This window comes from Lathyrus oleraceus, chromosome 6 (genome assembly GCF_024323335.1).
Source record: "Lathyrus oleraceus cultivar Zhongwan6 chromosome 6, CAAS_Psat_ZW6_1.0, whole genome shotgun sequence".
Classification (NCBI taxonomy): domain Eukaryota; kingdom Viridiplantae; phylum Streptophyta; class Magnoliopsida; order Fabales; family Fabaceae; genus Lathyrus; species Lathyrus oleraceus.
The window spans coordinates 47,832,605-47,904,693 of record NC_066584.1 but is presented as its reverse complement, the minus strand read 5'-3'; the positions used below and the strand labels follow the sequence as shown (position 1 = coordinate 47,904,693).

At 39.2% G+C, this 72,089-nt stretch overlaps 1 protein-coding gene across 3 annotated transcripts; it reads right to left on the bottom strand.

Moving 5' to 3' along the window:
• Positions 1-25,311: 25,311 nt before the first annotated feature.
• LOC127091631 (uncharacterized) lies at positions 25,312-38,076 on the bottom strand. Of its 3 annotated transcripts, none has more exons than XM_051030318.1 (17): positions 37,697-38,076; positions 37,215-37,422; positions 37,013-37,057; positions 35,581-35,621; positions 35,379-35,460; positions 34,021-34,065; positions 33,224-33,280; positions 32,472-32,531; positions 32,251-32,378; positions 30,528-30,786; positions 30,369-30,435; positions 29,525-29,595; positions 29,361-29,450; positions 27,665-27,773; positions 26,891-26,982; positions 26,078-26,183; positions 25,312-25,668 (listed from the first exon to the last, which is right to left on the bottom strand). In XM_051030318.1, exons 2-17 carry the CDS (start codon positions 37,335-37,337, stop codon positions 25,556-25,558), a joined length of 1,488 nt encoding a protein of 495 aa, XP_050886275.1. In that variant the 5' UTR covers positions 37,338-37,422; positions 37,697-38,076; the 3' UTR covers positions 25,312-25,555. The 3 variants fall into 3 exon arrangements, with proteins under 3 accessions (XP_050886275.1, XP_050886276.1, XP_050886277.1); XM_051030319.1 differs by having other exon boundaries at positions 37,701-37,894; XM_051030320.1 differs by lacking the exons at positions 35,581-35,621; positions 37,013-37,057; positions 37,215-37,422 and having other exon boundaries at positions 37,827-37,906.
• Positions 38,077-72,089: the final 34,013 nt, after the last annotated feature.

Sequence of the window (72,089 nt, the reverse complement as noted above, 5' to 3'; positions counted from 1 at the left end):
ACAAAATTCTGGAAAAAAAATGAGTGGACGTTACTGTTCATCCACCGTCTTCATGAAGAAGACGGTGGTTTCCGCCATGCCTCGCCGCGCAGGAACAGTGTCGCCACCTTCTGGACTGTAGCTAGGGCACTCACCAAAACGGCAGCATTTCACTTTGAAATGCATTCGAGGCGCGCCAACCCCCCCCCCCCCCCTTCGATTCCCACTGAACGCGCTTCATCTTTTTTTTCATTTTAATTATTCATAGCCTAAACGACGTCGTTTTGGCGTGTACTGTGTTCGAATTCGGCTGAAGGCATTTCCCATTTCCAATTCATTTTCATTATTATTTCATGTTTTTCCATTTTTATTTCATTTTATGCCAACTTCAAAAATTCCTTAAAAATAGCTTGATGATCCAATTAATTCCAGATTTTTTTCTACATGATCATATGAATGCCTTCTATTTTTTGATGTGGATTTCTAGAATTGTGCCTGGTTGGAATTTTAATTGTGTTAGACTAATTGAACATGTATGCTTTTGTGACATGCTTCATTCAAATTGTTGTGAAATGCTCAATAATGATCCAATTGCCATGAAATTTTATGTGCTGATTCCCAACATGATACATGACTTGTGAGATTTGGTTTGGCATTTTTAGCATTTTCCATCTCTGTTTTATGCATGTGTTTGTATGGTGTGACAATGTGTGTCACACAATTTGATGTGGATCTTCTCCATTTTCATTTCCTTGCCAATTGAGCTCTTCTGTTTATAATTTTTGGCATGATGATTGTGTTTGACACATTGTATGCTCATAAAAATTTCCATGATTGTTTGAGTCATTTCTGTTTTAATATGGAATTTTGATTCTTGTTGACCAATTGTATGCACCTTTTGCTTGCCTTGCCTTCTCTTGGTTGAATGATGACTTTGCTTAATGCTTTTGACTTGGTCCTTTTTAGGACATGTTCTTACTTGCTTAAAGTTGCTTCATGTTGAGTATTAGCTTCTGTTTTGAATTTTTTCTCCATCTTTGACCCTAGGCTTTTCCCTAGGGGTTTTGTACTCATCTTTTGAGTTTTGCATTTCAGGTTCAAGCTTATAGTCCTAAGGGATGATGTTGATCTCATGATTTGAGATGCCTTTACTTTGTCCACTAACCCTTGCTGTTTGTAGGTCATTTGAGATGATGAAACAATTTGAATGCTTGCATATAAAGCTTGCTTGTTGTGTATATTGGAAACCACTGTTGTTAACTGTTGATTGTTTGTCTGAACATAGTACTGATTGTTTAGCTTTTCTTACAGGTACTTTAGCCGCTTTAACTCATTGCTTGAGTTGCTTTGCTTGTGGTTGGCATACCACCTAGGTAACTTCTTACTCTCCATGTAGTCTGGAAAACCTATCATTTTCTTTTGGCAGGCACCTGTCTGAAGCCCTCCTTAAGAGGCAATGTTTGTGGTTGTTTATGTTTGTGCCATGTACTCCAAAAACCTCCTAAGTGAAGAGGCATTGGCAGATAGAAGGGATGTGCAATCCATCCCCTGCTATTCAGTTGAGTCATTCATCTTGCTCGCACTACGTGCTGATGCATTTTGAATAAACACCCAAGATCATTGTATATAGAGTCAGTCAAGTGGAGTAGAGTCCCGCATTCTAGACTCCCACACCTTCATTGATTGAAGCTCACCCAGGCCCGGGTTAAGAGCTATGAGGATCAATCCTCAGTACCCTTTCATCTGCTCACCCTAACGGTCAATGTCAGTGGTTAAGAGCCTCGGATACCCTTCCAGCCGGCTTGTTTGTCGAGGTTGATATAACCCCTTGACTAAAGCCCAACCTTGATGTTTGAGCCCCTTGTTGGTGTGTTTACTTCATGCTGTATGTGTTTGTGTGGTGTGATTGTATCCCTATAGGATTGCTAGACTTCGTATAGTCTCGTTTGCATGTCAATTAAGGTAGCACGGTTCCTTCGTCTAGGACTTTCTTTCTTGCGTGAGCTTTCCTAAAACATAAACAAACATTATCCCCTCTTAAGAACACGTTAACTCCTTCTACTACAGGTGAGTAAGTCTCCAAAGGTCGAGCATCCGGTAGATTGCGTAGTTACGTTGTTCATCTTAAAAAACACAAAACAAATAGAAATAGTTGAGCCGAACTACGGCAACTCTGATTCTCATGTCCAGATGAGATACGTAGGCACGAGATGCGATGTCTTGTCGAGTTTGACTAACAACTAACTTTGATCCTTTTCTCTCGCCCCCGTTGCGATTGAGACCTCCCTTTTATCTTACCCTAGTTGCAATCGAGACCCTCCTTCTTCTTGCGTGTGTGCTTGGAGTCTGATGTAAGCCCAGCGATTGGCATTCGATTTCCTGTTTGCGTTTATTTGTTTGGAGTCTGATGTAAGCCCAGCGATTGGTATTCGGTTTCCTGTTTGCGTTTCTTTGTTCGGAGTCGGACGTAAGCCCAGCCATTGGCAGTCTATTTCCAGTTGTGTGTTTCGTTTGACGTCTCAGCGTCCCGTTTCAGTGTTTTGTTTCGGCATGCGTTAGCCGAGCTACGAGTGCTCTGATTCTTACTCTGGTTAGAAAAGATACGTATGCATAGGATGCGACATCCTAGCGAGCATGTTTCCCCTTTCCCTGAACTACGTCGACTCTGATGTTTGTGTCTGACAAACCACGTAGGCCCAGGATGCGACATCCTGCCGAGTCCGCTTCTTCCGTCTTTCATCTATGGTTTACTCTAGTTTTGTGCAGTTTTGAGCAGTTATTTAGCAACCTTTCTTCTATTCTTTCTGAGCGTGGATCCTGTCGAGTACGACGGATGGGTAGGGGTGCTAATATCTTCCCTTCGCATAACCGACTCCCGATCCTATCAATCTCTGGTCGTGAGACCATTCCTTTCCAGGTTTACTTCGAGCGTTTCCTTTCCCGCCTTTGGGATAAATAACGCACAGTGGCGGCTCTGTTTCTTTTTCTGGTTCATCTTCCCTAAGCGAGTCAATCCTAGCGCTCTGTAGGATAGTTGTGGTTGTTTTTACTGCTTTATTTATTGCATTCATTATTATGATGTGATTGTATATATGTGTATATGTGTTTGCATGCATCATATTATCATTGTGCTGGATTCTGTACAGGTTGGTTCCTCTGATTTGAGGTGGGTGTTCTGAGTGGGGCTAAAACCCAGGCCCGAGTATACACCTAGGATTAGTGTGGTCTCACGTCTCCTCACTTGCCGTATCAGCATGTTGTTGCGACGTGACATACCACAGCCGGACGAGGTTCATTTGAGAGAGTCCTTCCGTTTGGAGTATTCCACTCAGGTTGGGTTATCTCATCTGAGCTATTGACTTCGGTGACCGTTCTTTCCCGGATCTTTGGTTTAGACGATCTTATGAGAGCTATAATGGCACACCCAAAAGGGCAAACCCGTTGAGTATCTTGTCCGATTGTTGAGACCATTATCCGCCTTAGGATGACCTTGTTAGAATTCACCTGTGAGGGGAGGGTTTGATTCTTGCAAGTACAGGTTCCGTCAGTGATTCTGTGATGGTGACTATGGTTCAGATGGGTTTATGGGTCTTTATTTTTGAGACGCCGGAGGTTTGACCGTGGTATTGATCAGAGGGTTCCGTTTATTTCGGATCCCTGGGCTGAATTTGAGGGTACTTGCTCAGATGGTGACTTGGTTCTGAAGTATGGGTTCCAGATGACCTTGGGTTCCAGATGATTTTGATCTGTGGTTTCCGGTGCCGAATTCATGTCGGAGTTTTGATCCTGTGCCATGTGATACTCAGCCAACCTGCCATGGCTTCATCATTTTGCATCATAGCATGTTTATTTTCAAAAAAAATAATGCATAAAAAAATGAAAAAAGTTAACCCGCATACGCATATCCTTTTCAGGATCATTCATGATAAACAGCATACACATCATACGCATCATATACATATCATTCTTGCATTACAGGTGTTCTTGAACAAGACTTCTCACTCTGGTTCCTGACCTAGGCAGGATTGTTGATCGTCGTCCGCACCGCTACGCGACAAGACTGAATCAACAGAGAAACATGGATCAAGTTCAGGCTGAGTTGGCAGAGATGAGGGCTAACATGGCCCAATTTATGAGCATGATACAAGGGGTTGTACAAGGGCAAGAGGAGCTGTGAGCCTTAGCCCAGAGACAAGAAGTTGTGATTCCACCTGTTAACCGTGCTTCGCCAGAGGGAGTCCCTGTTAATGATAATGTTGCTGCTACTATTCCCGTCAACAATTATGCTGTGGGTGATGAATTGAGGGGTATCAGAATCAATGGACAACCTATTGCTGCTGAGACTGTTAATGTTCGAGCAACCCGTGCTCTAGTTCGTCATCCTGCTCCGTTGGTTGACAGACAAGAGGATATGTTCACTGTTCTCAGTGAGGATGATGGTGTGGGAAGGATTGAAGAGAGGGATAGGAAAGTTGATGCCCTTGCTGAGAAAATCCATGCCATAGAGTGTCAGAACTCTTTGGGATTTGATGTTACGAATATGGGCTTGGTTGATGGATTGAGAATCCCTTACAAGTTCAAGGCGCCGTCTTTTGACAAATATAATGGCACTTCTTGTCCTCGCACCCATGTGCAGGCTTACTACAGAAAGATTTCCGCATACACTGACGACGAGAAGATGTGGATATACTTCTTCCAGGACAGCTTGTCTGGAGCGTCCTTGGACTGGTACATGAACCTGAAGAGGGAGTCTGTTAGAAGCTGGAGAGAATCGGGCGAAGCCTTCCTGAGGCAGTATAAACATAACATGGATATGGCTCCGAGCAGAACCCAACTGCAGAGCTTAGTCCAGAAGTCTGGTGAAAGCTTCAAAGAGTACGCCCAGAGGTGGCGTGAACTTGCTGCAAGAGTGCAACCTCCTATGTTGGAGAGAGAGTTGACTGACATGTTCATCGGAACATTGCAGGGTGTGTTCATGGACCGTATGGGGAGTTGCCCGTTCGGTAGCTTTTCTGATGTTGTTATCTGTGGAGAGAGGACTGAAAGTCTTATCAAAGCAGGTAAGATTCAAGATTCAGGTTCTTCATCTTCAAGTTCGAAGAAGCCATTTTCTGGGGCACCCCGAAGGAGGGAGGGTGAGACTAATGTTGTACACAGTCGGAGAAATGTAAACAGAGGACAGTATCGTCAGGTTGCCGCTGTGACTATTCCAGCACCCCAACCTCAATCTCAACAACAACAACCGAGACAACAACAACAACAGCAACGCCCATTCCAACCTAGACAGAGAATGCCAGAGCGTCAGTTTGACCCATTGCCCATGACATACGCTGAGTTGCTTCCCGAACTGCTCAGGTTGAAATTTGTTGAGCTTCGCACCATGGCACCGTTGACGAGGATACTTGCTGGGTATGATGCCAATGTCCGTTGCGACTTTCATTCCGGTGCACCTGGGCATCATATTGAAAATTGTCGGGCTTTCCATCATAAGGTCCAGGATTTGATTGATGCCAAAACAATCAACTTTGCTCCTGTGCCGAATGTTGTGAATAATCCTATGCCTTAGCATGGTGGGCCTAGGGTGAACAATGTGGAAAGTGAAGATGTTGTGGACCTGGTAGTCAGTGTTGATGACGTTCAGACTTCGCTGTCGGTGGTAAAGGAACGTCTGCTGAAAGGGGGAGTGTTCCCGGGCTGTGATGAAGGTTGTTCAGATTGTGCTAATCAAGAGAATGGTTGTGACGAGCTGAGGAGAGGTATCCAGGGACTGATTGATGATGGTGGCCTACAGTTTAGTCGGGCTGTGAAAGATCGTGAGGTGGTATCAACTGTCACCATTTACTTCAAACCGTTTGAGGGTCCTGGACGTGCTCCAACTGTTAATGCACCCGTAACTGTTGGTACCCCTGTAACCATCTCTGCTCCAGTAACGGTTGGTACTCCTATTACTGTTGTTGCTTCTGATAGAAGACCTGTTGAGAACAGCAGAGCAGTTCCTTGGAAGTATGATAATGCTTTCCGCAGTAACAGAAGGTCAGAAAGTCAAATCAGACCAGTGAATCAGGCTCCAGTGACAATTGGTGTGCCATATAAGACTCCTGTAACTGTTGGTCCGGCAGTGGACAATGTACGAGGACCTGGAGGGTTTACTAGAAGTGGTCGTCTGTTTGCACCACAGACTCTGAGGGATAGCAGTGCTGAGGCTCTTGCTAAAGCAAAAGGGAAGCAAGTTGTGGTTGAAGAAGGACCTATGCAGAAGGAAGTGCCTGAGGGTTCCTTTGAGAAAGATGTGGAGGAGTTCATGAAGATCATTAAGAAAAGTGATTATAAGATTGTGGACCAACTGAACCAAACTCCATCCAAAATCTCTATCCTTTCTCTGTTGTTGTGTTCTGAGGCACACCGTAACGCCTTCCTGAAAATGTTGAACCTGGCTTACGTGCCTCAGGAGATTTCTGTCAATCAACTTGAGGGTGTTATTGCGAATGTGAGCACAAGGCATGGTTTGGGGTTCACAAACCTGGATTTGACGCCTGAAGGTCGCAACCATAACAAAGCCTTGCATATCACCATGGAGTGCAAAGGCGCAGTGTTGTCACATGTGTTAGTGGATACTGGCTCGTCTTTGAATGTGTTGCCCAAGAAGATTTTGAGCAAGATTGATGTTGAAGGGGTTGTTCTCACTCTGAGTGATCTCATCGTCCGTGCTTTTGATGGATCCAAGCGATCAGTCTTCGGTGAAGTCACATTGCCTGTGAAGATTGGCCCGGAGGTATTCAACATTGTCTTCTATGTGATGGATATTCAACCAGCATATAGTTGTCTATTGGGGCGTCCCTGGATACATGGGGCTGGAGCAGTGTCGTCAACACTCCATCAGAAGCTGAAGTATGTATGGAATGGTCAGGTCGTGACTGTGTGTGGCGAGGAGGACATTCTTGTGAGTCATTTATCTTCCTTCAAGTACGTGGAGATGGATGGCGAGATCCATGAAACTCTGTGCCAAGCATTCGAGACCATTGCTATTGAGAAGGTGGCTTTCGTTGAGCAGAAGAAACCAGGTGCCTTAATTGCATCATATAAGCAGGCTTTGGAGGTTGTCAACTCGGGCAATGCAGAAGGCTGGGGCAAGATGGTTGACATGCCCGTGAAAGAAGACAAATTTGGCATTGGTTATGAGCCTCTTCAGGCAAAGCAGGGTGTTCAGAAAGGGCTGAGTACCTTCACCAGCGCTGGGTTGATGAATCATGGAGACGTCTTTGCAGCCAGTAGTGAAGACGGTGACAGCGATTGTGATTTGGACAACTGGGTGCGCCCGTGTGCTCCAGGGGAGATGGTGAATAATTGGACAGCCGAAGAAATAGTCCAAGTTACTCTTTAGACAGAGTAATTTTCTTTTGTTTTTCATTTTGCACAAACCCTACGCTCTTCCCGATGCGTAGTGGTTCATTGTAGGGCCACATCATGTTTTGAAATGATTATCATTAATAAAGGACGTTTTGCAAACAAATTTGTGCTCACTGTCTTTCTGTTTTTATTTTCATTTTTTTTCAAAACAATAAAAATGGCAATGTTTTTCGTTTTTGTGACTTTCTTGAACTCTTTTCTAAAACAAAACATTAAACATCGTTCCTGCAGAATCGATCTCGCGGACTCCACTAAAAATAGTTCTGTTATGGCTCAGTATGATTTCGATAATCCCATTTACCAAGCTGAAGAGGAGAGTGAAGAAGATTGTGAACTACCTAAAGAATTGGTCATATTGTTGAAACAGGAGGAAAGGGTCATCCAACCTCATCAGGAAGAGTTGGAGATTATAAACCTTGGTACTGAGGACGCCAGGAGAGAGATCAAGATCGGGGCTGCTTTGAAGGAAGATGTCAAGAGAGGGCTGATCGAGATGCTGCGAGAATATGTAGAGATATTTGCATGGTCGTATCAAGATATGCCTGGGTTGGATACAGATATTGTGGTGCACAGGCTACCTCTCAAAGAAGATTGTCCTTCGGTAAAGCAGAAGCTTTGCAGAACTAGTCCTGATATGGCTGTCAAGATCAAAGAGGAGGTTCATAAGCAGTTGGATGCGGGTTTTCTGGCAGTTAACAACTATCCCCCGTGGGTGGCCAACATCGTTCCCGTGCCAAAGAAGGATGGTAAAGTCAGGATGTGTGTCGATTACCGGGATTTAAACAGGGCCAGTCTGAAAGATGACTTCCCATTACCTCACATTGATGTATTGGTGGATAATACTGCTCAATCCTCGGTTTTCTCTTTCATGGACGGATTTTCGGGCTATAATCAGATCAAGATGGCGCCAGAAGACATGGAAAAGACGACATTCATCACACCTTGGGGCACGTTCTGCTATAAGGTGATGCCATTTGGGCTGAAGAATGCAGGTGCTACCTATCAGAGGGCTATGACGACTCTCTTTCATGACATGATGCACAAAGAAATTGAAGTGTACGTGGATGATATGATTGTGAAGTCTCAGACAGAAGAGGAGCACTTGGTAAACTTGCAGAAGTTGTTTGAAAGACTGAGAAAATTCAAACTGAGGCTGAATCCGAACAAGTGTACGTTTGGGGTGAGATCCGGGAAGCTTTTAGGCTTCATTGTCAGTGAGAAAGGGATTGAGGTTGATCCAGCGAAAGTAAAAGCTATTCAAGAAATGCCTGAACCCAGAACAGAAAAGCAGGTTCATGGGTTTTTAGGGAGGTTGAACTACATTGCACGGTTCGTATCTCACCTAACTGCCACGTGTTAACCAATATTCAAATTGCTAAGAAAAGATCACGCAATCAGGTGGAATGATGACTGTCAAAAAGCTTTTGATAAGATAAAAGAGTATTTGCAGAAACCTCCAATCCTTATACCTCCAGTTCCAGGGAGGCCTCTGATAATGTACCTTTCAGTGACTGAGAATTCGATGGGGTGTGTATTGGGACAGCATGACGAGTCTGGTCGAAAAGAGCATGCAATATACTACCTTAGCAAAAAGTTTACCGACTGTGAAATAAGATATTCGCAGCTCGAGAAAACTTGTTGCGCTTTGGCATGGGCTGCTCGCCGACTGAGACAGTATATGCTGAACCATACTACCTTGCTGATTTCTAAGATGGATCCAGTGAAGTACATCTTTGAAAAGCCGACTCTCACCAGACGTGTTGCTCGGTGGCAGATGATTTTAACTGAGTATGATATCCAGTACACGTCGCAGAAGGCCATCAAAGGTAGTATTCTGTCTGACTACCTTGCCGAGCAACCGATTGATGATTATCAGCCGATGATGTTTGAATTCCCTGATGAAGACATCATGTACCTCAAGATGAAAGATTGTGAAGAGCCTCTTGTTGAGGAAGGATCGGATCCTGATGACAAGTGGACATTGATGTTTGATGGGGCTGTGAATGTGAATGGAAACGGTGTTGGGGCAATACTCATCAATCCTAAAGGTGCACACTTGCCTTTTTCTGCCAGATTGACGTTTGAGGTAACCAACAATGAAGCTGAGTACGAGGCTTGTATCATGGGGATTGAATAAGCCATCGATCTAAGGATCAAAACTCTGGACATCTATGGAGATTCCTCTCTAGTGATTAACCAGGTCAATGGAGATTGGAATACTCACCAGCCGCATTTGATTCCTTATCGAGATTACACCAGAAGGATCCTGACTTTCTTCAAGACAGTGAAGTTGTATCATGTCCCCCGAGATGAAAATCAGATGGCTGATGCCTTGGCTACTTTGTCTTCTATGATCAAAGTCCATTGGCATAATCATGTGCCACATGTTGCTGTGAATCGACTCGAGAGGCCTGCGTATGTGTTTGCAGCCGAGTCTGTTGTTGACGAGAAGCCGTGGTACTTTGATATTAAGAATTTCCTTAAAAGCCAGGAGTATCCTGAAGGAGCATCAAAGAATGATAAGAAAACCCTGAGAAGGCTAGTTGGAAGCTTTTATTTGAATCAAGATGATGTATTGTACAAGAGGAACTTTGACATGGTTCTGCTCAGATGCGTGGATAGACACGAAGCAGACATGTTGATGCAAGAAGTACACGAGGGGTCTTTCGGTACCCATGTTGGTGGTCATGCAATGTCCAAGAAGTTGTTGAGAGTCGGTTATTACTGGATAACCATGGAATCCGATTGTTTCAAATACGCTCGGAGGTGCCATAAATGTCAGATCTATGCAGATAAGGTGCATGTACCACCAAGCCCTCTGAATGTCATGAATTCGCCTTGGTCGTTCGCGATGTGGGGCATTGATATGATTGGGAAGATTGAACCTACTGCTTCTAATGGACATCGCTTCATCCTGGTAGCGATTGATTACTTCACCAAGTGGGTGGAAGCAACTTCCTATGCCAATGTTACCAAACAAGTGGTTGCCCGATTCATCAAGAAGGAGATTATCTGTCGTTATGGGGTTCCGGAGAGAATCATTACTGATAATGGTTCGAATCTCAATAACAAGATGATGAAAGAGCTTTGCAAAGATTTTAAGATCGAACACCATAATTCTTCTCCTTACAGACCAAAGATGAATGGTGTTGTAGAGGCGGCAAACAAGAATATTAAGAAGATTGTGCAGAAGATGGTCGTGACGTACAAGGATTGGCATGAGATGTTGCCTTTCGCTTTGCATGGGTACCGTACCTCAGTACGTACGTCGACTGGGGCAACCCCTTACTCCCTTGTGTATGGTATAGAAGCAGTCCTACCTGTTGAAGTGGAGATTCCTTCTCTGAGAGTCTTGCTGGATGTCAAGCTAGACGAAGCTGAATGGATTCGGACTAGGTTCAACGAGTTGAGCCTTATCGAAGAGAAGCGGTTGGAAGCCGTGTGTCATGGGCAGCTGTATCAGAGAAGGATGAAGAAAGCCTTTGATCAGAAAGTGCGGCCTCGAAGCTATCAGCCAGGTGATTTGGTCTTGAAGAGGATCCTTCCTCCCGGTACAGATAACAGGGGCAAGTGGACTCCGAATTACGAAGGTCCATATGTTGTTAAAAAGGTCTTCTCCGGTGGAGCCTTGATGCTTACAACTATGGATGGTGAAGATTTTCCGTCCCCTGTGAACTCAGATGTAGTCAAAAAATACTTCGCATGAATTGACCCGTTGGACGAAAAGAATAAAAGAGTCCAGGCAAAAAAGGGCATCCCGGCGAATCAAGAAAAAAAAGAGAAAAAGGTTCGGGCAAAAGTTAGGGATAAAGAATGAAAAATATGTACACCCGGTAAGTCGAAAACCCGCAAGGGCGGCTTAGGCAAAAATGGGTATCCCGGTGGATTGAAAACCCGAAAGGGTGATCCAGGCAAAAGAGGGATTAAAGCGAAGGCTATAGTCTGAGTTATCTGTACTTCATCGCGCTTCATTGTCTACCATCCTGAAGGATATGATCGGTCCAATCATTCTTCTCAGAAAGCAAGGAATTTGGGGGAAATTGAGGATATACGAGTCATAACAGAATTGGAAAATAGTGGGTGTCGTGTTCACATTGCCATTAGGATAGTTTATTTCCTTTTGTGCGCAATTACCTCTTCCTAGGAATTGCTTCCCGATGTATTTGCCTTTTCAGGCCCATTTTCAATCAATAAAAGTCGTTATTCAGTTAAATTGCTCTCTTGTTTTTTATTTTACTGTTTTGTTTGCAAAAACGTCCGAATTTTTGATAAACATTGCATCTAAAAACATGAAGGCTAGACAATAACGTGCAGAAAGATAAAACATTTGAAAATCATTTTGAATGTTGATTGCACTTGGGTGTATCTTGTTCATACAATCCCCTGGGGCAGGTATGTCTTGCTGTTTTGCAGATTACTATCTTTGATTACTGGCTAAAGCAGATGAGCCACAGTTTGTTCAAAGGTGTTTCAACACTGTCCAGTTGTGTGAGAAGTTGGGTCGTCCAAGTCAAGTTCAGAACTTGTCTCCCCAGCGAGTCCAAGATCAGTGTTGCCTCGGCAGTCAGGCCTGAAGTTGATTGCAATCCCCGGCAGGGTTGAGGATGTTTGTATCCCCAGCAGGGTTGGAAGGCTATCTTTTCCCCAGCGAGTCTGAGGACTGCTAGTTCCCCAGTGAGCTTGAAGATTGTTATTTCCCCAGCGGATGGGTCTGTGGGTAGTTTATTCCTCAGCAACCAGGTCTGAAGTGCTGTAATCCCCGGCAGGGTTGAAGATGTTTCCCAGCATGGTTGAGTTTGCAGTATTCCCAGCAGGGTTGAGAATGTTGGTTCTCCAACGAGTATGAAGTGGGCAGTTTCCCCAACGGAGGTTGGTGCTGATGGTTTTCCCTAGCGGAGTCCCCAAGCAGATCATGTTCGGTGAAAATTATCCCCAGTAGAGTTAATTCTGCCCGTGGGTTGGTAGTTATCCCCAGCGGAGGTTGGCATTGGTTGTTTTCCCCAGCGGAGTCCCCGAGTGGATTGGGTTTAGTGGAGGTCGTCTCCAATGAGGATTATTCGTTTCCCCAGCAGCAGTGCTATTTCCCAGCATGATTGGAAGGTTGGTGTTTTTCCCAACGGGTGACTCCCCAGTTGAGTTGGTTTCTCTGCCGTCCCCAGAGTGTCAGATCAGTTAGCATCCGCAGTAGAGTTGTTGCGTCTCCCCACAGAGTTGGAAGATCAAAACGGGATCGTATGCTCAGCAGAGCGACCAGTTTTCCCCAGCAGGGATTTTTAGCCTTTGCATCTTGCATATAGTAATCATTTGCATTTGCATCTTCAAATCGCGTAGCATTTCCATTCGATATGGAGCATTACACCATAAAAAACTCAAACATATGCATACATGTGTTAAGCCCGATTGGATCATATCCCCAGCAGAGGCGGATCATTTTTCAACATCTGTATGGCACGTTTGCTGCAGTTGCTCTTGACAGCATTCAGGATTGGTAATCCCCAGAGAGGTTTATTTCCTCCCCCGCTCGTGAAAAGAAAGCCTGATTATCCCCAGCTTAGTCCCTGGCAAGTGTATGGCCTTGTCTTGACACATGTAGATGTCGTTCTTACGATACCAGTAGGTGTCATATTGATCCCCGTGTGGGTCCTTCTTCTTTTGGTGTCCGTAGACATCATCTTTCGATGTCCGTCAACATCGAGTCTCTTCCCATTCATCATCTTTCGATGTCTGGTCGTGGTTTCTTTCTCCCATTCATCCGTTGATGTCTGGTTGAGTTTTTCCCATTCGTCCGTTGGCGTCTGGTCGTGGTTTCTTTCTCCCATTCGTCCGTTGGCGTCTGGTCGTGGTTTCTCTTCCCATTCATCTGTCGATGTCTGGTCGTGGCTTCTTTCTCCCTTTCATCCATTGATGTCTGGTCGAGTTCTTCCCATTCATCATTTTTCGATGTCTGGTCGTGGTTTCTCTTTCCCATTCATCTGTTGATGTCTGGTCGTGGTTTCTCTTCCCATTCATCGTCTTTCGATGTCTGGTCGTGGTTTCTTTCTCCCATTCATCTGTTGATGTCTGGTTGAGTTTTTCCCATTCGTCCGTTGGCGTCTGGTCGTGGTTTCTTTCTCCCATTCGTCCGTTAGCGTCTGGTCGTGGTTTCTCTTCCCATTCATCTGTCGATGTCTGGTCGTGGCTTCTTTCTCCCTTTCATCCGTTGATGTCTGGTCGAGTTCTTCCCATTCATCATTTTTTGATGTCTGGTCGTGGTTTCTCTTTCCCATTCATCTGTTGATGTCTGGTCGTAGTTTCTCTTCCTATTCATCATCTTTCAATGTCTGGTCGTGGTTTCTTTCTCCCATTCATCCTTTGATGTCTGGTCGAGTTTTTCCCATTCATCTTTCGATGTCTGGTCGTAGTTTCTTTCTCCCATTCGTCCGTTGGCGTCTGGTTGTGGTTTCTCTTCCCACTCATCTGTCAATGTCTGGTCGTGGTTCCTTTCTCCCATTCATCCGTTGATGTCTGGTTGAGTCTTTCCCATTCGTCCATTGGCGTCTGGTCGTTGTTTCTCTTCCCATTCATCTGTCGATGTCTGGTCGTGGTTTCTTTCTCCCATTCATCCATTGATGTCTGGTTGAGTCTCTCTCATTCGTCCGTTGGCGTCTGGTCGTGGTTTCTCTTCCCATTCATCTGTCGATGTCTGGTCGTGGTTCCTTTCTCCCATTCATCCGTTGATGTCTAGTTGAGTCTTTCCCATTCGTCCGTTGGCGTCTGGTCGTGGTTTCTCTTCCCATTCATCTGTCGATGTTTGGTCGTGGTTTCTTTCTCCCATTCATCCGTTGATGTCTGGTTGAGTCTTTCCCATTCGTCCGTTGACGTCTGGTCGTGGTTTCTCTTCCCATTCATCATCTTTCGATGTCTGGTCGTGGTTTCTTTCTCCCATTCATCCGTTGATGTCTGGTTGAGTCTTTCCCATTCGTCCGTTGGCGTCTGGTTGTGGTTTCTCTTCCCATTCCTCATCTTTCGATGTCTGGTCGTGGTTTCTTTCTCCCATTCATACGTTGATGTCTGGTCGAGTTCTTCCCATTCATCTGTCGATGTCTGGTCGTGGCTTCTTTCTCCCTTTCATCCGATGATGTTTGGTTGAGTTTTTTCTTCCCATTCGTCCGTTGGCGTCTGGTCGTGGTTCCTTTTTCCGGTAAAAATCAAAATCCCTAGTAGAGTCGACGGTAAAAGGTCTTGTCTGGTCCAGTGATAAATATCAAATTCCCATTGGAAGTTGCCATTGGTGAACATTCTTTTCTTTGATCACCTCCCGCAGAGTGCAAATTTCTACGGTTCTGTTGGTATTCAATCCATGTGTACTTTGAATGTCTGACATCCGTTGCTCTCATCCGTTCAGGTTCCCAGTTGATTGAATAGGGGCAGATGTAGCACCTCAAATTTGCACCCTCCATTCATGCATTCATTTCATTTTTAGGTCATTGACATTACACTAACATTGCATAGTACATTGCATCTTATCAGTCAAGACTGGCATCAAGAGGATTCATCTGTGCAAGAGACCAAGTATTTCCTTGAGGTGAAAGCCCCATGATTATTCACAAGAGCTTATATGATCCAAGGGTTCATTTTAAAGCAACTTGACCAAGTGTTGAAGGCTCAAAGTCCACAGTGCAGTTTCAGGTCATCTGGGGCCCATAAAAGTCAGTTGTAAGTCAACTGAGGGCTAGGAGGTGGAGAAATGGTTTGAGACACCCCATTCATGTCCCAAAGAGGTTTATTCAACATGTCAAACTCATGCCTTGAAGATTTTGAAGCCAGATCAAAAGTTTCCCAAAATGGAAAGTGACCTGTAATTTCAAGTTTCCAAAAACGGCAAGTTTTTGGACCACATTCAACTTGACTTTCCAACATCAAAGAAGCTTCAAATGAAATTTTGTCCAACATGAAAGTTGAAGATCTTTCTCTCCCATTTCCAAAAAAGTCCAAGATCATGAGCATCTGATGAATGGTTGAGGAGATATGATCAAATCATTGTCAAGTGTGCATGGAACTTCAACAAGCCATAACTTTTGATCTAAAACTCCAAATTGAGTGCCTCTTTTTGAATAATGCTTGTCATGACTCTTATTTTCCAAATCCATCAAGGCATTGCATGAAATTTCATCACATGACCATTTGCTCATTCATGCTTATTTTGGAGGGAAAATCATGAATTTGAATTTGGTGCATTATATGAGTTTTTTAACCATTCCAACATGTTCATAAGATGATTTTAAGTGAAATTGCATGGCCATGTGGTACTGTTCACGTGCATGTTGCATGCATGGGGTGAAAAATCAATTTTTGCATTACACCTTATTTCTCACTAAACTTTCATTAACCATGCTTAATTCTAATTTGGATGTGATTAAGGAAGCATATAAAAGGCTAATCATAACAGAATATTTCAGATTTCATCATTCTAGATCTAGATTGAAACTTTCCCTCCAAAATTTCTCTCCACCATAATTCAAAAATTCTTCAAGTAACACCTTGATTTTCTTGCATATTTGTGTTCTCTGATCATCATTTAGCATAGGTCCAGACTTGATTTGCAGAATTTGGTGAAGAATTAAGCATATGAAGCTCAAGAACATGGCAATGGAAATTGAACTTTGAGTTAGATCCAAGCCCTTCCAAGAGTTGATTCATGCTTCAGAAGTGATAACAAGGTTGATAGAAGAGATCTACACATTGCTAGGCACCAGAATCCACTACTGCCATTGTTGGAGCTTCAAGAGGTGTGATTTTCGAGTCTTTTAATTCATGATTTTATGTGCATAATGTTGTAGAGCTTTGATTGCTGAACATTCTGATCTAAATTTCATGCAATTTGGTTGAGTATTCATGGAGTTATGTTGAGATGAAAGTTTGTGTTCAAAAATGTTCTTCATCGATTTGCTTTGTTTATGAGGAATTAGGCCAAAAATATTAGTGGATTTGGATTGTACACATTGAGAGCTTTCATTTGGTATAGGCATTACAAAATTCTGGAAAAAAATGAGTGGACGTTACTGTTCATCCACCGTCTTCATGAAGAAGACGGTGGTTTCCGCCATGCCTCGCCGCGCAGGAACAGTGTCGCCGCCTTCTGGACTGTAGCTAGGGCACTCACCAAAACGGCAGCGTTTCACTTTGAAATGCATTCGAGGCGCGCCAACCCCCCCCCCCTTCGATTCCCACTGAACGCGCTTCATCTTTTTTTTCATTTTAATTATTCATAGCCTAAACGACGTCGTTTTGGCGTGTACTGTGTTCGAATCCGGCTGAAGGCATTTCCCATTTCCAATTCATTTTCATTATTATTTCATGTTTTTCCATTTTTATTTCATTTTATGCCAACTTCAAAAAAATCCTTAAAAATAGCTTGATGATCCAATTAATTCCAGATTTTTTTCTACATGATCATATGAATGTCTTCTATTTTTTTATGTGGATTTCTAGAATTGTGCCTGGTTGGAATTTTAATTGTGTTAGACTAATTGAACATGTATGCTTTTGTGACATGCTTCATTCAAATTGTTGTGAAATGCTCAATAATGATCCAATTGCCATGAAATTTTGTGTGCTGATTCCCAACATGATACATGACTTGTGAGATTTGGTTTGGCATTTTTAGCATTTTCCATCTCTGTTTTATGCATGTGTTTGTATGGTGTGACAATGTGTGTCACACAATTTGATGTGGATCTTCTCCATTTTCATTTCCTTGCCAATTGAGCTCTTCTGTTTATAATTTTTGGCATGATGATTGTGTTTGACACATTGTATGCTCATAAAAATTTCCATGATTGTTTGAGTCATTTCTGTTTTAATATGGAATTTTGATTCTTGTTGACCAATTGTATGCACCTTTTGCTTGCCTTGCCTTCTCTTGGTTGAATGATGACTTTGCTTAATGCTTTTGACTTGGTCCTTTTTAGGACATGTTCTTACTTGTTTAAAGTTGCTTCATGTTGAGTATTAGCTTCTGTTTTGAATTTTTTCTCCACCTTTGACCCTAGGCTTTGCCCTAGGGGTTTTGTACTCATCTTTTGAGTTTTGCATTTCAAGTTCAAGCTTATAGTCCTAAGGGATGATGTTGATCTCATGATTTGAGATGCCTTTACTTTGTCCACTAACCCTTGCTGTTTGTAGGTCGTTTGAGATGATGAAATAATTTGAATGCTTGCACATAAAGCTTGCTTGTTGTGTATATTGGAAACCACTGTTGTTAACTGTTGATTGTTTGTCTGAACATAGTACTGATTGTTTAGCTTTTCTTACAGGTACTTTAGCCGCTTTAACTCATTGCTTGAGTTGCTTTGCTTGTGGTTGGCATACCACCTAGGTAACTTCTTACTCTCCATGTAGTCTGGAAGACCTGTCATTTTCTTTTAGCAGGCACCTGTCTGAAGCCCTCCTTAAGAGGCAATGTTTGTGGTTGTTTATGTTTGTACCATGTACTTCAAAGACCTCCTAAGTGAAGAGGCATTGGCAGATAGAAGGGATGTGCAATCCATCCCCTGCTATTCAGTTCAGTCATTCATCTTGCTCGCACTACGTGCTGATGCATTTTGAATAAACACCCAAGATCATTGTATATAGAGTCAGTCAAGTGGAGTAGAGTCCCGCATTCTGGACTCCCACACCTTCATTGATTGAAGCTCACCCAGGCCCGGGTTAAGAGCTATGAGGATGAATCCTCATTACCCTTTCATCTGCTCACCCTGACGGTCAATGTCAGTGGTTAAGAGCCTCAGATACCCTTCCAGCCGACTTGTTTGTCGAGGTTGATATGACCCCTTGACTAAAGCCCAACCTTGATGTTTGAGCCCCTTGTTGGTGTGTTTACTTCATGCTGTATGTGTTTGTGTGGTGTGATTGTATCCCCATAGGATTGCTAGACTTCGCATAGTCTCGTTTGCATGTCAATTAAGGTAGCACGGTTCCTTCGTCTAGGACTTCCTTTCTTGCGTGAGCTTTCCTAAAACACAAACAAACATTATCCCCTCTTAAGAACACGTTAACTCCTTCTACTACAGGTGAGTAAGTCTCCAAAGGTCGAGCATCCGGTAGATTGCGTAGTGACGTTGTTCATCTTAAAAAACACAAAACAAATAGAAATAGTTTAGCCGAACTACGGCAACTCTGATTCACATGTCCAAATGAGATACATAGGCACGAGATGCGATGTCTTGTCGAGTTTGACTAACAACTAACTTTGATCCTTTTCTCTCGCCCCCGTTGCGATTGAGACCTCCCTTTTCTCTTGCCCTAGTTGCAATGGAGACCCTCCTTCTTCTTGCGTGTGTGCTTGGAGTCTGATGTAAGCCCAGCGATTGGCATTCGATTTCCTGTTTGCGTTTATTTGTTTGGAGTCTGATGTAAGCCCAGCGATTGGCATTCGGTTTCCTGTTTGCGTTTCTTTGTTCGGAGTCGGACGTAAGCCTAGCCATTGGCAGTCTATTTCCAGTTGTGTGTTTCGTTTGACGTCTCAGCGTCCCGTTTCAGTGTTTTGTTTCGGCGTGCGTTAGCCGAGCTACGAGTGCTCTGATTCTTACTCTGGTTAGAGAAGATACGTATGCATAGGATGCGACATCCTAGCGAGCACGTTTCCCCTTTCCCCGAACTACGTCGACTCTGATGTTTGTGTCTGACAAACTACGTAGGCCCAGGATGCGACATCCTGCCGAGTCCGCTTCTTTCGTCTTTCATCTGTGTTTTACTCTAGTTTTGTGCAGTTTTGAGCAGTTATTTAGCAACCTTTCTTCTATTCTTTCTGAGCGTGGATCCCGTCGAGTACGACGGATGCGTAGGGGTGCTAATACCTTCCCTTCGCATAACCGACTCCCGATCCTATCAATCTCTGGTCGTGAGACCATTCCTTTCCAGGTTTACTTCGAGCGTTTCCTTTCCCGCCTTTGGGATAAATAACGCACAGTGGCGGCTCTGTTTCTTTTTCCCGCCGGTTTTTCGCGTAATGCGACAACATGTTTCATAAAAATACTAGCAAGTAACTCTCAAAATGCACGTTCCTTTTGGGACCCAAATTTCTAAATAAAATTTGACAATTCATTATCCTTTGTTTATACGTGCATATGTTTTCTCTATTTGTAGAATTATTTTATAATTTCTTTTAGAATATCTCTGATTACTTCATGTTACACAATGGTGGTTACTTGTAAGGAGATCTTAGATTATATGTACATGCTTCCTTTTTCTGTTCTCTATGCAGACCCTCACTTATCTGTACCTATTTTTTTCATTTTTGCCAACACACATTCATTTGTAACTAAATTGTATAATTGACAAGGTTTATATACAAGATAAAATGAGAACTTAGAGTTATCAAAGTTGGTAAACGATTGACAATTATTTAACTATAAACTAACTTTCTAACTAAATTGTATAGTCTCCTACTTAAGTCAATTAATTGTGTAATACCTTCCTATAGTTTGACGATTGGCAGATGTCTTGATATTGGCAATAAAGACGAAAGAATGTGTTAAACTCTAAATTAAAATAGAATTATTTTATTTTATCTTGAATTAGGTAGGAAACTATTAGAGTATTTTTCTTTAATTTGTAAACTACCATGTATAGCTACATTGAGAGACCCCTTTTTATTAATTCAATTTATTTTCCATTGATTCTAAATTTATCTTTTTCTTTTGTCTGCGTTTATATCATGAAAAAAGTGGTTTCATTGGCCACAAATTAACATGGTATCAAGAGCATCTTATTTCTCTAATTTTCTTTCATCCTTATTTGTCATTTATCGTCTTTCTATTAGACATCGAGATTCTCACTTTATCATATAAGCCATTATTGAGATTACCTCGTATGTTTTTCAGAATTCTTTCATTTTCTTTCTCTCTCTTCACTCTCTCACCTTCTTCGTAAAACTCACAACCTTCATTTTATTTCTTCTGCAACGATGGCTACCGTTAACAATATCATTGACAACGATCTTACCACCTAACCATCATCTCCACAACTATCATCTAATATACCAGAAACAACCACCAACAATGTCGTTCCTCAACCCAATGAATCCCAATCAAAGCTATCAAGCTGATATGCTCGATCCGTTTTTCATGCACCCCTCTGACAAGCCCAGTCACACCTTTTTTTCTCCACCCCTCAAAAATACAAATTATGATTCCTTGTCCATATCGGTTAAGGTTTACCTTAGATAAAAAAATAACTTATGGTTCATTGGCGAAACCCTAATTTTCCCCCATCGCCCCAGTCTCACTTACATGGCTTGGGATTAGTGCAATATGATGGTTACGGCTTGCATTACTAATTCCATCAACACATAAATCGCTGAAAATGTACTTTGGATGGATTCCACTTAAGAAATTTTGCAAGAACTCGTTGAACGATATCATCAAGGCGATATATTTTGTAACTTTGAACTCTAAGAGATCTCTGCTCTAAATCAAGGGGATCAAATTGCCACTCAGTTTTTCACCATGCTTAAGAAGACGTGGTAAGAACTTGACAATTTTTGTCCCATACCCACTTGCATGTTTACTATTAAAACATTGTGTCTTCTCCTACCCACCATTAAAGAATATTGTGATAGCGACTATATTATTCATTTTTTAAAGGATTGAATGAGAAGTATGCTCTAGTTCGCTCACAAATAATGCACACACAACCACTTCCTCATATCAACCTTGTTTTTTAAATGAATATACAATAAGAACATCAACGCCCTCCTCAAATTGACGAAGACAAACTCATCACTCAAGTCTTTATACCCTTAAACACAAATCATTCTCATGAATTGGGTTCAAGATCCTTTTGCACAGGTCGTGGCCGGTGAATAAAAAATTATACCTATCGTCAGAATCTCGGACACACAATTGAAGTTTATTTAAAGAAACATGGGCTTCCCTCATATATCAAATGTATAAAATTATCTCAAGCTTATGAACTTGAATCCAATAATGAAAATATTCACAATGAGCAACTTAAGGGTACCTCTTCTGATAACATCACCCACGACTTCAATGCTAACAAAAAACCATTATTGCACTCATTCAACAAACTCATACTCAACCTTAAGCCTTCATTGATCATTTGAACACCATCATTCCTTCACCAACATGTACCCCTACCAAAGTTAATCTTTTATGTCATTTTTGTTTGTAATAATTTAATTTTTAATATTGGAACCATATTTCATGTGTTCTATTACAATCACTTTTCCACCCATCTTATTAAAATTATGCTCATCCAATCCATAGCATGGATGGTTTCACTTTCTACTTTTTAAGAAGGTTTTGGAATTTGTTTAGGGAAGATGTTGGAGTTATGTTTAATCAATTTTGTCAGTTTGCTTTATCGTCGTGTTTCATTGCTTATTACTTTGTCACCATATTCCTAGAGTTAAATATCATGTTCAGTAGAGTGATTTTAGGCCCATTTCACTTGTTGGTTCTTTATACAAGTTGGTGCCTAAAGTGTTAGCTACTAAAGTGTTAGCTACTACACTTGGGAAAGTCATGGAAAAGCTTGTTCCCCAAATCGATCTTAAAGATAGAATGTTGGTGGATAGTGTGGTGAATGTGAATGATGTGATTAACCTGGATAAGAAATCTATGAAGCCTTGTCTCATTTTTAAAATGGATTTTGAGCAAGCTTATGACTCTATGAGTTGGGATTTTTCTGGATAATATACTAGTTAGACTTGGATTTAATGATAAGTGGAGGTCTTGGATTAGAGTCTATGTTTTTTTGGGGGGAATCACGCAGTTTTGGTCAATGGTTATCCAACTCAAGAGAGTAACATTCAAAGGGGTCGGAAACAATGGAATCTCATTGCTCCTTTTTTTTGTTCTTGCTTGTGGCAGGGTTTTAAGTGGTCTGGTTAGTAGGGCACTAGAGTTATGCTTTCTTTCTGGTTTTAGGATAGGAACCTCATATTTGGTGGTTGTTCATATTTTGTATGTCGATGACACTCTTATCTTAAAGGATATATATGTTGACAGCTTTTAGACTATAGATGTTATTCTTATGGGTTTTAAGGTTGCTTCTAGCTTTTGGGTAAAAATTAAACGTAGTCTGATAGGGGTCAATGTGGATTCGTTTTTTTATTTGTTGGTGACTTTCTCCACTATAAAATTGAGAGCCTTCCTTTTAAATATATGAGGCTACATGTTGGAGTTATTCCCAACCGAGAAGTGTCTTGGAACCCCTTATTAATATGTTATCTAAGTGGTTCAATTCTTGGAATCAGAGGTATGTTAGCATGGGGGAATGTGGTTTTGCTCAATTATGTGCTTAATGTTATCCCTATTTTCTATTTGTCTTTTCTAAAGATGTCGGTTAAGGTTTGGAGAAAAATAGTTCAGATTCAATGAGGGTTTCTGTGGGGAGGCGCAAAGGCTAATTCTAAAATCTCTTGGGTTAGTTTGGTCGACGTGTGTAAGCCTAAGAGTAAAGGTAGCTTGGGGTTAGTGATTTACGTCTAGTCAGCTTAGTTATTTTGGTTGAGTGGAGATGGCGTCTTATCTTGGGTGCCTTTAGTCTTTGGAGATATATCTTCCTTGCATGTTATGATGCCTCTATTGTCTCTTCTCGAAGAGGTGGTAATAATTCTGGATTCCAAAACTCTTCACCCTGGTGGAAAGAAGCTTCCCTTCTTAGTTCTAAGTAGGAAGGCCCTTCTGACTGGTTATGGATTGCATCACTAGGAAGTTCGGATCAAGGTTTCATATGTCTATTTAGTATGACCCTTGGGTTAGGAATATACCCCCCAAACTTAGATTTCATAGGTTGTTTACGATCTCTGATTATCCTAGGGAAAGTGTGGAAGAGGTTGGTAGGTGGGTAGATGAGACCATTATTTGGGACTTTAGGTGAGGAGGTTTTTCTTCCTTCATGAGGAACATGTTGTTGTAGAATCTTCTCGGATATGTTAGGTCATGAGGAGGAGCATCAACATTGGGACAAGAGCAACACACAAGTGAGAGAGACACCACATATCCACCTAACACCTTAAGATTTTGGGTGAATATGTGGTGTGTCTCTCACAAAGATGTTGCTCTAAGAGAAGAAGTTCCACAATGTTCAATGCTCCCTAGTGAAAAACTTCGACATTTGTTGGGGGAGTTTTTCCCTAAAGAGCATCAACATTGGGTTAAGAGCAATACACAAGTGACAAAGGCACCACATATTCACCCAAAATGTTAAGGTGATAGGTGTGTCGGTTCTCCCACTTATAAATGCTCAAGTCTCCATATTTATAACCAATATGGGACTTCAGCTCACACTTGACTTATTATTCTTAACACTCCCCCTCAAGTGTGGGTCCACAATGCTCCCCCTTAAGTGGAAACTCTTTTACATTTATCTTTTGTCCACATACACTTGTATCGCCGTTGACACTTCTTTTTGGGCATTTCGATTTCAACGGGCACCTCTTCCTGAGCATTTTGATACAAGTAAGTGGTTCCTTTATTCGAACCAAAGTCTCATGATACCATTTGTTATTGTTTGAGGCACTTTTAGTGAGAAGAGAAAGAGAGAGAATAAGAAAATAAGGATTGTATTATTGAATTGAATGATAATAAAAATGAATTACAAAGTGTCTATTTATTTACACCTAAGTGACTTGACTACTAAGTAAAATAACAAACTAAGTAACATACTCTAAACACTAATTAGCTTTGGGCTTGGGACACACAACTCAACTTGGACTATATTTAATATCTCAACAGGATATTCGGGACATATTTTTTCATTGGACACGTGAAATATTCGGGTGAAATATGTGACCCCACAGGATATTCGGGATATTAGGGATGGGTCTTTCTTAGTGTCCTTTGTTTATCACTCTCTTTTGCCTTCTTCTATTCTATCCTCCTACACGTGAAATATGTACCCCACATTTGAGGTAGTTGAGCGTCTTCTAAGGTGATTTTTTTAGCAACTTCTCTTCGATAGGTTCACCTCTAGAGAAAATTTATTCAAGAGGAAAGTGGTTGTTGTCCCTAGTCTTACGTGTCCTATATGTGATGTTTCCGTCGAGTTGATTTCTCACTTGTTTGTCACTTGCGACTTAGTTAGCACGGTCTGATATAGGATTTTCAGTTGGTCAGAGTGGTAGATAGTTCTTCTTAACGATTCTGGTCTTCTTTTTCAGAGTTTCCTTTCTTTAGGTTACATGACGAAGTCTATAGAAATTTCTATGGTTTGACATGTCATAGTCTGGATCATCTAGAAGGACCGAAATGGAATTGTGTTTTCTGATTCTTAATAGACGCAAAAGAACCGGAGGAGAGAAAGTTTTTTTTGTTTAGAAATAATTTTTAGATAGATCAATTGACAACTTTTACACATTCACAAAATGACTTCAGAACCTATCCCTTAGATTAATCAATAACATATCAACATTTCGATCTTTCTTTCTTTTACCTTCTTTTACCTTAGTGGCGTTTGATACATATCGTGTCGATTGCTGTTTTTCTTTTCTTCTTTGTTAGGGTTATTTTCCTTTATTATTAATATATTATTTTGTCTTAAGAAAAAACCATAAATTCAAATCCAAATATTCACTCATAGCATGTTTGGTTTGACCTTTGAAAGTGACAAAAACAATTATAGATATCTAGAATTGATTCTGGACAAATTTTGAGGTGTTTGATTTTTCTTAAGTATAAGTAATTGATTCTACCTCTAGAATTGATTCTACTCAAAGCTATAATCAATAGCTAGAATTGGCTTTCAAAACAAACCAAAAAAAAGCGAGTCTACCAAACTCTAGAAAACGGATAGAAGCATAGATTAAGAGGGAAGCTAGATAAACAGGCATCAAGTATAGCAAAAACCAGAAGTAACCAAGGAACTCGCTAAGTCAAAAGAAATTATATTTTTAAGACATAATAACTATTTCAGAACGGGTGACAAAATTTCCTCAAAATATTATTTAAAGGATGCAATAGTTATCAATATATTATCATACAATATGCTACCATAGAAAAGAAAGAAAAACAAAAATCAATGGTAACGTTATCGTAGCAATTATCTAAAACAAGTCATTAAACAAGACAGCAAGCATTTCCTTTCTCACTATGTTCCCTAGCTACTAAAGGCACAACAATTCTTCCTTCAGATATGTTTTTCCCTCCTTGAGTTCAGAAGATGTTCACTCAATCTTAGTAGTGTTTGTTGATTCGTATGCAGCATCCGCAGAAGAGGTGTCAATATCATTCAGACCTAGTTCTTCATTTTGTTCCCATGACCTCTCATACTCTTCAACTGGATAGATACAATGCCAATAACATGTCAATAATAACATGAATATATTAAGAAGAAGATCTATGCAATCAGGTGTAGATAACATGATAATACTAAACTATTCAGAATTACAATTGCAAATATTAATCGTTAACATGCCGTAAAAATGTGTTTCTTTCCATGGCAGTACACTGGTTTCCCATCTAACTTCTAATTAATTAGATTGAATCAAAATATGACAATTTCTTTTACCGCGGCGAAAAAAATATTGTTTTACTAATAATGACGGCACCAGGAATGATTTGATCCTCAGGTATGTGATCAATAAAAGGTTGAAACCATCAAAACAAAAATTCACAATTTCAATATAAACTTGGAAAATGGCAACTGCATCTAATATTACCTTAATCTTTTACTAGAAAAAACTTACATGTTAGTTGATGGTCATCTTTTAGATCATCTGTTGCGGGTGCTACAAAAGAATTAGCCAATGCATCATCAAGAATTAGAGTCCAAGCTTCTTCCAAGCTAAGAAGCTGCATATATAGAAAAGATGCCAAGTCATAAAGCTTTCAATGACACGAAGATCTAAGTTTTTCATTTCAGATGGCATTGCATAGCATCAACTCCCTAAAACACTATGGCGGTATAGCGGGATAGCCGTTATTTATTGCAAAGACTAAAAGTTAATTTTAAAATTAATCATAAATACTCAAAAATAGAATATTACACAATTAAAGAGATCAACATACTTAGTAGATAAAGAACCTAAAGTATAGAGTAATAAAACTTCAGCACAAAAGAAGAATAAAACAGAACTAGAAGTAGGAAAAAGAACAAAACGATTAATATTGTATGTAAGCAAGAACATAACATTACTCTTCAAAGGCTTTGGATTGAAAACTATACCCTTAAAAAATGACAAAACAGTTTAAGAAACAAAATATGAGGAATTTATTCCAGAAAATCAAATAACGGACACAATAGCGGCTCTGATAGCAGTTTGGGGCCGCAAAAAGTGGCCACTACAACCACTAGTGCTGACAGCGGCTTCCGGGCAAAAGCATCGCGCTGAACCCTACTACCGCTAAGGTATTCCACTATAGAGCGCTATTGACAACATAGAGGAAGATATTTGATAGTATGACTAGGTATTCTACTATAGAGAAGGGGAAGAGAGACAAAAGTAGAGATACATACAAGAAAGATTTAGGCTGACTCTCATATAGTTATTATGTCCTACCTTGTTTAGCCTTGCTTGAAAGTCTAGCCACTTGCTTCTTTTATGTTCATCAAGACTATCTCCAAGACTAAACCCATGGACATTTTTAAGGCCTGTACATGCAAATCAAATCAATAATATCCTAACGTTCAAGCGAAGATATATGGATTATATTAAAATAAATCACAAAAGAATCAGGAAAAAAATGAACATGTGATTGTGAATGACAGAACAATTAAAATTCATCTTTATAAAGACTGTTTTACAAGGCTTCTCCCAGTTCCAAACACTTGCAATTTGCAAACTCAAAATACAACTATCCACAATAGATCCAAAATAGGTCCGTCTTTTGGCCTGCCATGACAGGAACTTAGTTAGTAGCACCGCCTTTTCAAAAGGCTTTTCCAACATATTAGTTGTAGGCTGTTGGATTAAAAGAAATCATTTTTAAGTCTAATTACTCTAGAGGTCCTTAAACTATTAAAAAAATTTCAAACTGATCTCTGAACTTATTATTTTTAATTCATGGATCTATCTAGAAAACCCCCAAATATTTTGAGGACCTCTAGTGTCATTAAACATGATATTTTGAGAGATAAAACTTGAAAAGTCACTTAATACTTCACTGAGCATTTCATACTACCCGATGCAGGACTTGAACACCCTATATTTCTCAAGTTTGTATCATTGGCACTACTATTTATCCTTCCGTTTACAATTCCACATATTATTCTTAAATTTGTCACATAGGAGACATCATCTAGATGTAGAGAGGCAAAGAGGTAGCATGCTTACTCTCACTGATTTGTGTAATTAAACCTTCAACAGTTGTAACAAGTCCTCCCATGGTGCCGCTTGCCAGCTCCAAGTCAAGTTCAGGGACTTGTACACTTGCAGTATCAGACTAGTCAGACCAAATTAATTCAGTCAACATATACCGCATAACATGTAAGGAGAGATATAAACCAAAGTTGTAAGTAAGGAGGGAAAAAAACCAAATGCTGAGAGAATAAACACACCATCACAACATTTTTAAAGGTTTGACTTCACCATAAAGACCTGAGTGTTATCAAAAAAATTTAGTATTTCACTGAAAACAAAGCCGTTAGATGATAAGGTATGATTAATATTTTATAATATCTTGATCCCGTATTATCTCTTAGAATTGTTTTCATACTTCTTTATTATTATCATGATTTCTTTCCCTGCAAGATTGGAACTCAGTCAAGTATTAGCATGAATAAGAGTTAGTACTCAGTCTTTTGTATGATAATTATAGAACCATAATCATAACTAAAAATCTCTATTCTTTCTCCTTTGTAGAATTTACTGAAGTCTAAATTCGTTTACAACAGTGTCATCATCTCCATATACTTCTTTTGTCATATGTACAAAAATTCCAATGGTTCCTTCTTTGTCAGTTTGATTTCTATGTCTCTATTCAGGGTGAATCCTTCCAAATATGAGCACTACTGCATCATCTCTAGTTCCTCTCTCCGCCGTGTCATCTATTCCAATATTCAAACACTTCCCCAGCCTCTAACGCCATAGTCCGAGGTCATTGGAAAAATTTCTGACAACTGTTCTGACAAGGCCACCACCATCAGAACTAAGACCTCGCAACAATCCCAACAGTCAGATTGTGTTTGATCATACTTTTTTTATAGAGTATTGTAAGATTTAGTTTGGTAAGAAGTGTTGCTTTCTGTGAAAAAATGTCTTATATATCATGATAATATATTAGAGTATCCTATACGATCTCTTAAGATTAACTTTCATATTTCTTAGTTGTTATCAGAATATGTTTCCCTATTTGATAAAAATTGGAAGTTCAGGGTTTCCCTAAGGATTGGGCATTAACCTTTTGTCATAACTAGCATGCCATAATCATAATCAGAAATCTTTATTATTCTTCTGTCCTTTCTTATGTTAAACTCTATAACTTCACCCTAATGACAACAATGTAGCACAAAGCACTACGATGAAATGAACACTTCAGACAATGATAACCACAACAAATTGTTAAGTTGATTGTAAAAAAATGGTATAGTTTTACCCTAGTGTAGAAACAAAATTATAGAACCAAATTTACAATTTCAAAGTGGCATTTAGAAAGAGTCTGCATGAACTTTTCTAGGTTCCAACGAAATGATAAAATATTGCCATAGCCAACATAGCTTCTCCACTATAAAGTACTACTCTATTACTGTTCCTAAACTGGAGTAACTATTACATGTTTGAAAAAATAATGACACGGGTCCACTGAATGATTAAATGCAGAGAATCAACTATTAAATAAAAAAACATACAGATGTTCACTAAAATAAACAAATTAGATTAAAAAATATATTATACAAATAGAAAAAGTGGATAGAAGAGCATGATAGTGCCCGTCTTTCCTCTAGTGTATATAAACTACAGACAGACTGCATGGGTTGAGAACTTGAGAATTGTCAAGTTTTGGATATAAAAGATATAAAAGAAAACAAACCTTAATCACATCCCGGCTCAGGTCCTTAATATTTTTCACATAAAGAGTAATTTTTTTTCCTTTTTCAGGAATTCGTCCACCTGGTTTTAACTGAAAGAAAGAGCAACAATTATACAAGTCCCGGCTCTCAGATGAGAGAACTACGTGCAGAAAACAACAAATACCTCAGAGTTGCGGTAACCGCAAGCATCACATGTAGATGCCATAACAATTACTTCTTGAAAATATGGAATATCTGTTTATTGTTAAGCTCAAAAAAGTGTAATAAAGAATTAGTGAAACACACAGTTCATGCTGGCTCTGCTAATACTATAATGCAGAATTGGCATTAGATTGCAGAATCGTTAAGTGAAGAATTGTTGACAAAGGAAAGGTTTGGCTCCTACAAGGTGAGGGGTGCACTTAAGAGTCTAGATGAGGTGTTAATTATAACAATTAATTAGAAATCAGTGGAGTTTGTTTAAACAACTCCTTATTTATTATACATGTGCGTATATTTTATCACAATCTTAATTGTTGAATTCAGTTAATGGTTTCAGTTTTACCCTTTACCTTCCAAATCACACCCCTCAGTTTGAAGAGGACCAAATCCCAAAGGAAGCTAATTTATACAACTTTTGCCTTCTCAGCAATCATGCTATACAATACAAGTCTTGATAAAAACAAAATCACACTACAAGTCGATTCTATGATTATATGATTATAAGATGTTAATATCAAGAAAGGGATTATATGATTCAGAAAAGAGGTTAATACCAAGAAAGGGATTAAAAGAGTAAATAAGCTAATTGTACTTTAAACAAAGTTAGTATTATATGATTATAGTTTTCCCTCATCAAACCTCGTAATCTTGCATATACAGAATATGAACCCTTAAGCCAATCATTTGAAATTTAATTGTCATTGCTGCTAAAAGCCTAAAACATACAAAAAAAAAACTTCAATATATATGTAAAAAATGCAGGTGAGGAGTATCCAAATGGCAGTATGAAACATGGTAAAGGATACTAGTGACAAACATTCGAGTTTCACACTTAGCGGTACAAGTTCCACAAGTTGACGGGAAAGTCATCACCTGTCAAGAGCAATAAGCAATATGAAACCGAATAGTCGAACAACAAGAAAAGATCAACCTCTAGTAGTACAGTACATTTCAGCATAATATACCTCTTCTGGTGCACTATATCGAAATAAGGCATCTGCGATTTCTGCACTATTACTTTGTGCAATAGCTCGTTGACCAGCTGCTGCCCCAACTGACCCATGGGGTTGCCTCCTCGTTCTCCCAGAAGCCGCTGCTTCTCCACTTTCCAGCACTTCATCACGAGTTCCTTCATTCTGTGTAGAATATCCCAACAATGCTTGTTGCTCAGGTGTTCGGTCATAAAACTTGATAGTGAGTGATGGATCAGATGATGGTGCAAACCTATTCACATAATATTTAATCCATTTAAATATAATAGAAGCAATTGCAAGGTTTGACTAATATTAACAAGTCCCAACTAAATACATGTGACATACTGATTCACCAGCAGACACGGACTTCTGTCTAAACTGATTAAGCCCTACTGAAACTCACTTAAAGAGCATAACTTTGAAACAATTAAGTTTCTTACTATGAAGCACGGGCACCAGGACACAACAAGACACTCCGACGCCGATAATTTCAAAAATATAGGACACCAGCACCACTACATATATGATAGTATTTGACCTTCATATATCCATCTATTATTAAAAAAATTAAAAATATTCTTAATAAAACAAACGTCTTTGGTCCTTCATTGATAACACTGCTTCAATACATATTTAATTTAGACGTGTGAGAATTGTCCAAAAAAATGTATAAGGTGTGTTAAGCAAAGAAAAAAACAATTTTTTGAAACACTTGTATGAATGTTCGACATCTGTTGTATGAGTGTCATTCGGGTGTCGGACTTCGTTTCCGAAAGTGTCGAAGCAAAGGAAAAAAAACTAATTTTTTGGGACACTTGTTTGACTTCTCCGACATGTGTCGTACGGGTTTCATACAAGTGTCAGACACCGCGACAAGCCTACTCTTAGAGGTGTTCATGCTACATAGGTTTCTTAATATTTTCAAGATCCGATGTGAAACTATGCTTTCTTTTCTTTAGAAGGATATATTACTCCAATGTAAAATATCCTTCATAGAATGTCGTCTCCTTTCATAGTTCTCTAAATTGTCTAGTAAAACGCATAGAAAATCATGAGACTTTCTTTGGTCGTGAATTGGGTTATCTTGAGAAATCATCTTATCAATTAGGATATTATTTTGCAAGGTAGAGGCTTTTCTTGGCCTTCATACTTCTAGCATTGAACTGTTGAAGGCATGCTAGAATATTCTCTTTAGTCTCCTAATGACCAAATGACTTTATGTAATCATAGTCTGCGACTAGCATGCACTTGTTTCTTGACTTCCCATATGCATGACAGTTATGGGGTGAGCTTTTTAGAGCTTTTGGTTAATATTCAGTTTCTCCAGTCTATAGTTTGGACCAGTTTCTCTAATGTCAACTTAGTCCCAAACTATTTCGTGAAGGACCTTGGTGAAGAGCTATGATGGTTTCTATTATTCGCCGTTGAAGGTCTGTGAGGAAAATCAGGTTAGGTTGTTCAAGAACAGTTTCTAGTCTGTTACATAGTTGAGGCTCTCTAAGCTCCTTTTGTGGTGGTCAGCTAACGGTAACTAAAATGGATGAACAATGAAAGAGCTCTAATAGGATGAAGAGTTCTTGAATTTTTTGTTGTTATTTACCTTAACTATAAGAGGTTATATCTTAAACCCTACTGAAATATTTCCTTCTCAAAGAAAACTGCTTCAATCACTCCCTCTCCGAAGAAAAAAAACTTTCAACAGATGGCCACTTACGGATTTTCGATGTAACTGTTTCCAGCAGGATCATCAATAATAAACGTGAAAGAAGATTCTGCTGTGGCACAGGCTCGCAACTTCACCAGGAACTGATCTATTGCATCAGCTGTCTCTGGAGCAACTTTCTAGAAGGTAAAGAACATAACAGTAAATTATTAAATTAAAAGAGAAACTTATATCAAACAATAATATAGGCTAGGGGTAGAAACAAATTATACTCTGCGTTCCTCTTGAAGGGCCTGAAGTTCATCAGCAGCTCGCATTAATATCCCTTCAACCTATAATTAAACCAGAAATAATATTGGCAAATCATATGACAACAAATTTTCAATTAGTATAGAACATAACCTGACTCTTTGTCAATTTTGGGAGTGTAAAAACTCTTGACGCTTGCAATTGACATTTCTAATATAAATTTATGGACATTATCCTTGCCACCAAATAGTGAGTGATAAATGGAAAACAAAGTTATGATATGATTGAGTCAAAACTACACCTTCAGACATATACCCAAAACTATTCTCTTCACACTAACAAAAAAATTAAAGAATATTAAATAACATGCTTATCTCATTGGATTTAATTCATATAATACTAGGTGTAAAAAAATTACACAAGCATCAAACATCACTTTGTTATATTAATTCCTAAAATATCTTCACATTATCTACGTGGTGAAATGTTATTGGATGGATATGCAAAATATTCTTACTAATAGTACCGTATCAAATTAACTCTTTTTACTTCAATTATGGTTTTGATCAAATAAAAAGGACATGTGTGACATGTTTATTCACTACATAATTTTGCACAAGCTGAGTAACTTCAGCCCATGCAAGGCAAAATGAAGGCAAGTGTTAGGATGGTCACTGAGACATAAATGACAGAAGCTAACATAAAAGGAGAAATAGCAGACTCATCAATGCCAGGAGAGGGTAAAGATATAAATAGAAATATGTAACAGATATACCATTGACAGACTACCACGCTGTGCCTCTGGTGGAATCTCAAATTCAAGTTCGGGTATCTGCAGTCAGACACATAAGCAAGGTGCCTTTAAAATAAATACATTGTACTTACACATTTTCAATAATAGAATCATATATATATTAGTCATATTTTCAAACTCGCAGGGAATCAATAGAGACGAATCTTATAAACTCAGAAACATGGCTTCACGTTCATGCATGATTAAAAAGTTGCATATGCAAATATCATGCAATCAGCTAATGAAACTTTAGGCAATCTTGTCAGTGACAATACATAGTTTAGCATTCAAGAAAAAACATAAATAAAATCTCAGTACGAACATAATGCCGGACTTGAATAAAGAAAAGGTGACAGCAGAAATAATATAGAAGGTGAGATAGATGTAAAATAAAGTATCAACAAAATGTTTGAACCCCTCAATAAATAAATAAATAAATAAATAAATAACAAGAAACACAGAAAAAAATCAGCAGAAAATTTTAAAAATAAAGAGAACAGAAGACTGACAAAGCAAAATTGAGGTTTAATCAATACCAAAAGAAGGTTCTGTAGGACCAATAGCATGCTTGCACATAACATTGTCATCAAGAATGAGAACAATCAGGTCTTATCACACTATTAAAGGTCAAATACATTCATCAATGCATGTTATGTCTCATTTCAACTAATGGCATGTGTCTAGGTCTCAAAGGAGACAAGAACCACCGTGTCAATTATAGAAAGGATTTTCATAGGCTAAATAAATGTAGAAAAAAAATTAAATAACAATCTGTGCACCTTAATGGTAGCAGATTCTGACTTTACCACTTGTCGATTGAACATCTGCATTCATTAAATTTGTTAATAAGGCATTCACATATTAGCCAACTAGTTAGCAAAAAGCACTCACAAACTAAAATAAGAAACAGGGATCTTATACAAGCACACATCAACAATTCAGGAGGCACTATTTCCGGTTATACCATCTATGCATATGTTAATATGTAGAATATTGATTCCCAGACTTTTCCTAATTTGTTCACATCTTATATAAGCTCACGGCAATAATCCATGAGGCCCTATTTCCTGTTATACCATCAATGTAGATGTTAATATGTAGAATTTAGTCTCCCAGCCTTTTCCTAATTTGTGCACAGTATATCTCAGTGTTTCACCATGTCCCATTAACTTCCATATTTCCATCTAATCTAAGACAAAAGTGTCTATTATTTTGTATCCCAAAATGCCTCCTAGATTTCAAATTACATTTATAATTTGTGTTAGCTATTTCCATTCCAAAACCAAAAGCTGTAAGAGAAAGAGGAGAAAAAGAATGGATACATTCTTTCCACCAATGAGATTATTCTCATACTTGGTTTCAGTGCTGTCATGGGCGGAGGCCAAAAGTCTGCCATATAAACATGCCATTGCAACCTATGATGCCGCCATGACGCCCGTCCCTTCACAATTTGTTATGGCAGTTGTAGAAAAAACTGACACCATGGCCACCAGTTAACATCACTGCTCAGTTCATCAATGAATGCACACAAAATGTGCAGTGTTGCCAATTATAAAAATTAACCTAAGGTGTTAGACCACCATACGTCACTGGCAGTGAGGATAGAGGGGAAGTAAGAATGGGCGTTGCCACCTTAGGACAGAAAATTTTGATAATTTAAAAAAAAAAAAAAATAGGTATAATATACAATTAATGTTATATGTTATATTTAGATACATGTTATGTGCATTATTATTGAAGAATTCATGTTGGTCTGGCAGTTAACTATCTTTTCCCAGATTAAAAAACATAACTAAAACCATGCTTGGATATTGGGGCACCTCCACCCAAATTAGTCTTGTATCTACCTCAATTAATAAGCCATGTTTTTTAATTCATCTAGTGATTATGCATGAAAAATCAGTCCTGTATTAGGTCTGGCCATTGATTTCCGGCACAGCATCTCATATACAGCAGCACCTGGCTGATAATAAAACCGTGCCGGGATGCTAGGAAGTCACTAGGGCACCCTCCACCCAATTAAGTCTAGTATCTACCTCAACTATTAAACCGAGTTTTTTAATTCATCCACTGACTATGTATGTTTGCTTCAATTCATATAAATAATCAGGGGGAGTTAAATTTGAAGGTACACAACCTTTTGTTCACCCGCTGGAATCTCTAACGAGTAACAACAACCACGTGGTTGAATCTCCCCAGCAAACTGCACTTCATTGTTCCTAGCAGGTCAATAAAAACATAAAATAACATTAGGTTTCAAGGAAAACTAACAAGAGTAATTATATTGAATGCAGACAGTAGACACTACAAGATGAGGGCATAACTTAAGGGCAGCCTACCTCTCACCACAGTGAGGACATTCAAAAGCCGACAATAAAATCTGCACAAAGCAAAAGCATTGGATTATATTCCTATTCCTATAAAACTACAAGCATGAGAAAAGAAGCAGTAAATGAAAATAACACTTAGAATTTTGGATTGGGTCCAATTCAACCATAGAAAACCGGTTTTGTAACGTGAGAAATGTCGCCTCTTATAAATTTATGTTCAGGTTCAGGTTTTATCTCATCCAATGAGAGACTCTTCACAATAATAATTTGTGATATGATCCATGATTTACTATGTAGATTGATAATATCAATTAACATAAGCCTTTTTACATTAGGTAGGATCAAGTAAATGAACTAAATGCCGTTATAATATTATACTATAAATTATATCTTCTAACAAACCATTTAAATTTAAATCCTTAATGGTTTTCTTTTTAGTTTTTCTTGATCTCCCTATATTACACTACTTTCCATTTGGTTTTTTTCTTTATTGGGCATCTTTAAAAAAATCCATACAGGCCCAAACCGAGACACCTAGGGTGAGAATCTACCAACATTTCCACATAATGCACAACTCCCACTACCTCTCTAATGTGTCCCTTTCTATCATGTCCTAAATAACAAATAATTAAAACAAAAAGATAACTGCAAAATCTTTTTTCACCAGCCCACTAGGTGGAGTCAACTATATGAATCCAATGATACAATACGAGAATGACCTATCATGAATCATATGACAAACCATCAACTTTAAATACTGTTTATTAGTTTGGCACATAGTTTATCATAGTCTCCCTCTATATCTCAACTATTATACTATCCTTCATTTGGTCTACTCTCTTATTGGTGCTTCTAGAAGTCTCTTCGACGACCATGTTTGGTTTCACTACTAAAGGAGTCAGAATTGATTCTAGAGGCCAGAATTGATTTTGACATGTTTCGGTGTTCTCAAGCAGTTCTATAATTGATTCTAAACTCAGGCTATAATTTATAGTGTTAGCCTCTTACATTTGATTTTATCCTTGAATTTAATGTTCAATTTACTTTTCACATCAATGTATCCAAATATAAATCAATTTACACATCTCACTATTATCCAAACAAATCAATTTGCATTCATCTCACTATTAACCTTTAACCAAAATCAATCTTATAAAATCAACTCAATCAAAATTAATGTGTCCCTGCAGCACATTGGTATTGCAAAATCAATTTGAATGGTAAGTTTTAATCAGACATTACACTAGAAGCAAGTAATTTATAAAGAGAACAACAGAAGAAAAATTAAAACATCAGCATGAGGAGGGGCGGATAAAAAGACATTCAATTTAAAATGCGTCTTACCGAATTCCAATATCCATTACCTAATGGTAGAAAACAGTAACCAAAAACCCACTAATCAAACATAAGAGACCAAGGACTGAAAAATAAGGATATGTACCTTCCTGAAATTAGGAATTGAAGTAAACAAAAATCTTGTAGTTCCCTGAAAAACATGACATAAAAAGGTAAAGAGTTAAATAGTACTGATTTTCAGTTGTAGAACATACAAATAAAATACAAAGTGAACAAGATAAAAAGTAAAAAACAAAAACAAATTAAAAAAGGTAGAAGCAATGCATAATCGAGTAGAGGATCAATACGTTTTGATGACAGCGCATGCAGAGGCTTTCGATGGCATAAAGAGGTGCATCACCGGCTTCAGCAGAAACAGCTTCAACCACGGATCCAACATCCACAATTTGATCTCTGTTGTTCGCCTCCATTTTTTATTTGCTTTTGCACGAAATTGAATACTCTATTGATGAGAATACTTGTGCCCTCTATGAAACTTGGAAACCAAGCTAGTAACTGGTGAGAGTAATGAGTTAGAGGAAATATACTTCAGAAAAAAGCTTCAGTATAATTTAAAATTCCAATAACAGATATCAGTCTCTGATAATGTCCAAACAATATCTTCACATCCCTAATCCCAATTATCATTACTTCCAGTTTCATATCATTTTCAATTTTATTCCCAGTAACGACCAAAGAATGTCAAATAATTTTAAAAAGTACTGTTTATCAACTCAGAAACAAGAAACCTAGGGTTAAAAAGGAGTGGAGATGAGAGAAGAATAAATACCTACACTCAAATCGGAGTTATAACACACCGTAATAGAGAATGAAGCAACCCTAGAAATTGATATGCTCGAAATGGCTGTAACACAAAGCGGTCGACGGCGAGGATTCACGGTGGTGCTGAAGCGGTCTACCTCTCACCACAGTGAGGACATTCAAAAGCTAACAATAAAATCGTTTTTTTTTTCAAAAGAACCATTTTTTTTTTAATTCCAAAATAACCGATTATTCCAAAAAATTATCAAAATAATCAGGTTTGGTAGAAGATGCGCCAGATGAATTGGCGCATCCCCAATGCATTAAGAGGAGACACCAATAGCATTGGCGCATGAATTGGGCTCCTCATGAGGAGGCGTTAATGCTAGTGGCGCCTACATTGGACCTCATGAAAAGACGTCAATGCTAGTGGCGCCTATGTGCATTTGGTTGGTGTATGCGCCAATTCATCTGGCGCATACACCCCTCCTATTTTTATTTTTTTATTTTTTAATTTTTTTTAATTTTTAATTTTTAATTTTTATTATTTAATAAATAAGAAATAGTAATGAAAAAAATCATTGAAGATGTAATAATTGGTTACATTGGACTCACAATAAACTAATGATCGGTCTGATTATAATGTCTCATGTTCCACATCCCGATGCGTTAGTTTGTCTCCGAGGTCTCCCACGATTTTCTTGAGGTGTTTAGGGTCTTCGTGTGCTGACCTGAACGAGCGATGGCTGGTTGGAAGGTCCGACGGAAGTTCCAGCGGTATTTGACAAATGTGTCATCATTTGCTCCCAATATCCGGAGGGGCTCTGGCCAACGGCGCTTCCGTAATGGAGTTCGGTGCCCATGTCATCGTAGTTAGGGCGTTGGGGTTGGGTGAATTGGGGACGGTATAGTTGCCCAAATTGGGTCATTGATTCGTTTTGGAAACGAAGCAATGGTTCCTGGGGCGTACTATAGTTAAACAATGGTTGGGTGTTCTGTTGATGGGATGTTTGGGTGGTCATTGGTGGGGGGCTACGATGAAGTGACCCATATGAATTATCTGGGATGTAGACGGTTGTGGTTGCGGGGTTTGATTCTTGGTTTTGTGTTTTGGTGGGTGGTATGAATGGGTTGCGACGTTTAATGGTTGGTTGTTGGGTGGTTGGCATGAACGGGTTGCGATGTTGGGTGTTTAGTTATTGTGTGTATATGGTTGGTTGATGTTGTGTGGTTGGTTGTTGGGTTTGGGTGGGTTCACATTGGTGTTGGATGGTGAATTATTGTGGGGCATTGTTTACCAGTGATTTCTGATAAACAACCGCTAGTCTTCCAAATTTATATATTTTTGGTAACTCACAGGATCGACTAGATTAATCATAGGACATGTGTCTCAAGAACTGTTATTACGGTGACTTGACTCATGGTTAGGTTTGTTTCTAATTTGTGGACAACAAAAAGTGTTTTGACAATAATTCTAGACGAAACGTATGACTTTATGAACAACGTAAATGACGATAACTTTGTAGTAAAAGGTTTCTTAAAGATAATGAAAATACTTGGGAAGGGTAAAGATAAGTGACTCGAAGTAAATGCTTTAAATTTTGAGAAAGTATTGAAAATGAAGACTTGGCGAAATGTAAATGCAGAAGTAAAAGTGATGATAAATTACTGAAAATAAAGGCAATTCGACAGAATAAAAGGCAGTGAATAACTTTAATTTAAATAATTGGTATGAAATAAATAACATGAACGAAACTTGTGGTGTTCTTCATACATACATTTTCAGCGTAAAACTCTTTTCTCTCGCTCCGGTACTTCGAGTGTATTTTGTGAATTTCTGTATATCTGTTTGAACACCTTTGAATCTAAAACTAAGACCCCCCTATTTATAGCAATTCGACCCTAACGGCCTTTACACATATGACTGCCACGTTCGCCATTCTCAAGCGTTGCATATCTCAGATGTTTCCACGTGTTGGCCTGACGAAACGGCTTTGTTTAAATTTCAAATACTTCCCGCTTGAAGCTTCGACTCTGTGAACGCTTATGTCGAAGAGAGCTTTATGGAAACCCAAAAAATCTTCTAAGTCTCAGGCTTCGACAACAAAGAATTGTTCACCCACGAAAAGATTTAAACAACTTCGACACAACCATCTTTTACTTATTCTCCAAAACGTAACACTTCCAAAGAACTTCAGCTATCTGTCGAAATCTCCAGCTAACAAATTGCCCCCAAGAAATGTCTATTTTGAATTACTGTAGAAATGGGCATTTTTTGTATTCACCAGATTTCGACCAGAGACCTTTCATAGACCTAAAAGTCCATATTTGCTAGTTAATCATGATTAACTTTTTCAAAACGTCTCATCAGAACGTGTGCGCAGTTATTTGTCATCATGAACTTCAACTTCCAAGAAAATGAATAGTATTCCCTGTACTATTTTTTCAGAAAAAACCACCACGTGACCCACTACCCTAGTAAAGTGTAACCAGTCAGCTTCGCAGGTTTCACACTATAAAAGCTCATTTGTCATTTCTCTTTCTTCTCACGAAAATCTCTATTTTCCATCTAAGTTCATCTTCTTCAAATTCTTTGAAAACGCTTCTTCTTCCCTAAAACCCTAATTCTTCAAAATCTCCAAAACTCATTACAATGTCTTCTGATAAACAACAAAAGCAATCAAAGAACATCAAAGGTGCTGGATCTTCAAAAAGTTTTACTTCCCAGAACATTCCAACCAGCACAACCATCACTGTTGGGGACCGAGAATACATCACTGCTCCAAAACTTTCGAAAGAACAGAAAGCAATTTTTGCTTCTCAGGTAATGGTTCCTTCCCTACTTTCTGGAAATGCTTTAGGGTTTTTAGGCCCATTAGTATCTGAAGAACATTTAGAGAAATGTGCTCAGTTTTTTCCTTGTCATCATACTACTAGACCCATAGCCAACAAAATCCTTTCTTCTAAAGACAATGAGGATCTAAACCAGAGAGAGACTTTTCAATTGGATTTTATCACTGATAGTTTCAGACCCTTTCGGTCTTGTCCAACTCTAGACAAATCATATCTCGCCTGGTTAACAAAAGTTGAGAAGAAGAAAGCCTCATTTTGGAAAGAATTGGGTATTTTTGACCTAATCCAGATGTCGAAGCTGGGATTCAGTTACTATCAGCCTTTATTATTATCCAGCCTATATTTCTGGGATAGCACATATAACACTTTTCATCTTCCCCGTGGAATGATGACTCCCACACTTTTCGACGTAGCTGCCATTGCCGGACTTCCTCCGACAGGAGAAACCTTCGACCCTTACCAAGACTGTGAAAACTTGATTGACTTCAACGTTAAGAACGCTTCGTTTAGTACTTACATTAATCTATATCACGCTGATGGGGAAGAAGTTTCTGATATAGAACATATAGCATTCTTAGATCTATGGTTGTCCAAGTTCTTCTTTTGTTGCAAATCTTTACAAGTTGCTAAGAGATTTTTAACGCTCGCTAACCAATTGCATGCTGGTCGAAGAGTGTGTTTAAGTGAACTCTTATTGGCCAGTTTGTACAAAAATCTAGGATCGGTTAGTGCTAAGCTAAAAGAGTACGAAACTGGTACCAATTTATTACTATCTGGGCCTTATTGGCTTCTTCAGTTGTGGCTTAATGCCACTTTCGAATCCTTTTTGCCAACACGAGGAAACGTCGAAGAAAATGTCCCAGAGATAATAAATCGAAGCATTGAGGGCACCAGACTCCTTCGACTGACTCCAACTGATGATGTTGACAACTTACAAACTTCCCTCACCAAATACACCTTGATGTTCTCGAAGCGTCACCATTTCCTTCCTTCGATGGCTTCTTTTGCCAGTCGAACCCACAATCCTTCTTGGTTTACTGCCTCGCTCGAAGACACTGTGAAAAATGCCAACACAGAGATTGAAGACATATGACGCGCCTTTCTCCTCCCAAGGTTGCTCGTTTCTAGGATTTTGCCAGTAAAGAGCCATGTGTGTATGTTGGCTTATCAACCTAATTTTGTCTCTCGACAATTTGGGTTGTGTCAACTTATCCCTGTTTCTTTATTCAAAAGAAAGCGTGAGATCTGCTGTGCAGGGACTGAATGGAGCGCTTGAGACATTGCCATCCACAAAGAATTTCATGCAAATTTTGCCGAATTCCAATTAATAGCCTTCCAACCGTCGTTCTATTCCACCAATGGTTTTGCCACTTGGTGGACAGATTTCTATTCCAAGAATATGTTTTCTACTGCTGAAATCAAAGAACGTCTAACGAAGGCTTTTTCATCTTTGCAGGAAAATGTCCCCAAGGGTAAGATTACTCATTCTGAAGAAATCCGAGCATTCCAAAAGTACTTTGAAACTGTCTATGACCCAACGAATCTTTATAGAACCGTTTGTGATGCAGCGCCAATTTTAAGAGAAAATTTTGAAAAACAGATTGGCAAAAGAAAAACTCTCAAAGCTGTAAAACTTGAATTGAAATATGATTTGGCCTTTGAGGGCGAACCACCCAAATTTCCAAATTTACCCAATGCAGATTTTGCTTTGTCATTTTTTTCCCTTACGCAAACTGGTTTACATGTGGGAATGTTTTTAATGAACTGAAAAATGACCAACAAAAACCTACTAAAAGGGTAGTTGCATCCAAACATACCATAGACAGTTTCAAAGGCTTTCTTCACTTCGACTTAGCTGCAATGAGAATTACTTCTCCGACATATGAATGTGCGGAATGTTTAGATTTCTTGGTTTTACAACTCCCTTTCGTCTTTTTTGCCAATCTTTTAAACATTTGCATGTTTTGACTAACTCACATCCTTCTTTAGATGTCGAAAGGAAGGTGGCGAAGAAAGAAAAGCCTGTGGCGAAGGCTAGTTCGACTACTGCTTCCAGGCCAACTACCTCTTCAAGCCAGGGAGTTCCTTCTGGTGCTGCTCCAGAAAAATCGAAGAAGAGTTCAAAGGTATTACATCAAATAACTTCTTTGTCTCTTTCGTATTTTTTCTAATTATTTATAATTTTCTTTTTTCAGGGTAGTGGCAAGCCTCCTTTGACCCCCAAGAAAAGAAAAGCCTTTCCTGCTAATATAATTCTTGTCGAAGATGATGAAGAGGATACTCCTCCTACTCCACTTAAGAAAAAACAGAAGAAAAATAAGGCAACAGTTGCCCCTTTCCAACCAAATAAACAATAAGGTGTCGAAACCACCATCCTCCCTCCTCTTCCAAAGAAAACTCCATCCCAGCCTTCTGGTGGCGCAGCGCTTAAGCACATTGGGAGCAATGCCTCCGATCCTGAGGCTCAACAGGTATACTTCGACCCCAAGTGTTCTATCTTTCGACAAACTCATGCTTTTATTCTAACACTTTATTTTCAGGACAAAGCCACCACTCCCCTCATTTCTACTACCAATCAAAGTGATCCTTCGAGTGGCATGAATCCATCTCCTCCTCCGACAGTCAGCGGTGCTATCCAAAACAAAGGCTTTTCGACTGGAGCTCAAAATCTTGAAGTAGATAACGCTCAAAACGAAGAAGAAACCTCTTCTCCTGGTGAAGATGGTAAAAGAGATTTGAAGCACGTTGACGAGAAGGACTCAACAGGGAAAGAAGACTCTGAGGATACTCCTAGTAATTCTCCTGCCAGAGTTGCGTTCCCTTCAAATGATGCTGATGAGGATGATCAGGATTCAGATGAAATTGAGGGGTATTTTCAAGAAGATGAAGACATGAATGTGGGAGAAGCTGATACTGAGGGAAATCAAACTGGAAATAGTAATGCCAGCGTCGACACGGTCCCAAATCCAACTAAAGTTCGACCATCCATCACCCAGACTTCACCTATACCACTTACTGAGGAGGAGAAAAAATCTTTAAAACAGAATGATCCCCTCAAGTATGTGAGGTTAATGATGGCTAAAATAGAGTCTTCTTCAGAGCAAAGTATTTCTGGAGCTTCGACCCAGTCTGGTGCTAGTGCAAACGAAGCATCACATAACGAACTCCTTCAGCAGGTGAAGAAGGCAGTTTTTGATGTAAATCTCTTTGATGAATTAAGGAATAATGTGGGGGCGAGCTTTAGCATAAAGAAGCTGATCAGCAAGATTAACATCACTGCTTGCCCCACTAATGTAGGTGAATCCCTTATTGATATTCAGAACCTCATTGACCAAGTGTGTGTTGAATATCATAGGGAGGTGGACGCCAAAGCTAAGCTTCTATCGACTGAAAAAGCTCAAGCCATTGAGTTTGACAATGCCCTTCGAACTTCGGAAGCTTCTGAGGAGTTAGCCGCTTCCAGAAAATCAGCCTAAGCAAAGTTCGACACTTACACTGCTTCGATACATCTCTGGGAATCTCATATTGCAGAATTGCAGAAGAAGATTTCAGACGCAAAGGCGAAGCAGGCTGCTATCCGAGGCTTGGATAGTACTGAAGCTGATGATTTGGCGAAGCAAAGTGTAGATCATGTCGAAAAGGCTACGACTATGTACGAAGATATTGCACGCCTCAGAGGAGTTCAAGCGGCTGTTCAGTATAAGATTGGTTTGGCGAAGAAAAAATATGATCGGATGAGGGCTACTATTCCTTTTTGATTTCCTCCTGTATTTGCTTTTTTCAACTTTTGTTTACTTATAACTTGGTTAAGACGAAAACCATTTTGGCACATATTTGAAGTTTAAATATCTTCACCATTTTGGCCATGATAGTTCTTTACTTACTATGCTGTTATGATTCTAACTTCGTGCATAAATGGTTTATACTTCTTTAAGTATTTTCCATTTACTTTTAGGATTCTTCGATCCTCTGTTAGTTCTTCTATTTCGTATGTATTGTTTGAAAAGGCTTTTAAAATTCGAAAAGGTCCTTCCCAATGTGGAGACCATTTTCCTAATGCCTTATTCTTTCGATCCATTGGTAATATGACTTTCCAAACTAAATCATTCATAGTGAAGGTTTTACCTTTGACCCTCTTATTGTATGCCCTTGCTACCCTCTCCTTCTGTCTTCTTAATACTTCTAACGCATGTAACCTTTCTTCGTCCAAATCCACCAGCTCATTTATCATCATTTCCCAGTATAAGTCAGATGGAATTTCTCCTTGTCTTTGGATTCTCACTGATTGCAAGTAGACTTCGACAGGCAGTACTGCATCATGTCCAATTGTAAGCTGGAAAGGTGTGGTGTTAGTGGCTTCTTTAGGGGAGGTTCGACAAGCCCAGAGTGCTTGGTCTAAAGTTTTGTGCCAATTTTTTGGCTTTTTCCCTACATGCTTTTTGATTAAACCAATTATTACTTTATTGGCTGCTTCGACTTGCCCATTGGCTTGAGCATAATAGGGTGTGGATGTTAACAGTTTGAAACCCATTTCTTTGCAAACTCTTGCATCTTTCGACCAGTAAAAACTGATCCTTGATCTGTTGTTATACTTTCTGGGATTCCAAATCTGTATAAAATTTGCCTTTGAATGAATTCGATAACAGTTTCTTGATCCACATTTACTAAAGGTACTGCTTCGACCCATTTAGTGAAATAGTCAATTCCTACAAGTATGTATCTTTGACCTTTGGATGAATTGGGTCTAATTTCCCAAATTAGATCTAATGCCCATCCTCTGAAGGGCTAAGGCTTAATAATTGTATGAAGTTCACTTGCAGGAGCATGTTGAATTCCTGCATGTATTTGACATTCTTGGCAGCCCTTAGCAAAATCTATACAATCTTTTAACATGGTGGGCCAATACATTCCATATCTGAAAAGCAACCATTTCATCTTATGGCCTGCCTGGTGTGCTCCACAAGCTCCACTATGTACACTAGATAATGCCAAGTAAGCTTCGCTTTCTCCTAAGCATTTCAACAGGATCCCTTCAGGGGTTTTCTTGAATAATTCATTCCCTATCAACACATAAGATAAAGCCTTGTACTTGGTTTTTCTTTCTGTATTTGTCGAAGGGTCCTTGAGATAATTAATAATTGGATTCCTCCAATCTGTATCTATTAAGGTATCAATGGCCAATACTTCAAACTCCTCTTTGTTAGCATATCCTAACTGGGTGCTTTCCAAATCTGTCGGAGACAATCTGGCAGTCGTTGCCTTTCCTCTTACTTCGACAAGTTCTTCTAGCTTCTCTTTTGAAATTCTATACCCTGAAACTATTTGTGCTAAGTCATTAGCCTCTTGGTTTTTTATTCTAGGGACATGTTTTATGTCGATGTATTCAAATTTTTTGAGTAACCTATTTGCAATGACGAAATACATAATCAAATTTTCTTTTATACATTTGTACTCCTTCGTCAGTTGCTTGATTACTAATTTTGAGTCTCCTTTAATTTCGACCCTAGTTACCCCCAATTCCAACAAAGCCTCAAGTCCTGCAATAAGGGCTTCATATTCTGCTCCGTTGTTAGAACAAAGGGGACCTTCAATTCTATATTTGAGTTTTGTTGGAATTTCGTCAGGAGAAATTAACATTATCCCAACCCCACTTCCATCCTTATGAGTGGAACCGTCGAAGAATAATTTCCAAGGTTTCAACTCAACCTGAAGTTGAGGATTTTCGACCACTGAATGGTCTACAATAAAGTCTGATACTATTTGTCCCTTCATTGCCCTTAAAGGCATAAAGGTTAAAGAGTATTTAGTGAGTGCTAAAGCCCATTTGCCAATTCGACTGTGCATTATTGGCTTAGATAACATATACTTGATGACATCAAAATGCGAAGAGACATATAAATCAATAGGTTTTATATAATACTTGAGTTTAGTACAAGAGAAATGCAAACAAAGACACAACTTTTCTATTGAAGTGTATCTAGTTTCTGCATCATTTAAAACCCTGCTAAGATAATAAATGTCTCTTTCGACGCCATCTTCATTCTCTTGCGCCAACATGGTGTAGGAGAATTGCCATCCAAGGCGCAACGGAATTTAAAATTTTCTCCATTTAGTGATCCTTACGAATGGGCATGATCAGTGATAGAATCGTTACCTCTTGTGGCGATTCAAACTTTTGGTGCAGATCTCTAATAATGATCAAAACCTTTGATACAGATCCACGGGGCGATCACGAACGTTGAACGATGACAACGTCTCTACTCAGTCCACACGAACGGATTCCTTCAATCGCAGTGCTAGCTGTTATGAATGAAGGCTTTGAGTGAGAGAGAGAGAGAGATACGAAATTCCAACTCTTCAGTTGTGTTTTCTGTCTCAGTGAGTTCCATTGCTTCTACCCAAGGGGTTCTATTTATAGAACCACTTGTGTGGGCTTCAAGCCAAAAATCCCACTTAAGTGCATTTTGGCCCATATCTCATAAAATGCCAAAATCACTTAAGTATTTGGTACCTTACCATATTTCGTATTCTACTTAAGTACACCGTACCTTACGATGTTCCTTAATTATTCTATCTCTCATCAATCCGTCCTTTGTGTGTGACCCTATAGGTTTTCGCGGCGTTGGCAATTATATTAAATCACGCATTTAACATAATAAACAGTGAGCGGTATCTAGCAACACATCACTGCTACCCAAGTCACGAAAATGTCATGTGATCTGACAAAACCTCCTGTGATAATAATTATGTGTATAATTACCCCTTTTCCCTTATGTCTATATTGAACACAAGGTATAGACTGTGTCACCCTTGTCCAGTTCAATATTGGGTCCATAGACATTTATCCTGTTACGCATGATGGGCAAATTCCATATAGGACACTTATGTCCCTCAGCATGCTTTGTGGAGTACCCATAAACTGTCTTTATGGTTATCCAGTTACGGACAACGTTGGATCAGCAACAAAGCACTCGACTCTACATCTAGGATCCATAGTGGTTTCAGGTCGAAGAGTGGTATACACTATTATCACCATGAGAATAACTTATGACACTTTGCATAACTTTCTATATAGTATTCTCATAGCGGGTCAATCCGGTATAAATATTACTCCTAATATTCATACCTATGTTTAAGACTTGATAACTCTTTATCCATGATCCATGAGATGTGATCATCAGTCTACAAACATAATAGTCTTAATGCTTTAATGTTATCCCACTTCACACTAAAGCTCGACTACGGATACTTTAAGAATAGTGTCCTTATGTTTAATGTGTTCTCATGATTAAGTCGCACTTAATACATTAAACGGACTATCTATTCCTGGGACTTTATTAATCAACCATAATAAAGAAAATGCCTTTTATTATTAATAAATAATTCGATACAAGTACCAAAAGTATTGGCCTCTAGGGCTTACACCAACAATCTCCCACTAGCACTAGAGCCAATCAGGCATACCCCGTATGCCCATTGATCTAGTATGGCCATCATGCTTCTGTTGCGCAAGAGGCTTTGTCAGTGGGTCAACTATATTGTCAAGTGTAGGTACTTTACATATTTTCGCACAACACCTAAGTATGTGTTTGGATCGTTGGTGAGATCTAGGCTCCTTAGCTTGTGCGATAACACCATTGTTATCATAATAGAGACCAATGGGATCCACAATGCTAGGGACTATGCCAAGTTTATGGATCCAAACAGCTTCCTTTGCTACACTTAAGGCAGCAATATACTCGGCCTCAGTTGTAGAATCAACAACTGCATCTTGCGTTGAACTTTTCAAGCTCACAATGCCACCATTTAAGCAAACACATAACCATATTGGAATCATTCATATTAAAGCGTCTCAGCACTTTGTCTATGTATGTACTCTGACTTAGGGCAAGCAGTTTTGTGATCTATCTCTATAGATTCTGATTCCTAATATATAGGCTGCTTCACCTAGGTCCTTCATAGAAAAGCATTTCCCCAACCAAGACTTTACTTGTTGCAGGGTAGGGATATCGATTCCAATGAGTAATATGTCATCTACATATAATACCAGGAATACGATCATGTTCCCACTAACCTTCTTGTAGACACAAGTCTCATCTTCGTTTTTGATGAATCCATACAGTTTTACTGTTTCATCAAAACGAAGATTCCATGAGTAGGTCACAGGCTCATCTTGATCCATGAGTAATACATCACCTTGATCAGATATCCATATATCTCAGGTAGGTGACGTATCCTGCCTGACCTACGCTGGTCTTGTTCTATTTGAGCAGGTTGCTCTTACACAACTACTTGTGTTTCCTGCTATAATTCCTCCATAGGTGTATCGATAGTTTGTGATTCTTGAATTTCTTCAAGTTCTACTTTCCTCCCACTGATTCCTTTGGAAATAAAATCCCTTTTTAGGAAAACTCAAGTTCGAGCGACAAACACTTTGCCCTCAGAAGGATTGTAGAAATAATATCCTCTTGTTTCTTTAGGATACCCCACAAATAAGCATTTGTCAGATTTGGGCTCAAGCTTAGTTGAAATTTGTCGTTTCACATAAACTTCGCAACCCCAAATCTTCATGTAAGACATATGTGGTCTCTTACCACTCCATATCTCATATGGTATCTTTTCACCCTTTTGGATGGAACACGGTTAAGTGTGTAAGCTGATGTCAATGGTGTATGTCCTCAAAAGGAGTTTGGAAGATTGGTGTGACTCATCATGGATCGGACCATGTCCAACAGGGTTCAATTTCTTCTCTCAGATACACCCTTTCATTGGGATGTGCCAGGAGGAGTAAGTTGGGATAGGATCCCACACTCTTTCAGATGGTCATCAAACTCTAGGATTAAATACTCACCACTTCGATCTGATCGAAGAGTTTTAATATTCTTACCTAGTTGGTTTTAACTCGTTAGGTTTCACTCTTTTGTATTAATGTTATTAATAGGCATTTCAAGATCAAGGACATATAGTCCATTGTTCATTTGTGCAGTAGCATAGAATATATCATTCAAATAAATTGAGCAACAATTGTTCTTTATTATAAATGAAAAACCAAACTTGTCCAAACAAGCAATGGAAATAATATTCCTTCTAATTGCAGGTACATAATAACAGTTATCTAACTGAATTATTAAACCACTAGGTAAAGTCAATACAAAAGTTCCTACGGCTAAAGCAGCAACCTTTGCTCCATAGCCAACTCGTAGGTCGACTTCACCTTTTGCCAAATCTCTACTCCTTTTTAGTTCCTGCACATTTGTACAAATGTGAGAAATGCATCCAGTATCTAATACCCATGATGCAGAAGTAGATAAATTAATAACAAAAATACCTGAAGTTGAAGTCTCTATTCCATTCTTCTTATCTTCCAGGTACTTTGGGCAGTTCCTCTTCCAGTGTCCGGTCTTACCGCAATGGAAGCAGGTGCCTTTTTTTGCTATGCCTCCACTAGGCTTCAAAGCAGCAGTGGGTCTGGGATTGGCAACTTCCTTGCCCTTCCCCTTATCACTCTGCTTAGTGGGCCTTTTGTTCTGTCTCTTTCCATTTCCGACCATCAGAATGGACTTCCCTTTTGACTTCAGATTCTGCTCGACAGTTCTTAGCATGGCGAGCAGTTCAGGAAGAGATTTGTCCATATCAATCATATTGAAATTTAGGACAAATTGACTGAAACTATCCGGCAACGATTGCAAGATCAAATCAGTTGCAAGTTCCTTTTCGAGGGGAAAACCCAATCTCTCAAGGTTTTCCACATACCCAATCATCTTGAGTACATGGGGACCTACAGGGGCTCCCTCAGCTAACTTGCTTTGAAAAAGGGCTTTTGAAACTTCAAACCTCTCATGCCTTGCTTGCTCTTGATAGAGCAACTTTAGGTGTTTGATCGTATCGAACGCTGACATGTTCTCATGTTGCTTTTGCAATTCTGAGTTCATGGTAGCTAGCATGAGACAAGCAGTTTCATTGGCATCATCGACATGCTTCTTATAAGCATCTCTTTCTGCCTTAGGTGCAGAACTAGAAGGTTCCTCTTCAGGAACAGGTGTCTCCAAGACATACAGCTTTTTATCATGTTTGAGGACAATCCTCAGGTTTCGGTGCCAATCCAGGAAATTTGTCCCAGACAATTTTTCCTTATCAAGGATTGATCGCAGGATGTTGTTAGAGGTGTTTGCTGTCATGATAATCTACATAAGGATTAACGAAAATATAAGTATCATTGACATATTCAATTAGGCCTTTAATTAAATATGCTCCCACTATTTTACTCAAAACAAATGACCCTCATCATTTGATTCGGAAAATCCCGTTGGAAGATTTTCTAGTGGGTCAAGATCCATATTTCACTTCGTTCTAAGTCCGCGTAGGCGGATTACACAAAACTAGGTTATTTAGGTAGGAACTCCTTCCAATTGTATCTCATACAACTCTCAAAAATTTCAGTTGGGTGAATAACTCCTTATTCCAATCCATCATATGGATCATTCCCAACTCTTGCTTCTAAACATATATATAATCTTATTATAATTTGTTCAGTTAAGTTTGACCCATTGTTTTAACAGTTGGATATTACAATTATCCCATGGCACCTTACTAATATAGAAAATGCACCTCGCGTAGGCGAAACCTACATTATTCGATACTAGTCTTGATGAGTGTTAAAACTTGGAAAGCTTAAAACTTAATATTTATTTTGAGGGAATTGCAATTTTCTGATCTCACCGGCTTGTTTATCATATAAACGTCTCTCACATGCATCAACATACATTCACATGCATCAACATACATACATACATAATGAAACAGTTATGGCCCCTAGCGCAATTGTTCTCCCAAGCCAATGAGAGAACCTAAGCTAACCTAACAACGATCTAAGCTTCTCCAAGCAAGATCTTCAAGGTTGTCCTCCTTTGGCACTGACTTCTTTGCTTTCTTCATATCATTACATTACAAAAGAAACTCGTTTTACATACGAGGGAGTGAGATGAGAAAAGAAGTTACATTTGAGAGATTAAGAGAGAGGCACGACACGCAGGTCGTATTTTAAAAATCCAAAGCAGAATAAAGGAAAACTAAGGCCATAACCGATCACCACAAGACAATAATAAACACTTTATTATTATTATTATTAATTCCTTTAATTAATTAAAATCAAATTAAATTTCGACGACCGATCACACTACGTAGAGTTAAACCCCAATCGCATAACTCTCTGACAACATAACCCTTGTGCCGTCACTAACCCTGATGCACCAATTTCAGACCGTCAAACACATCTCGATTGTTAATTCAGTATGATTGATCAACACGTCATTGCTTCACCATACTAATGTCGGATCAAGAAGCAAACGACCATTGATCGCTCAAAGGAAAACAATCATTGAGGGTTTGAATGAACGAAACGAGAACACTATATCATATATAATGTATTTTGCATCAGGATTACATATATCACATATATGTAACTTGATCGATCTCAATTTAACATTTGATTCATTCTGTCTTTAATCATATTATTACAGAACAAAAACAGTTATCAGATTCATGGTTTCGTAAGTGGCTCTGATACCACTGTAGGAGAATTGCCATCCAAGGCGCAGCGGAATTTAAAATTTTCTCCATTTAGTGATCCTTACGAATGGGCATGATCAGTGATAGAATCGTTACCTCTTGTGGCGATTCAAACTTTTGGTGTAGATCTCTGATAATGATCAAAACCTTTGATACAAATCCACGGGGCGATCACGAACGTTGAACGATGACAACGTCTCTACTCAGTCCACACGAACGGATTCCTTCAATCGCAGTGCTAGCTGTTATGAATGAAGGCTTTGGGAGAGAGAGAGAGATACGAAATTCCAACTCTTCAATTGTGTTTTCTGTCTCATTGAGTTCCATTGCTTCTACCCAAGGGGTTCTATTTATAGAACCACTTGTGTGGGCTTCAAGCCAAAAAGCCCACTTAAGTGCATTTTGGCCCATATCTCATAAAATGCCAAAATCACTTAAGTATTTGGTACCTTACCATATTTCGTATTCTACTTAAGTACACCGTACCTTACGATGTTCCTTAATTATTCTATCTCTCATCAATCCGTCCTTTGTGTGTGACCCTATAGGTTTTCGCGGCATTGGCAATTATATTAAATCACGCATTTAACATAATAAACAGTGAGCGATATCTAGCAACACATCACTGCTACCCAAGTCACGAAAATGTCATGTGATCTGACAAAACCTCCTGTGATGATAATTATGTGTATAATTACCCCTTTGCCCTTATGTCTATATTGAACACAAGGTATATACTGTGTCACCCTTGTCCAGTTCAATATTGGGCCCATAGACATTTATCCTGTTACGCGGGATGGGCAAATTCCATCTAGGACACTCATGTCCCTCAGCATGCTTTGTGGAGTACCCATCAACTGTCTTTATGGTTATCCAGTTACGGACAATGTTGGATCAGCAATAAAGCACTCGACTCTACTTCTAGGATCCATAGTGGTTTCAGGTCGAAGAGTGGTATACACTATTATCACCATGAGAATAACTTATGACACTTTGCATAACTTTCTATATAGTATTCTCATAGCGGGTCAATCTGGTATAAATATTACTCCTAATATTCATACCTATGTTTAAGACTTGATAACTCTTTATCCATGATCCATGAGATGTGATCATCAGTCTACAAACATAATAGTCTTAATGCTTTAATGTTATCCCACTTCACACTAAAGCTCGACTACGGATACTTTAAGAATAGTGTCCTTATGTTTAATGTGTTCTCATGATTAAGTCACACTTAATACATTAAACGGACTATCTATTCCAGGGACTTTATTAATCAACCATAATAAAGAAAATGCCTTTTATTATTAATAAATAATTCGATACAAGTACCAAAAGTATTGGCCTCTAGGGCTTACACCAACACATGGTACCTATGGTAGTGTCAGAGGCTGATATATACAATCTCATAGGCTTCTTTCCACATGGTGGTGCCAAGATAGGAGGGTTTGTCAGATAATGTTTGATCTTGTCGAATGCCTTTTGATGTTCGTCATTCCATTCGAACTTCCCTTGTTTCAGGCGCAGAAGGGGAGAGAAGGCTTGAGTTTGACCACTTAAATTCGAAATGAATCTTCTTAGGAAGTTTACCTTTCCTAATAATGATTGTAATTCTTTCTTGGTTGACGGTGCTTTGGTCTCCATAATAGCCTTCGTCTTGTTCTGATTGACTTCTATCCCCTTTTTATGGACCACAAAGCTCAGAAAATCTCCAGCCTGCACAAAGAATGCACACTTAAGAGGATTCATTTTTAAGCCATGTTTTCTCATTCTTTCGAATGATTGGCTGAGATGGGTTAGATGATCCTCATCTGACGTAGATTTTATCACAATGTCATCTATGTACACTTGCATAAATGTCTCTATATAATCATGGAATATAGAATTCATTGCTCGCTGGTGTGTTGCCCCAGCACTTTTTAGGCCAAAAGGTATAACTATCCACTCATAAGTGCCTATTGCCCCTGGACATCGAAAAACTGTTTTAGAAACATCTTCTTCTGCAATGAAAATCTGGTTATAGCCAGAATATCCATCAAGCATGCTGAGATATTTATAGCCTGCGGCTGAGTCAACCAGCATCTCTGCCACATGCATTGGATACTCATCTTTAGGAGTTGCTGCATTTAGATCACGAAAATCTATACATACTCGCAAAGAACCATTTTTCTTGATAACATGGACTATATTTGCAATCCAATCGACATACCTTGTGGTCCTGATGAAATTGCAACGGAGAAGTCTTTTGACCTCTTTTTTGATCTTTGAGAGGATTTCTGGGGCGAAACTTCTTGGAGTCTGTTTGATGGGCTTCTTGCCATCCTTGATAGTCAGCTTTAATTCGACCAAGTCCCTCTTCAAACCAGGCATCTCGTCGTAATCCCAAGCGAAGCAATCTTTGTTTTTTCTTAGCAATTCAATAACTCTCACTTTCAACTTGGGGTCCAGTTTAGCGCTGATGTGGGTGATTCTTTTTGCACTTCCATTTCCGAGATCAATCTCTTCGAGGGGATCTTGCGCTAACATCTTTGCACTTGACATTATTGGATCTTTTTCAAATCCCAAAGGCTCTTCGTTGTAGATGGCAGCTAAGCTCTGTTTTGTTGGTTCCACAGGTACTTGTTCATCAGGGGGTTTTGGTTTAGAATACTCCCCAGGTCCTGTATTATAGATTTCACCATATGTGGCTTTGTTAGCCATGTTTGTTATCTCGGCTTCGAGAGCCGCTTGTCTTTTGTTCTCAGCCATGTAGGCCGAAATCTTTTTGAGGAAAGAAGACTCAGTCATAGTACGGGTCTTCATCCCAGCCTGTTGGCCGTATTTCAGATGATTCCCCTTCTTCTGGGTCTCCCATAATCTCCCTATCCCACTGAAAGCCATTTGGGTGGAGAGTCAAGAAGTACAAGGCATTTTTATTTGGGGCGTAGCCTTCTTCCGCTGGGTAACATGGTCCTATGTGCGCCAAGTTCCTGTCGAAGTTTTTCTTGTCCACATGGTTTACTTCTGCCATGAAGTAACTTTGGTCAGCTTCGACATTCTCTACCATGCCATCTTCTCTCCAGATAGATATTCTCTGGTGCGTGGTCGAAGGGACTGCCCCTATTCCATGTATCCATTCTCTCCCTAGTAGTAAATTGTAATTTGCTTTTGCAGGTATTACCATAAACATCGTTGGTCTTGTGATTGACCCAACAGTCAGGTCCACTTGTATGACGCCCAGCGTCTGTCCTATCTTACCTTCATAATTTGACAATACCATGTTGTGAGGTTTGACATCAGTGTCGAACATCCTTATCTTTTTCAACATGAATTGGGGCATCAAATTGACTGCTGCTCCTCCGTCCACCAAGACTTTATTCACTCCCACCTGTCCAACTATGGCCCTAATGTATAGGGGCTTGAGGTGACTCTACATCCCCTGGTGAGGCCTTTCGAAAATAGCGTTCTGCTATTCGACAGCACCACTGTTCAGAATATAGTAACACACTGGTTGATGCTTCGCCATCTCCGCAGCGTCCGCTTCCTCATTATCTTCCACCTCTGTTTCCTGGTTATACTCGTACGACAAGACTGAGACTACGTTGCAATTCATATTCACAGAAGACACTCCGTCGGATTCGAAGTCGTCTGTGAGCATTTCCTCTTCTCTTACTTGTTCCTTCTGAACCTTCTGACTTATGTTTTCATCTGGAAATAACTTTCTTCCTACGGGTGGTTTGGTCGAATCCATGATATTTGGGGGAACCTTGACGCTGCTGGATTCTCCAGACTCTTTTAGATTCATCTATCTTTCTGCTTTCCTCATCCTCTGATGTCTTCTCCACTAGGATCTAGACATAGGATTTTTTCCCTTGTAATTTTCTAGCCTGATAGCCTCTCTCTTGGACGCCTGAAATTGTTTTCTGTACGCCCAAGAGGTTCTTCCTCCATCCTCGAAACTTCTCTACTTTCCTTTCTTTGGTCCCGCCTGAGTCCATTTGTCCTCAGGGACTTCTGCTGGCAGTTTAAATATAACTCTCTTCGCCCCTGGGTGAGGGCTATCTGGCCTCCTAGGCGCTCCCCTCTTGTCGAAGCTATACATGTTTGGGTTACCTCCATGTCTGTCCCAACCTTGGTCATATGGGATTCTTTCGAATGCTTCGGCTAATTCTCTGTTATACACTGCCCCACACCTGGGACACATCAAACATTCCGTTTCATATTTGTAGCAACGCACGATGAAACCCAAAAGGCTTTCTCCTGGTGTGGGATACACCTTATGTAATTGGCTTTCCTTCCTCCAGTTTCTTTCGGTCTTTGTTCGTTGCCATCTCTCGTAATCCTCAACCACCCTTCGAGATATCCTGATGCTGCATCTTGGGCACAGCAACATGTCAGCATTCCTTTTGTGACATCTCCAGAGATATTCACGTAGGATTTCGTTGGCTTTGGGATAGCCAAACTTCACCCCTTCTTGCTCCATCTTCAAACATTCCTCCACTTCCTCCATTTATGGGGGGGGGGGGTTGCTTCAGATCTACCATGTTGACACCTAGACTGGCGCTATCAGTGATTGAAATTGCTTCGAACTTATTTCTTAGGCCCTCAGTAGCCTCGGTTGCTTTCCCCTTGAGACCTTCAATGGCCATTGGTTCGATGTTAGCAACCTGTTTACCTTTGACAGAGATCCCATAGGAAACATCATTACTTAGGCCATCAGTAGCCTACTTTCCATCCAGCGTATAGCCTCCAGTTCCTGTTGCTTTTCCAGCCTCCACTTCCCCTATGTCAACCATGTTGATTTCGACAGGTTCAACATAGTTTGTCTCAGCAATGTTAAGGGGATCAGTATCAACTTTCATCTGGTTTTTCCCTTTGTCAGCGAACTTGAGGCGGCCATCCCTGATTGCATTCTTAATAAGATCCCTGAAAAGAAAGCATTGTGAAGTTTTATGGCCTAAAAAATGTGATATTTACAGAAGCCTTTTTCTTTCGTTGTTCTAACGGAGGAATTTTGGTATTATGAGGCACTATCATTTGGCCATCTTTTACTAATAAATCGAAGATCTCGTCACATTTGGTAACATCAAATGTGTAAGTCTTTTTAGGAAATCTATCATTCTTTTCAGTTTCGACAGGGTTTCTGCCATTCGAAGGTGTAAGTAACTTGCAGGCATAGGGTGGTGCTTCTTTTAATTCTGCCAAATCTACTTCGAATTCCTCAAGACCATAAGGGTCTTCAACGATTTCAGACCCTTCATCTTCGAATTCGACATAAGCAACCCTCTCTTTCTTATAATTCTTATTCGCTCTGGCCTTTTCAGATTTTAAGCGTTCGACCTGTCGAACCCTATATGCTAATTGGGCCATGTCTCTTAGATGTTGGGTATCTAACTTTTTCCTGATGGAATAGTCTAAACCTCCAGCGGCATTTCGACCAACTCGTGTTCAGGCACTATTGTAAAGCATCTAGATTTCAGTAAACGGAACCTGTTCAGATAATCATCTATAGGTTCGGTGAATTTTCTTTTGATGTTGGCCAACTCCTTAAGACTTATCTTAGTTTGGCCCATGTAGAATTGTTCATGAAACAATCTTTCTAACTAGGGCCAAGCATCTATGGAATTTGGTGGCAAAGTTGTAAACCACGTGAAGGCGTTCTTTGTTAAAGAACTAGAGAAATATTTCATCCTTAAGTTCTCACTGTTCACCAAATCCCCTGCCTCAGTCATGTATCTGGCTATGTGCTCTATAATGGATTCACTAGTGTCCCCTGAGAATTTGGTGAACTTAGGGATTTTACAACCCCTTGGTAATTCTGTTTACATGACATATTCTGATAAAGGAGAAGAATAATTTGGCCGTCGAAGTCCTGTATTCAGACCATTATGGGCCATGATTCTCTCTATCATACTGGTTAAGTCATTTTCCATCATGTTTTCCAGCCTGAACCTATGAATTACTTCGTCTGCATCCTGGTCTCTATTAACCATTATCACTCTCCTAGGTTGTTCTTTAGGGACTTCCCGTTGAATTGGCTGTTGTTCCAATCTTGCCCCCATGACGCTTTCGTCAGGGGCTTGCCTTTGTGGTCGAACCTGATCTATCGTTGGTTCTTCTCCCTGGATTATAACTTGGTTTGGCCTGCGTCTCCCTAGGGAGGGAATTGTTCCCCTTGACTGGTTGTATTAACCATCTTTTTTGCATTTTTTCTGTTGGTTATAGGTTGTGAATTGTTGGCTATCCTACCACTTCTAAGGATCAAACAACACTAATTTTTTAAACCAAAAGAATAACAACAATTTTGCGAATTGTAAAAACAAACTATTGTAATCAACAATTCTTTTGACACTGTCCCACTGGGCGTACCAATTTGTTTACCAGTGATTTCTGATAAACAACTGCTAGTCTTCCAAATTTATATATTTTTGGTAACTCACAGGATCGACTAGATTGATCCTAGGACATGTGTCTCAAGAACTGTTATTACGGTAACTTGACTCATGGTTATGTTTGTTTCTAATTTGTGGACAACGAAAAGTGTTTTGACAACAATTCTAGACGAAACGTATGACTTTATGAACAACGTAAATGACGATAACTTTGTAGTAAAAGGTTTCTTAAAGATAATGAAAATACTTGGGAAGGGTAAAGATAAGTGACTCGAAGTAAATGCTTTAAATTTTGAGAAAGTATTGAAAATGAAGACTTGGCGAAATGTAAATGCAGAAGTAAAAGTGATGATAAATTACTGAAAATAAGGGCAATTCGACAGAATAAAAGGCAGTGAATAACTTTATTTTAAATAATTGGTATGAAATAAATAACATGAACGAAACTTATGGTGTTCTTCATACATACATTTTTAGTGTAAAACTCTTTTCTCTCGCTCCGGTACTTCGAGTGTATTTTGTGAATTTCTGTATATCTGTTTGAACACCGTTGAATCTAAAACTAAGACCCCTGTTTATAGCAATTCGACGCTAACGGCCTTTACACATATGACTGCCATATTCGCCATTCTCAAGCGTTGCATATCTCAGATGTTTCCACGTGTTGGCCTGACGAAACGGCTTTGTTTAAATTTCAAATACTTCCTGCTTGAAGCTTCGACTCTGTGAACGCTTATGTCGAAGAGAGCTTTATGGAAACCCAAAAAATCTTCTAAGTCTCAGGCTTCGACAACAAACAATTATTCACCCACGAAAAGATTTAAACAGCTTCGACACATCCATCTTTTACTTATTCTCCAAAACGTAACACTTCCAAAGAACTTCAGCTATCTGTCGAAATCTCCAGCTAACAAATTGCCCCCAAGAATAATCCCACTGTGCATCAACCCTTTTTCGATGCCAATTGTAACACCCCGATGAAATAAGGATAATTAATTAATTTAAATTAATATAATATTTATTAATTTAATTGATTAATTGGATTTTATTATTGGAATTATTATTATTGGGTTATTATTTTATTGGAATAAAAGTTGGAAGTTAGAAAAGGTCCCATTTAGTAAAAAGGTTTATTTTTCACGTGAAAAGGAAAAAAAGAGACAGAAAGTGGAAAAAGGGCAAAAAGAGCAAGAGAACAAGGGTTGAAGGAAGGAAAAGCTTGAAGCTCAGAGATTTGCCGGATTAACTCAGGTAAGGGGGGTTTATCGTCGATTAATGGGTATTATGGGATAATATGTGATGGGTAGTGAGAAACCATTGATTGCCTCTGATTGAATGATGTATGATGAATTTGTGAATTTTTGGGATGGACGAAATTTGGATTATAATTGAAGAAATTCGTAGGAATTAGAGGTAGAAGGGTTAGCAATTTGTGAAATCGAAAGTGTATGATTCGTGTTAGATGATATGAATGAATTGTGTGTAAAATTTGGACTGTGGAAGGTTGAATTGGATAGATCTCGTAGCAGAGAAAGCCATTGCAGATCTGGAAATTCTGGTTTCTGGTCATACGCGTATGGCACTAGGCAATACGCGTATGAGATGGCTGGTACGCGTATGGATGAGGCCTTACGCGTATGGGTGAGGAAAATGATATTTTGAAAGTAGATTTGTCTCTGTTGGTACGCGTATGGGAGAGTGGTACGCGTAGCATACGCGTATGAGGCAGATGATACGCGTATGGGTTGGGTGAGGAAATGCGCCATACGCGTATGGGCATAGGCAATACGCGTATGAGCAGGGTTGTGATTTTCCTGAGCTGTTGTTGTGCAGTTTTTAGCGGTTCAGCTGAGTAACGTAATTCAGCTGATGTATGATATATTAGGGATCATTTCCCGTTGTTTTGAGTAGTATAGGCATTAGTAGAGTGTGCTAATGCTGTGATTGATTATGTGGTATGACATGATATGATTATGTGGCGAATATGTTGATGATGTATGATGATATGCATAATGTTGTGAATGTATTGATCATGTCTGAAATTATGTATGGACTGTTTTATGGCTTAGAGTGTGAGCATAGGTCCATTGTAGATTGTTGTTGATGATGTTGCATTGCTAGGTGAATTAGCATGCATATTGTGGCCTTTATGGTGGTAGCTAATTCCCATGGTGAGGAATTAGTGATGTTAGTCATTTTGGACTGTTGTTGATATTTGCATGCTAGGTGATTAGTGTGCATAGCATGGCCCTTGGGGTGGTAGCTAATTCCCATGGTGAGGAATTAGTGATGTGAGTCACTAGGTCTCAAATGAGTGGGACTAGTGAGCTTGGTAGCCGTACCTGGATTTGGTCGGTGAAGTTGAACTATATGTTCACGAATAGTCGGTACCGCATGCATGGAGTCTCATTGCATAAAATGTGTATGGCGTATAATATGAATGGATGTATTCCAATATTATACGTGTGTTTGTGTTGATATTGAGTATGAGTATGATTTGCATCGGTATTGAATATGATGTTTGAGTTGATGTACCGTTACTGAACGTGTTATGTGATTAGGGTGATTAATGTGTTAAATTACTTAACATGACATGATGTTTTATAATGCTTATTATATTGATTGAGGAACTCACCCTTACAACTATGTTTTCAGGTAACGAGTAGTGATTGAATAGAAGCTAGTCCTTGGAGTCTAGTGTAGTCCTTAGTGGGTCATGCTCTGGTAGATGTAACATCGGGATGAGATGTTTTACTATGTTTTCTTTTAGTTGTTGAACAACTTTACATGTAATGTAGTACATGATTTGAATGTTGTTATTTTGTATCCGCTGCGAATTATGCAAAAATGTCTTATTTTGATTAAATAAATGAGCATGACAGGATATTTTGATGATTGGTGTGAAATGATTGTGTGACACCCTTGAAATACATATTTACTCTGATTTATATTTTGTTATTTTAATTAATTATTGGGGTATTTTAGAAGGGTGTTACATTAGTGGTATCAGAGCATAGTCGGTCGAGTCGAGTCGTAATTATTCTGTTTCCCCTGTACGGGATAGGTGTTGTGTAACCCTATCAGTACTTATTGTTTAGCTTGTTGGGTTTTCAGAATAGAGATGGCTGGAAGAGGTAGAGACGATGCTGCGATTGCTGAGGCTCTGGGTATGCTAGCTGGAGTACTTGGAGGGAATCCGAATGTTGTGGGAATGGGAGCTGCTCGTCAACTGAGTGAGTTCCAGAAGAACAATCCTCCAATGTTCAAGGGAGCATACGATCTAGATGGCGCTCAGAGGTGGTTGAAGGAGATAGAGAGGATCTTCCGAGTGACTGAGTGTGCCGATAACCAGAAGGTCAGGTTCGGTACGCATATGCTGTCAGAGGAAGCAGATGATTGGTGGGTTGCTACCCGCACTGAGTTGGAATCTGCTGGGAATGCTGAGATCACTTGGGCTGTGTTCAGAGAGAGATTCCTGAGGAAGTACTTTCTAGAGGATGTCAGAGGAAAGAAAGAGATAGAGTTCTTGGAATTGAAGCAGGGCAATCGGTCTGTTACTGAGTATGCTGCTAAGTTCACAGAGCTGTCAAAGTATTATACTTCCTATAACGAGGCTACTGGAGAATTTTCAAAGTGTGTGAAGTTTGAGAACGGGTTACGTCCCGAGATCAAGCAGGCTATTGGGTATCAGCGGATCAGAGTATTTTCTGACTTGGTTGACTGTTGCAGGATTTTTGAACAGGATTCCAAAGCCAGAGCAGAGAGCTATCAGCAAAGGGTTGATAGGAAAGGCAAGAATAAGAATGATCGTGGGAAACCGTATGCAGCTGACAAAGGTTTTCAGAAGCAGAGTGGGATGAAGAGGCCTAGTGGGGGAGACTCTAGCGCCCCTGCTAAGTGTTACAGATGTGGTCAGGCTGGACATCGTTTCCATGAGTGTACCAGTAATGAGAAGAAGTGTTTCAAGTGTGGAAAAGGTGGTCACTTGGCTGCAGAGTGCCGGTTGAAGACTATGACTTGTTTCAACTGTGGAGAGGTGGGTCATATCAGCCCATAGTGTCCTAAGCCGAAGAAAGAGAATCAGTCGGGAGGCAAGGTCTTTGCTTTATCGGGTTCTGAGACTGCTGCAGATGATCGTTTGATCCGAGGTACGTGTTATATTAATGGCTTTCCTCTTGTAGCTATTATTGACACATGTGCAACTCACTCCTTTATATCTTTGGATTGTGCTGTGAAACTTAAGTTAGAGATATCTGAGATGCTTGGAAGTATGGTGATTGATACTCCTACGAAGGGTTCAGTGACTACTACTTCAGTTTGTTTAAATTGTCCTTTGAGTATTTTTGGTAGAGACTTTGGGGTGGACCTAGTGTGTCTTCCACTAGTGCAGGTCGATGTTATCTTGGGTATGAACTGGTTGGTGTTTAACCGAGTTTCTATCAACTGTTTTGATAAGACTGTGATCTTTCCTGAGATTGAGGAAGGGAAGAGTTTGTTTCTATCTGCAAGGCAGGTGAATGAAGCAGTAGTAGATGGAGCAGAGTTGTTTATGCTGTTAGCGACTTTGGAGGCTAAAGGTAAACTGGCGATTTGTGATCTAGCTGTGGTGTGTGATTTTCCTGATGTGTTTCCGGAAGAAGTGAATGAATTACCACCAGAGCGTGAAGTTGAGTTCTCGATTGATTTGGTACCTGGTACTAGGCCGATATCGATGGCTCCGTACCGTATGTCTGCTGTTGAGTTAACTGAATTGAAGAGTCAGTTGGAAGATCTGTTGGATAAGAAATTTATTCGTCCGAGTGTGTCACCGTGGGGTGCACCAGTGTTATTGGTTAAGAAGAAAGAAGGTACTATGAGGTTGTGTGTGGACTACAGGCAACTGAATAAAGTGACGATCAAGAATCGGTATCCTTTGCCGAGGATTGATGATTTGATGGATCAGTTGGTTGGTGCGAGTGTGTTCAGCAAGATAGATTTGAGATCGGGGTATCATCAGATACGTGTGAAAACTGAGGATATTCAGAAGACTGCTTTCAGAACAAGGTATGGACATTATGAGTATTCCGTGATGCCTTTTGGTGTGACTAATGCACCTGGAGTATTTATGGAGTATATGAATAGGATTTTCCATCCGTACCTAGACAAGTTTGTTGTGGTGTTTATTGACGATATTTTGGTGTATTCGAAATCTGAAGAAGAGCATGCTGAACATTTGAGAGTGGTTTTAGGAGTTCTAAGAGAAAAGAAGTTATTTGCTAAACTGTCCAAATGTGAATTTTGGTTAGAAGAGGTGAGTTTTCTTGGTCATGTGATTTCAAGAGGTGGTGTTGCTGTTGATCCTTCTAAGATAGAAGCGGTATCTAAGTGGGAAGCTCCGAAGTCAGTTTCTGAGATAAGAAGTTTTCTTGGACTTGCAGGTTATTATAGGAAATTCATTGAAGGATTTTCTAAGTTGGCATTACCGTTGACGCTGTTGACTAGAAAGGGGCAAGCGTTTGTTTGGGACTCAAAATGTGAAGAAGGTTTCCAAGAGTTAAAGAGAAGGTTAACTACTGCTCCTATTCTGATATTACCGAGTTCGTCGGAATCATTTGAAGTTTACTGTGATGCTTCATTGTTGGGTTTGGGTGGTGTGTTGATGCAGAATAAGCAGGTTATAGCTTATGCTTCGAGACAGCTGAGGGTTCATGAGAGGAACTATCCGACGCACGATTTAGAGTTGGCAGCTGTGGTATTTGTTCTGAAGTTATGGAGACATTACTTGTACGGGTCAAGATTTGAGGTTTTCAGTGACCATAAAAGTTTAAAGTATTTGTTTGATCAGAAAGAGCTGAATATGAGGCAGAGAAGATGGTTAGAGTTTCTGAAGGATTATGACTTTGGTTTGAATTACCATCCGGGTAAAGCAAACGTAGTGGCTGATGCATTGAGTCGGAAATCATTGCATATGTCTATGTTAATGGTTAAGGAATTGGATTTAATTGAGCAGTTTAGAGACTTGAGTTTGGTATGTGAGAGTACTCACAATAGTGTTAAATTGGGAATGTTGAAGTTAACAAGTGGTATTCTGGATGAGATCAGAGAGGGTCAGAAATCCGATGTGCTCTTGGTTGACAAGTTGACTCTAGTGAATCAAGGTCAAGGTGGTGAATTCAGAGTTGATGAGAATGGTGTTTTGAAATTTGGTAATCGGGTATGTATTCCGGATGTTACCGAACTTAAGAAGAGTATTCTGGAGGAAGGACATCGTAGTGGCTTGAGTATTCATCCTGGAGCTACGAAGATGTATCATGATTTGAAAAAGTTATTTTGGTGGCCGGGGATGAAAAGAGAAATTGCGAGTTTTGTTTATTCTTGTTTGACTTGTCAGAAGTCGAAGATTGAACATCAGAAGCCGTCTGGGCTAATGCAACCGTTGGCTATTCCAGAGTGGAAGTGGGATAGTATCAGTATGGATTTTGTTTCTGGTTTACCGAGGACAAGTAAGAATTTTGAAGCCATTTGGGTGATTGTTGACAGATTGACAAAATCGGCTCATTTCATTCCGATCAGAATGGATTATCCGTTAGAGAGATTAGCCGAGTTGTATATTGAGAAGATTGTAAGTTTGCATGGTATTCCGTCGAGTATTGTTTCGGACAGAGATCCTAGATTTACATTGAAGTTCTGGGAAGGTTTGCAGAGGGCTTTGGGAACTAAGCTGAGATTGAGTTCTGCATATCATCCGCAGACTGATGGTCAGACTGAGAGGACGATTCAGTCACTAGATGATCTTTTGAGGGCTTGTGTTTTGGAAAAGGGAGGTGCTTGGGATTGTTATTTGCCTTTGATTGAGTTTACCTACAACAATAGTTTTCATTCGAGCATTGGTATGGCACCGTTTGAAGCTTTGTATGGTAGGAGATGTCGGACACCTTTATGTTGGTATGAGTCCGGTGAGAGTGCGGTGGTTGGACCGGAGATTGTTCAACAAACTACGGAAAAGATTAAGATGATTCAGGAGAAGATGAGAATCGCTCAGAGTCATCAGAAGAGTTATCACGACAAGAGGAGGAAATCACTTGAGTTTCAAGAGGGAGATCATGTGTTTCTTCATGTTACTCCGATAACTGGGGTTGGTCGAGCTTTGAAGTCGAAGAAGTTGACACCTCGATTTATTGGTCCTTATCAGATTTTGGAAAGGATAGGGGAAGTAGCCTATCGTATCGCTTTACCGCCGTCACTTGCGAATTTGCATGAGGTTTTTCATGTGTCTCAGTTGAGGAGGTACATTCATGATCCGTCGCATGTAGTCCAAGTAGATGATGTACAGGTGAGAGATAACCTGACTGTTGAAACATCACCTATGAGGATCGAGGATCGAGAGTTGAAGCAGTTGCGGGGTAAAGAGATTGCCTTGGTAAAGGTAGCTTGGGGAGGACCAGCAGGTGGCAATGTGACTTGGGAACTTGAGAGTCAGATGAAGGAGTCTTATCCTGAGTTATTCACTTGAGGTATGTTTTCGAGGACGAAAACTCTTTTAGTGGGGGAGAGTTATAACACCCCGATGAAATAAGGATAATTAATTAATTTAAATTAATATAATATTTATTAATTTAATTGATTAATTGGATTTTATTATTGGAATTATTATTATTGGGTTATTATTTTATTGGAATAAAAGTTGGAAGTTAGAAAAGGTCCCATTTAGTAAAAAGGTTTATTTTTCACGTGAAAAGGAAAAAAAGAGACAGAAAGTGGAAAAAGGGCAAAAAGAGCAAGAGAACAAGGGTTGAAGGAAGGAAAAGCTTGAAGCTCAGAGATTTGCCGGATTAACTCAGGTAAGGGGGGTTTATCGTCGATTAATGGGTATTATGGGATAATATGTGATGGGTAGTGAGAAACCATTGATTGCCTCTGATTGAATGATGTATGATGAATTTGTGAATTTTTGGGATGGACGAAATTTGGATTATAATTGAAGAAATTCGTAGGAATTAGAGGTAGAAGGGTTAGCAATTTGTGAAATCGAAAGTGTATGATTCGTGTTAGATGATATGAATGAATTGTGTGTAAAATTTGGACTGTGGAAGGTTGAATTGGATAGATCTCGTAGCAGAGAAAGCCATTGCAGATCTGGAAATTCTGGTTTCTGGTCATACGCGTATGGCACTAGGCAATACGCGTATGAGATGGTTGGTACGCGTATGGATGAGGCCTTACGCGTATGGGTGAGGAAAATGATATTTTGAAAGTAGATTTGTCTCTGTTGGTACGCGTATGGGAGAGTGGTACGCGTAGCATACGCGTATGAGGCAGATGATACGCGTATGGGTTGGGCGAGGAAATGCGCCATACGCGTATGGGCATAGGCAATACGCGTATGGGCAGGGTTGTGATTTTCCTGAGCTGTTGTTGTGCAGTTTTTAGCGGTTCAGCTGAGTAACGTAATTCAGCTGATGTATGATATATTAGGGATCATTTCCCGTTGTTTTGAGTAGTATAGGCATTAGTAGAGTGTGCTAATGCTGTGATTGATTATGTGGTATGACATGATATGATTATGTGGCGAATATGTTGATGATGTATGATGATATGCATAATGTTGTGAATGTATTGATCATGTCTGAAATTATGTATGGACTGTTTTATGGCTTAGAGTGTGAGCATAGGTCCATTGTAGATTGTTGTTGATGATGTTGCATTGCTAGGTGAATTAGCATGCATATTGTGGCCTTTATGGTGGTAGCTAATTCCCATGGTGAGGAATTAGTGATGTTAGTCATTTTGGACTGTTGTTGATATTTGCATGCTAGGTGATTAGCGTGCATAGCATGGCCCTTGGGGTGGTAGCTAATTCCCATGGTGAGGAATTAGTGATGTGAGTCACTAGGTCTCAAATGAGTGGGACTAGTGAGCTTGGTAGCCGTACCTGGATTTGGTCGGTGAAGTTGAACTATATGTTCACGAATAGTCGGTACCGCATGCATGGAGTCTCATTGCATAAAATGTGTATGGCGTATAATATGAATGGATGTATTCCAATATTATACGTGTGTTTGTGTTGATATTGAGTATGAGTATGATTTGCATCGGTATTGAATATGATGTTTGAGTTGATGTACCGTTACTGAACGTGTTATGTGATTAGGGTGATTAATGTGTTAAATTACTTAACATGACATGATGTTTTATAATGCTTATTATATTGATTGAGGAACTCACCCTTACAACTATGTTTTCAGGTAACGAGCAGTGATTGAATAGAAGCTAGTCCTTGGAGTCTAGTGTAGTCCTTAGTGGGTCATGCTCTGGTAGATGTAACATCGGGATGGGATGTTTTACTATGTTTTCTTTTAGTTGTTGAACAACTTTACATGTAATGTAGTACATGATTTGAATGTTGTTATTTTGTATCCGCTGCGAATTATGCAAAAATGTCTTATTTTGATTAAATAAATGAGCATGACAGGATATTTTGATGATTGGTGTGAAATGATTGTGTGACACCCTTGAACTGCATATTTACTCTGATTTATATTTTGTTATTTTAATTAATTATTGGGGTATTTTAGAAGGGTGTTACACCAATTCCCCAAACACGTGGGAGATTTTGGAATCTGTTGTAGCATTCTGAACTGCAGTTTGACCCGATCACTCTGGTGCATTTCCACCGTAGTGAATCGGATAATCGGTGTCTTCGTTGTCCAAACTGCAGCATCGTCATGGTTCACATCATGATCCAGGCCCATATATGGCCTCAAGACAAACTGTAAAACAATACGAAACGATTAGATGGAAAATAATTTGAGAAGTATTTTTAAATTAAAATATAGTTGGGTAGGATTATTGTGAAGTCAAGCTTCTCTATGATGAATGTTTTTGATGAAGACAAAACTCCAAGCAACAAGAAGGCAAAGATGTTATTCTATGATAAAGCATCTTGATTCAAGAAGTTAAGCTTTTCACTTCAAGAAGGTATAATGAGAATACTTACCTTCACTAAAGTCTTAGATGGTCAAGTATTCATATGGTTATTGCATAACTTTTCATTGTGCATGGAAAATGACTTAGAATAATTTTTTGCATTTTCAAACTGGGTAAATCGATTTACCTATAAGGGAAATCGATTTACCACTGAAGCTTACATATTTTTTAAAAGCAAAATTTAAATTTTTCACTTAGGTAAATCGATTCACCACTGGAGCATTACATTTCCAGAAGCGAAATTTCAAATTTTTTAACTAGGTAAATCGATTTACCTCTTAGGGAAATCGATTTACCACTGAAAGTTTTTGAAAATTTTTAAACGTTGCAACAGGGTAATCGATTTACCCATTATGTAAATCGATTTACCAATGTGCGTTTCTGAAAAATCAGTGGTTGTTCATACACCTCTTCATGCACCATTTTATGGAATCTTTTCATTTCATCTTTGACAATTGTTCATGATTTTTTCAGAACATTACCATGTTTCATTTGAGGTGTTATGTGCATATAAATACATGATCTTTCAAATTCAAATTTCACCTCTTCCAATCAATCTCTTTAATTTTCATAATTCACACTTATTGTTATAAACCTTTATTCAAGATATTTTCTGCATATTTTCATATCATTTAAAATAGAAAATTCTTGAGCAATCTAATATTTTTGTGTGGTGAATTATTTTCATTGGAAGAGAAGATCAAGCAAATTGATATATCACTTTGTGTGATCATTTTACTACAAACTTTACATTCAATCCATTGTTGTAATCCATATCTTATTTTTTAGAATTGTTGAAAAATAAGATTGTGTGTTTTGTAAACACTTTGCTGTCCAGGATTGTTGGAAGCAAGAGAATTGAGTTTGAGAGGATTCTTCTCATATTAACTTGGTGAACCACAAGAGGTTGTTCTTGGTGATTGTGTCTGTCGTGTACAACTCATAACAGATAGTAAATTCTCTTTCGTGTTGAAAGGAGAGTGGAGTACTCTCGATCTGTGAGGGGAACCACTATACATCACTGTGTCCTTTACCTTCCGCACTTTACCGCTTTTCATCACTTAAGCATTTCAGAAAGTAAAAGTTATAAACCGTCAAAAATATGGAAAATACTCTAAGTGCCTCATTCACCCCCCCCCCCCCTCTAAGGCACTTCTTAAATTTACAATTGGCATCAAAGCAGGTTATAGGTAACCAATTCCTAAAAGATCCGCATGGCTTCCGCAAGCACGAATCCGTTTTTTAAAGACGGTGGAAGTAGTAACAAACCACCACTTTTCTCTGGAGAATATTTTGATTTTTGGAAGATTCGTATGAAGGGACATCTAGAAGCCCAAGGAGAAGGCATATGGGAAGCCGTTGAAAATGGTCCACATAATCCTACGAGTGTGATCAATGGCGTTGGTACTCCAAAGATAAAGAGTTCGTACGATGAAGATGATAAGAAAAAAATATTAAATGAAAAGAAAGCAATAAACATTCTTTAAAGTGCTTTAAGCATGGATGAGTTCTTCCGCATATCTCAATGCAAGTCGGCGAAAGAAATATGGGACACCTTAGTGGAGACACATGAAGGCACCGCCGAAGTAAAGAGATCAAGGTTGAATACATTAAGTCAAGAATATGAGATGTTTAGAATGCTGCCCGGAGAATCCATCGTGGCGCTACAAAAGAGATTTGTTCACTTGACAAACCATTTGATTGCTCTCGGAAAAACATTCATAAATGGAGATCTCAATCTTAAAGTACTAAAATCATTGACTCGAGAATGGAAACCGAAGGTGACGGCTATCTCCGAAAAGAAAAGTCTTTCAACAATGACGTCCGCATCACTCTTTGGCAAACTTTAAGAACATGAGTTAGAACTTGGTAGGCTTGAGAAACATGAATGTCAAGAAAAGAAATGTAAAGGGATTGCCCTGAAGGTAGACTCAAAAGAACATAAAGATGATGACGCATTGGAGGAAGATGAGAATTTCATGCTCCTTGTTAAAAGACTCGATAAGTTCTTTAACAAAAATGATAAATCCTTTAACGCTAAAAAGAATAGACATTTCAGAAAAAAAGGAGGCCACCACATCTATGCAAGATGTAACATGCTATGAATGTGGAAAACAAAGCCACATAAAGCCGGAATGTCCTAAACTTTCAAAGAAAGGAGGATTCAAGAGCAAGAAGGATTTCAAAAATAAAAAGGCTTATCTTGCATGGGAGGACAATGAAATTAGTTCTTCATCTGGATCGGATAGCGAGGAATGTGCAAACTTGGCGCTAATGGCTTCACATCATTCCGATGATGAAGAAGACGTTAGTAATAATTTTTCTATTTTTGATGATGATGCACAAGATGCAATTAATGAATTGTTAAATGAGTGCAAAATTCTTTATAAAACTATATCATCTCAAAAGAAACAAATTTCTTCCTTGGAAGAAAAGATTGAAGCTTTTGAAAATAAGAAACAAGAGATGATTAGTGAAAAGAAAAATTTTGTATGTCTAGAGTGTAAGTCTCTCTCGTTCCAAATTGTCCAACTTAAAAGAGTCCTTGAAAGATATGAAAAAGGACAAATTGGTTTGGAAGGGGTTCTTAGCCAACAAAGGTACTCAAATGACAAAAGTGGACTTGGTTACTCCATATTTTCTAAACCAAGTACAAGTAAAACTATCTTTGTAAGGCCTAAGGATCAACCTCCAAAAGAAAGAGTCAACACACTAAAAGTTGTGCATCAACATCCTAAAAAGAAAAAGTTTATCAAGAAAAAGCCTTTCATTCCTAGATATAAAAACAATTTTGAACCAACCTGTTTTTATTGTGGTATTATTGGCCATACACCTAATGCTTTCTACATTAGAAATTTTAGTGTAGCAAAAGGGCATTATGTTTGGGTTGAGAAAGGTACTAATTATAAAGGACCCAAAGCAATTTGGGTACCTAACAAAACTTAACTTTGTTTTGTAGGTGTGCTTGAAGGCCACAACAAATCTTTGGTATTTGGATAGTGGGTGCTCCAAGCATATGACCGGTGATGTGCACAAATTTCCAGATCTAAAGCTTAAGGCCAAGGGTTATGTTACTTATGGAGATAGCAACAAAGGAAGAATTCTTGGCATAGGCAAAGTAGGTGCACCAAATTTCATATCCATTGAAGATGTACTTTATGTCGAAGGACTAAAGCACAATCTCTTAAGCATAAGCCAACTTTGTGACAAAGGATTCAAAATAAGATTCACAAAAGATGAATGCTTAATTGAAGATGAAATCACACAAGAGGTAATGCTTATAGGTAAGCAAATTAATAATATTTTCATGATTTCCCTTGACGATGTTTCTTTGAAGGTTAAGTGTCTTGTGGCAAATAACAACAACTCATGGTTATGGCATAAGAGATTTGCTCACATTCACATGGAGCACTTGAATAAGTTAGTAAAACATGACCTTGTCATTAGATTGCCAAAGATAAAATTCATCAGAGATAGGCTTTGCGATGCATGTCAAAAGGGGAAGCAAACCAAGTCATCTTTCACATCCAAAAATGTGGTGTCCACTTCTAGGCCACTACAACTATTACACATGGACTTATTTGGTCCATCAAGAACAAGAAGCTTCGGAGGTAACTTATATGCTTTAGTTATTGTTGATGATTATTCTAGATACACTTG

Bases quoted from the DNA above. Each gene is read 5' to 3' on its own strand.
- LOC127091631 (XM_051030318.1), bottom strand. From the start codon at position 37,337: ATGGAGGCGAACAACAGAGATCAAATTGTGGATGTTGGATCCGTGGTT. The intron at 35,622-37,012 runs GTACATATCCTT...TGCTTTGTGCAG, and splicing joins CAATTCCTAATTTCAGGAAG to ATTTTATTGTCGGCTTTTGA. The intron at 26,184-26,890 runs GTAGGACATAAT...CTATATATGCAG, and splicing joins TTCAAGCAAGGCTAAACAAG to CTTCTTAGCTTGGAAGAAGC.